Source organism: Lutjanus erythropterus, chromosome 16 (genome assembly GCF_056507025.1).
Source record: "Lutjanus erythropterus isolate fLutEry1 chromosome 16, fLutEry1.hap2, whole genome shotgun sequence".
Classification (NCBI taxonomy): Eukaryota; Metazoa; Chordata; class Actinopteri; order Lutjaniformes; family Lutjanidae; genus Lutjanus; species Lutjanus erythropterus.
The window spans coordinates 30,507,979-30,575,584 of NC_139332.1; the positions used below are offsets into that span (position 1 = coordinate 30,507,979).

At 40.5% G+C, this 67,606-nt stretch overlaps 2 protein-coding genes across 4 annotated transcripts; one reads left to right on the plus strand and one right to left on the minus strand.

The window, feature by feature from the left end:
• The first annotated feature begins 4,970 nt into the window (after positions 1–4,970).
• Positions 4,971–12,084, plus strand: LOC146313361 (vesicle-associated membrane protein 2-like). The gene is made up of 5 exons (XM_084738834.1): positions 4,971–5,185; positions 6,569–6,698; positions 7,512–7,670; positions 11,592–11,643; positions 11,740–12,084. Coding segments are annotated over exons 1-5 (360 nt in total). The 5' UTR covers positions 4,971–5,183; the 3' UTR covers positions 11,757–12,084.
• Positions 12,085–15,015: 2,931 nt separating this feature from the next.
• chd4a (chromodomain helicase DNA binding protein 4a) lies at positions 15,016–47,171 on the minus strand. Of its 3 annotated transcripts, none has more exons than XM_084739424.1 (41): positions 46,967–47,171; positions 46,324–46,497; positions 42,972–43,081; positions 41,537–41,779; positions 35,679–35,797; positions 35,097–35,362; positions 34,748–34,878; positions 34,475–34,613; positions 32,516–32,682; positions 30,786–31,019; positions 30,098–30,301; positions 29,792–30,000; positions 29,040–29,171; positions 28,839–28,938; positions 27,945–28,136; positions 26,464–26,664; positions 26,216–26,353; positions 25,891–26,012; positions 25,065–25,238; positions 24,833–24,974; positions 24,380–24,511; positions 23,833–23,950; positions 23,448–23,572; positions 23,172–23,264; positions 22,855–22,993; positions 22,588–22,757; positions 21,986–22,163; positions 20,445–20,534; positions 20,223–20,314; positions 19,978–20,111; positions 19,385–19,529; positions 19,068–19,218; positions 18,693–18,790; positions 18,362–18,614; positions 18,069–18,131; positions 17,689–17,868; positions 17,488–17,596; positions 17,227–17,359; positions 16,403–16,598; positions 15,683–15,858; positions 15,016–15,333 (listed from the first exon to the last, which is right to left on the minus strand). In XM_084739424.1, the coding sequence occupies exons 2-41, from the start codon at positions 46,382–46,384 to the stop codon at positions 15,319–15,321; spliced, it is 5,874 nt and encodes a 1,957-aa protein (XP_084595550.1). In that variant the 5' UTR covers positions 46,385–46,497; positions 46,967–47,171; the 3' UTR covers positions 15,016–15,318. The 3 variants fall into 3 exon arrangements, with proteins under 3 accessions (XP_084595550.1, XP_084595548.1, XP_084595549.1); XM_084739422.1 differs by having other exon boundaries at positions 32,516–32,685; XM_084739423.1 differs by having other exon boundaries at positions 32,516–32,685; positions 47,067–47,165.
• Positions 47,172–67,606: the final 20,435 nt, after the last annotated feature.

Genomic DNA, 67,606 nt, shown 5'->3' on the forward strand with positions numbered 1-67,606 from the left:
ATGCATACAAACATACATACATATGACCATGCATACATACATACATACATATGACCATACATACATATGACCATGCATACATACATACATACATACATACACACACACACACACACACACACATACACACACACATACACACATACATATATACATATATACATACATACATACATACTTATGACCATACATGCATACATATGACCATACATACATACACACATACATACATACATATGGTCATACATATGACCATGCATACATACATACATACGAGCATACATGCATACATACATACATACATACATATGACCATGCATACATACATACATACATATGACCATGCATACATACATACATACATATGAGCATACATACATATGAGCATATATACATACATACATATGACCATACATACATACATACATACATACGGTCATACATATGACCATGCATACATACATACATACATACATATGACCATACATGCATACATACATACATACGTATGACCATGCATACATACATACATGTGACCATACATGCATGCATACATACATACATACATATGAGCATATATACATACATACATATGAGCATACATACATATGAGCATACATACATATGAGAATACATACATACATATGACCATGCATACATACATATGAGCATACATACATACATATGACCATGCATACATACATATGAGCATACATACATACATACATACATACATATATATGACCCTACATACATACATACATATATACATATATATAAATTCTTTTTATAATTCTTTTTAACTTAAAATTTAAAATGAATTGTGACTTCTTGATGTTATTGAATATTTTTGCATATGTTTATGAAATAAACAATGTTCAAATTAGAAAATGAACGTTCTTTTTCACTTATGCACCATTATGGTACAATGTTGCCTACAGGCAACAAACCCCAAAAACTTCCAAAAATAAAAATAACAATAAAATTTCTTCAGATTATGTTTATTTAGTCTATTTTGAGACATAAAAACACATTTCCCTCACTGGCATCATAATGTGTACCATAGAGGGATATGACCATACATACATACATACATACATACATACATACATACATACATACATACATACATATGACCGTACATACATACATACACATACATACATACATACATATGAGCATACATACATATGAGCATACATACATATGAGCATACATACATACATACGTACATACATATGTAGCTCAGCGTAAGTTCAATCAGGAAGACCTTCTATTACGCTGCCTTCATTCACAACTTTCCTTTACTCCGCCTCTCTCCTCCTATTCCCTGTAATCAGCTGTTTGTGGGCGTTCACCTTCGTCTTTACCATCCATTCAGATTTTGCCACGGTCGCGATAGTCAGTCAATTTGCTGCTGCCAAATCTTTAAATCGCCTCTGTCTTTGCTCCATCAGTTGTCATTCAGTCAATCGCGCGACCCTCCTCCACCCCTCTCTCCTCCAGTCACTGGACCCAGGTAGCAGAAGATGTTCACCTCGATCCTCCCTGACGCCCTCTCCTCCAGCCTTCAGGTCCAGGTAGCAGGAGTCCAGAGCCACTTCACCTCACCAGTCTCTGCTTTGCACCTCATCATCACCACCACCACCAGTGTCTAGACCCCGGGGGGTTCTCTTCACTACAGCTTCATCACCCCCATTTATATATACATATTGTTTCACCTCATTGGGGTCTAACCGCCAAAGACTGTTCATGTTTCATATCATGCATGTGCCAATAAACCATTTCTCTTTTGGTCTCTCCTGATTGAAATGAGCATACATACATATGAGCATACATTCATACATATGGCCAAACATATGACCATGCATACAAACATACATACATATGACCATACATACATACATACATACATATGACCATATATACATATGACCATGCATACATACATACATATGACCATACATACATACATACATACATACTTATGATCATACATGCATACATATGACCATACATACATATGACCATGCATACATTCATATGACCATACATACATATACACATACATAAATACATATGGTCATACATATGACCATACATACATACATACATACATACATACATACATACATACATACATATGACCATACATACATTCATATAACCATACATACATACACACACATACATACATACATATGGTCATACATATGACCATGCATACATACATACATACATACATACATGTGACCATACATACATAAATACATACATACATACATATGAGCATATATACATATGACCATGCATACATACATACATATGACCATACATACATACATATGACCATACTTACATACATACATATGACCATACATACATACATACATACTTATGACCATACATGCATACATATGACCATACATACATACACACATACATACATATGGTCATACATATGACCATGCATACATACATACATACATACATACATATGAGCATACATGCATACATATGACCATGCATACATACATACATACATATGACCATGCATACATACATATGAGCATACATACATATGAGCATATATACATACATACATATGACCATACATACATACATACATACATACATACATACATACATACATACATACATACATACATATGAGAATACATACATACATATGACCATGCATACATACATATGAGCATACATACATACATATGACTATGCATACATACATATGACCATACATACATACATATGACCATGCATACATACATATGAGCATACATACATACATATGACTATGCATACATACATATGACCATACATACATACATATGACCATACATACATACATACATACATATGACCATACATACATACATACATACATACATACATATATATGACCATACATACATACATACATACATACATACATACATACATACATATATGTATATAAATTCTTTTAATAATTCTTTTTAATTTAAAATTTAAAATGAATTGTGACTTCTTGATGTTATTGAATATTTTTGCATATGTTTATGAAATAAACAATGTTCAAATTGGAAAAGGAACGTTCTTTTTCACTTATGCACCATTATGGTACAATGTTGCCTACAGGCAACGAACCCCAAAAACTTCCAAAAATAAAAATAAAATTTCTTCAGATTATGTTTATTTAGTCTATTTTGAGACATAAAAACACTCCAAACATTTTTTCCCTCACTGGCATCATAATGTGTACCATAGAGGGTTAAAGAAAACACTCATATCAGGAATGTAAGGGATTTTTTTTTTTTTGGTTGGATGATTATGAAAAACTTCTTTTTGTAGCAGATTTTATGTGAGACTGAAGGCACAGTATTTTTTCTTTAAGACCGAATTGTAAAATAAATAAATAAATAAATAAATAAAACCCTGGAATTATTATTATTTATCTGAATCTGCAAATAAACTAAAATAAATTAAAAAGTATAGTATTTCTTTCTGTACTGTAGTGGAGTAGAAGTATAAAATAACATGAAACTGAACTGCTCAACAGTGTACCTCAGTACAGGTTACTTGAGTAAATGTACTTAGTTACTTTGCACCAGGACTCGCTGCTGTGTACGTTTGGGCAGGATTGAACCAGAAAATACAGTCAAGAAAATTAAACAACAACTGGAAAATATTACTGCACAAGTACACAAAACAAAACCAATAAAATAAAGTAATTACTCACTGAAAGACGCTGAAGTCTCAGAACAAACGATCCAACATGTGGGAAACAAACCGAGCAGCAGGAAGAGACGAATAATTAACACACCTGTGTCTGATTCACAGAGGGTGCGTTTGATTTCATCACCCTGTGGTCCGCGCAGGTTAATTTACCACAACAAACATTCTTCTTCTTTTGTTTCTTTCTTTCTTCTTCTTCTTCTTCTTCTTCTTCTTCTTCTTCTTCTTCTTCTTATTATTATTATTATTATTATTATTATTATTATTATTATTATACCGTAACATAAACATTTAAAACTTGAAACTACACATGAAACTTATTTATATTTCTTAAATAAACTTTTGTTTACACCTAGTTTTGCCATAAAACTTGTGATCAATAATTCTGCAGAAGCTTGAGTCTCGACCAAGAGTAAAAATAGCAATTATAAATACTCAAATTACTGTAATCAAGTTCTTTTTTTCATTAATATCCAAACCTTTCATCAGTGTTCTTGTAGCCAATGAAGCTACTGGATGGAATAAACATCAGTGGTTGAAAGTAACCAATAATCTGACAATTTTTTTTTAATAAGAATACTTTGTTATGTTACTTATTTTAATACCAGTAGTTTTGAGTAATATTTCACTAATGTAACAGTACTTACACATACTTGTTTTCAGATTTTCAGAACTCTTAACACCACTGATTGTCACCTAAATAATAACGTAACAAAACAATCAAGGACCACACTTTTTCTAAAAAATGTATCCATAATTACTTTGTCTGAAAATGACTCGGTTTCAACCTTAAAACGCTGGAGAGTATGAAGGCCTGTCGGTAATTTTCTTTAAACTTGATCCATACAACAATGAAAGCATCATATTCATGCAGGATTAGTTGTATATAGATGTTCATAAACAGAATAAATAAATATTCAATCAGTAACTGTGCAAAATTCAGGTATTAGAATCGCACAGGCGGATTGTTGGTTGAAACTTCGAGGATATCAGCGCTGAGCTGCTGCTGTGTGGACAAACTTCACTGTTCACCTGAGCAGGTGAGCTTCACCCATCTACAGACTACAGTGCGTGTGCGCATGCGCAGTCAGAGCGGACAGCAAACTGATTTCCTTTATTACAGCCTCTGACTGGGACACGTGTGTGTGTGTGTGTGTGTGTGTGTGTGTGTGTGTGTGTGTGCTCGTGTGTCTGTGGGCGGGGCGAGTGTGACGCAGATTTTTTTTTTAATCTACGCAGCTGCTTCAGTTGTAGTTTTTTTTTGGGAGGATTGAAAGAAAAAGTGAATCAAGAGAAGAGAAAAGACTGAAGTCATCCTCCATCTATATTCAGCTGGGATCTCTGTCTCACCCTCCCTCACCCTCTGTCTCTCTTCATCTCCCTCCTCACCCTCCCTCTCTCTCTCTCTGTCGGACTCAGATTATCTCCATCATCATCCTGCCGCTGAGATGTGAGTACTCCAATACATTTCACTCTTTTTTTATTATATATAAATAAGAAACAACTATGAGAAATATACATTTACTTTCCTAAACTGAAGCTTTTTAATTAATAAGGTCCTGATTTTAAAGAAAAGTCCAGGTAGGCGTAGTCCACGTTGTATTAAAGCTCCTTTTTTTTTAATCCATGTTTACTTCATTTTGAGCGCCGATTTTATTCTTTTAAACTGAAACTTGTCGCTAGAATCTGGAAATTTCTGGGCTGCAGCTGCAGAAACATTAACAATGACTCACCGGCTGAGTCACCTACAAAAAACTATCCATCAATACTGTGATCGGCCAAAGTGCTGCTCCAGGCTTCATTTTACATCAGCTCAAAAATACACACTTTATTCAGCTCACTGCATCACAGTGAAAATAACTCTTGGTTTTATTTTACTGCTATGAAATAAGAACAAAATGTGTCTTAAAATGCCACAAACTGGAAGAACTTTTTAAGTAAAACAAAACATATGATTTATGTTATTATATTGAATGTATCCAGGGTTGTGGGGGAGGGGTGGGGGTATTATTGCGTGCATGTTTATCTTCTCGGTCCTGTGTTAACAGAGCTGCTGCTGCTGCATTAATCTTTCTCCATTTTGCTTCTGAAAACAAGCCTGTCTGTGGAGAGCAGAGGCTGTAAAACTGAACCGCTGTTTGTTATCATCAAACCACCTGCTGTGTGTGTGTGTGTGTGTGTGTGTGTGTGTGTGTGTGTGTGTGTGTGTCACTTAATGCTGTGCTGCTGTTGGGATTTTGTCATTTTATTCTTTAGAAACTGCTGAGCTGTTGCAGCCTCTGATTCTTTGATTATGTGGCTGGAGGCCAAAGTTTGATGAGTCATGTTTCTGTTATTGAATTTGCGTTTTAAAATTCAGACTATATGAGCAGGTTCTGCTGACTAATGACAGACCTGCTTGAAGAAGTACTCAGGTTTTTTGTACTTATCTGAGTGTAGTAATTAAGTTAGTACTATACACTTGGATTTTAAGAACATACACAGTTTACCACCAACAAAACTACATCATTTTAATCCCAAAATGCCCAAAAAGCGACGCCCTTTCACAGCTTATGAGGATGAAATGTAGTCGAAAGTTTTTGGAACGAGGTTTATGGTTAACAAAAGACTAAAGCTGTGCATCTTGAGTATTGATCAAAGTGATTTTATTATTATGAAGAGTGTCTCTTAGTTACAGGACTCAACAATCTGAATCAATATATGAAGGATCTGTCAACACTTGTTGATCAAACATGTTGATTTACTCGCTGGATTCTCGTGAACCTTTTCTGTGATGAATTGTGTTCGACCATCTTCCTCTCTCTCTGTCTCACCTTCGCTCTCGGTCTTACAGGTCGACTCCAGACGCAGCAGGTACTCCAGGAGCTCCTGGGGCCTCGGAGGGCGAGGGGGGCCCTCCTGCTGCAGCCCCGAATCTCACCAGCAACAGACGACTGCAGCAGACGCAGGCGCAGGTGGACGAGGTGAGGAAACTGCTCCGTGTCTTTGTGTATTTACCATCAACAGATTAGTTGGTACTGAAGTACACCTGTTGAAATGATTACACTGAATAGTTACATTGAGTTATTTTTTATTATTTTATTTTATTTCTGGGTTAAATTCTCCTCCTCATAAAATAAAATTGGCTCAACGTTGTTTTTTATTTTTTCCTCATGATATCACACTTAATCTGTCAAGCTAAGATAATTACTGTGACTAACTTGGTCAGATTGCATCTAGACAGCATTTGTTCATTTGTTTGCGAGCTGTGATTTGGCAAATCGTGTGATTCAAGGAGAAACGCCAGAGGAAGTTTGAGAGTCACTTGGTTAAAATAATTACCAGAAACTCTGAAATTTATGACTTCCTCCACTTCCTCTGCAGAACAGTGTCCTCTAACTGTCGAACAGAGTGAAGGCTGTAAATTGATCTCAGGGCTGCGCACGCAGAAAATGTCTAAACAGATATTCAAATATTTAAATTAAAATAGAAAAGTTAACAATAAGCAAAAAAACCACAATGTGTATAAAAGTTGAACTAAAGCAAGAAATTAAATAAAAAACAAGGAAGATGTATAATCACATATATACACATACAGTATGTACACATATATGAACAAAAATATGTACAATGCAATGCAGATGATCATTCCCACTAATCATATTGCATTTCTTATTTTAACCATGTGGTGCAGCCCTATTATTCAGGTTATAGTGCACATATTGTATGGAAAAGTTAAAGCTTTGTAAAGAAGAGCTGGACTACCTGTGACGCTGACAGGTGTTGTTGTCCGTCAGGTGGTGGACATCATGCGCGTGAATGTGGACAAAGTCCTGGAGAGAGATCAGAAGCTGTCGGAGCTGGACGACCGGGCCGACGCCCTGCAGGCCGGAGCCTCGCAGTTTGAGAGCAGCGCTGCCAAACTCAAGAACAAATACTGGTGGAAAAACTGCAAGGTGGGCACTTTTGCTGTGTGCGTGTGTAGTTTATTTCCCATCATCCATCTGTCTAACTCAGTTCTACATTGAGACAGTAGCATCCATCCTGACAGTACTTTATTATTTATTTCACTTGCTGATGTATTTTGCTGAAGGACATTGAGGTTTGTGGGTGTGCACATGTCTTACATTTGACATTTTTCATTTTATATATATTTCTACATATTAAAGGACCAGTGTGTAGGATTTAGTGGCATCTAACAGCGAGCTTGTAGATTGCAACCATCTCATCTCATCTTCCCCTCAGGATGTGCACAAAGCTGGGCTTAAGTTCCTCGAGCAACAGCCCATTTGTTCCTGTCCGTTTGAAGAAAAAAAATTTTTTTATTTTTGCCGGTGTGTCTGCATAAATATAGGTAGCCAAATTAAACATAAAAAAGTGCCAATCTTAGCTAGCTAGTTAGCTGGCTAACATAAATTGCTGTAAGAGTATTTCAGCGGCTCAGATAAATCCAAATATGCTAATAAACTTTAAATAATGCCAGAACTGATAAATATCAGTTTTTATTTAGTGTTTAAATACAAATCAAATCAACACTTGGTCAAGATGTTAAAAAAATGTGACTCCAGACAGCTTTTTGCAGTTTATACTGATAAGAAAAGATAAGATTTTTGTTGCCAGACAAAAACTTTCCTCCTTTACAGCCGTGGGACAGTATACAGTTTAACGCTGCTGTGACAGTAAATCTGTGCATCATTAGTGAACAGAGCTGCGTGTTCAGGAAATACGCTTCGCCGCTCGTCTCCTCGTCACCTTCCTGTAACTGTTCTCATAAATTAGATTAAATTCATCCGCTGGTAATAATGTGATTTAATTCTGCTTAAGCTTTGAGTGTTTTAGGTGACGCATTGAGAGCGACTCGAAATTAGTGTGAGAAAAGAACAAAAAAGAAAGAAAGAATCGGCTTCGGTAGAAAGACGCCGTTATTTGCAAGTCAGACAAAGTGCACAGTGACAGAAAACCGCTGCCGTGCTCAGAAAAAGAAAACAAATAAGTCTGGAGGAAATAGGAGATATTCTCCAGTTCACATACTGTGAGACAGTTTAACAAGATCTCAGCTCCAGATCAGTGAACAGGTTTTTAAAAACATTACAAAAGCATTTTATTTCGCTTTTCTCTCATCCGAGTGCATCTGAGTGCAAACACCTACAGTTATACATATTTTTAAATCTTGTTCAATTTTAGCTTTTGATTCATTTGGGTTCCACCTACATTAGAAGTGAACAGAAATCTGGACTCATCCTACCTCACAGTCTGTCAGAGGAAAGACTTTGGTGAAGATAAACCAAAATGAAGTTCCCGTATTTTTAATTAATGGCGGCCTTATCTGAACTCTTCTTCTCTGGTGTTTATAGCAGCTAATGACACATGAAGTTCCTGAAATTGAGCATGAGCCCAGATTTCAAGATTTTTAAGTACATAAAAAACTGCTGTCTACTTCTGTTACCTGCACTGAAATCACATAATCATAACTAGAAAGAGATGCAGTATTTTTTTCTCTTCTTCTCATCAGAAATGTCTTCTTTTTTTTTTTAGATTCTTCTTTTTTGCTCTTCCTAAACTACCAACTTTTTTTTCACTTCAAAACTTCAAAATAAATAAAATCTACATAAAAGTGTCCCAAAAACAAAGTAAATACTACATGGAATAACACCAACTCCACCATTTTCAGTACAGTCAGCACTGAAAAACTGCTAAATTTAGTCTTTTATAAATGTAAAGTTAGATTTTCATACATCAGACGAAGGCTGAAGACTACAGCTGCAAGATCTGTTTCCTGTTTTGTCAGTAAGTTACCTGACTGCTAAGACTGACTTGGCTTATAACAGACAATGAGACTCTGTGATCCTTATCAGAAAAATAACAGCATGAGTTATTTGCTCAAATGTTTAAAATGACCTGCGTTTACATTTTCCTGTTGTGGTCATTTGAATTACGACAGTATCTCAGAATGTTATTAGCAACTTTCTCTCCTATAAGTGTTTAATTTGTCAGTTTTCATGTGGATGTCCAGTCAGTGTTGATGGTCATTTTAGTCATTTAGTGAAGCAATAAATTCATCAGTGCTGCTAGCCGTGCTGGCGGTGCCTACATGTACCAGGATGCATTGTGTGTGTGAGTTAAGTCTGTTTATGGTGGTTAAATGACTGTTTCTTTAATGCAGTCTGGTGGATTTGGTGAAAGCCATGGTACAGCTCTTCATTAAATATATTTCCACCTCTGAAACCTAAAGTCAAAGGAATATATTGTCTGTGTCCTGTAGAGGCGGTTTGTCCCGTGGAGGAGCCGCCATCTTTATCCCTCATTCAGCTCCATCACCACATCACACTGTCCCCTCCTCATCCATTCATCCATCCGTCCAGCCTCGACCGCCAGTCCATTTTTATCCCAGCATCGCTTCATCCGTCGGCGCTCCGCCTCTGATGGACGGGCAGTGCCGTTTCACATCGTCCAATCAGAAGCTGCTGTGTAGGATTACATTAGAGGAGAGGACCAGGAAGTCAGAGAGAGAAATCCCAATCTGGATTACAGTGACGGTCGGGGATTAAAGAGCCAGCTGTGATTTGTGATGTAACCCCACCTATCCTCAGTGCACACAAACACACACACGTGTTTGGACCTCTGTCCTTGTGAGGACCCTCATTGACGTAATGCGTTCCGTAGCCTCTAATATTAACCTTAACAATACCAAGGTTTAGTCTTTGTGTTGTCATGGGGAAGTTTTAGGGTTTTGAGAGAAGTACAAGGCCGATGACATTTTTCTTATCGTCCACAAATCTCGCGAACACCGTCCTGCTGCACCAAATAGTCATTAAAGCACAGAATCTGGATCAATCCACCCAACAAATGAACTGTTTCTTCCTGTTTGTCACATGTTTTTGAAGATTACTGAACTTTTATGTCATGTATATGGGATTTGATGACAGTCAGAAAAATTTAATTTTCCTTTAATCATTTTCACACACGAACAAGCTCAAAATCAATTCACTAACATCTGGTTTCTCTCTTTTCTGTGCTTTCGATCTCTCTCTACTCTCACACACACACACACACACACACACACACACACACACACACACACACACACACACACACACACACACACACACACAAACACAAGCCCGTACCAATCTCTCTCTCTCTTTCTCTATCCCCTTGTTCTTGTTAATCTCTCTCGCCCTCCCCCCATCAGAGGTGATGTGATTTCCTGTCTGTCAGCAGCTCTGACACTCATGTCGTCATGTTGATTTATTTAAGGGATATTTTTGGAACCACACACATGCGCGGATGCACACACACACGTTTACTTTTTGGACATACATTCGATCAACCCTACCTGTAAGCACTACTTGCCTAACTCTAACCCTCATCCTAACCTTAAAGGTCATATGGGTGAGATTTACAGGGATTTATTTGCAGAAAAAGGCAGAAATAGAATATATTATTCATAAGTGTGTTTTGATTAGTGTATAATCACCTGAAAATAAGAATAATTATGTTTTTGTTACCTTTGATGAACCACTAGAATGTGACTCATAGACGTTTATGTTTAGAAGTGTTGTTTGCTTTTTCCCTACTAATCTTAAGGTAATGTCGCTTGCCCATAATTAAGGCTTATATTCAAGGTTAGCTTAGCGAGTTGAGGCAGAAATTGGTGCACAGAAATTCACCAGAATGCAGGAAATGCAGGAAATCAAGACTTTGACACTCAAAAGCTCCAGAGGGAGAATTCCCAGCCCTCCCATACGCCCGGATGGGGAGAGTGAGACAATCTGTGCAATCTGCAAGTTCACCACTAGATGACACTAAATCCTACACACTGGTCCTTAAAGTGTATTTATTGTTCTGACTTTTTGTTTTTCTGTTTTTTCCTCCAGATGATGATCATGATGGCAGTTATAGGTGTTATATGTGTTGGAGTCATCTTCTGTAAGTAATCAAAAACAGAACAACATATTTATTATCTGCTCTTATCTGTCTTACTCACACATTGATCCCTCCGCTCTTCCTCCTCCTCCTCCTCAGTGTATTTCTTCTACTGAGCTGGTCTTCAGGGATGGACACACAAGTCGCAGGACGAGTCTGCACCAACACCACCAAGCCAAATCCAGCCTCTCCTCAGCGCTCTGCCTGCTCTTCATCCTCCTCTTCCTCACCGATGCCTTCCTCAGAAACCTCCGTGCATGGTCTGTAATGTGCTCCAGTGCCTCCTCTTCTCTCTCTGCTCCTCGTGGGAAACGTGTCTGCAGGCAGGAACCCCGACTGAACAACAGGTGGACGAAGTCGCCCTGCTGGGAGCACCAGATGGTTTTACTGCATCAGGACATTTTGAATTGTGAGTTAATTTAATAAACCTTTTCCTCCTGGTTGCTGCTGTGTTGTTCTGTGAAATGTCGCATTTCTTGCTGCCAGAAATCCTTTTTTTCAAAACTGTTTAAAATTCACTGAGGTTTGTTCATCAAGTACACAAAACTGAAAGCATCTTACACATAATGTAACATGAATGATGCTCTCCGGCTGATGTTAGCAGCTGGAGAAGGAACAGTTGAGTCAGAGGTATTGTTAGTTAGTAATTAAGATCGCAAAGATTAAAACATAAATGTAGAAAGAATTATATCTTGTTCATTGAGAGTATCTATACCAGGGGTTCTCAAAGTGTGGCCTGCAGGCCAGTGGCAGCCCTCAGAAACTTTCTTAGTTTTACTCGTACTATCAAGTGGGTTTCATCTACATGAAGATGCATTCTGTGCAGGGTTGGAAATACACAGTAGCTTTCGGGGGAACCCTATCTTCCAGTGTGCACCGCTACTACATATATAAAAGTGTGCAGCAGCGCCATCAATTTCAGGGTTACTGCAAAAAACATTATAGACAGTTAATGCTGTTAATAACATTTCACAGATGCTAAATAACAACAACATAAGGCTACTCTTTCAAACTCAAAGAATGGATCTAATCAGATAAAAAATAAATAAATAAAGATAATAAATGCAAAAAAAAAAAGGTTTTTCAGCTTCTCATATTCAGACTCAGACAAAACCAGTAAAGCTGAACTTTTGTTAAATATCGTTTAGCAAACTTTATGTACTGAGAAAAAAAGAGATGTCATGTGCTTTTTAAGTCTTTTACAGAGCCTCAGATCAGATATCAACATCATCGTTGAATATTTGTGAACTTATGCGAAATGCGAAAAGTTCTTGAATCAAAATTAACTGATACGTTTGTTCTTACACAGGCAAATGTTTGTAAATTGAGATGTAATAAGACATATTTTTTACTACTATTATATTTTTCAGGAACCTTAGTGTACAGAAAATAAAATAGAGCTTCCCCTAAATGTCTCAAAGTAGGTTTTCAGGTATTCTATTCTCACCGTAGCTTATTTTTGCATCTGAGTTTTATTTTTCAGCTTATTTTACATTAATTATGGCATTGAACTCCTGTTTTTATGTTCATCCTGTGTCTTTTTAATGTGAGCCACTTGGTGCATGTAATTTCTGTGTTGTGAAGCACTTTGGGCTGCATTTCTTGGATAAAAGGTGCTATACAGAAAAAGTTTATCTTTATTATTATTATTATTATTAAGAGGGAAAAGCCACCATGGAAAAACGTTCTGTGGTTGAGGAGAAAAGGAGGTTTCAGGAAAAATGGACCAACTTTTAATTTGTCTCACCTCTGGGGACTTTTAATGTTAAACTCCTTTATGAAACCAAAGTTGCTGGGTTTTCCTGTGCAGCCCTCGGCCACATGTTGGCTTCCTAAACTGGCATCAAAACTTTGAGAACCCCTGATCTAGACGGAGAGTTTGTAAAAGATGACTGAAGGTCAGATGACAGACGTGGCTCAAACTCACTCAGTTTCTATAATCAGATCAATGTTAGTCCTTTTATGTTGTCAGAGTGAAAACAGTGTGAACAGTATTTTAAACCTGGGTTCATGGAGCGCGCTCTGCTTTCCCCCCGTCCTGTTGAACTTGTGCAGTGTTTGTGCAGGAAGGCTGCCCCCCTGCTGTCAGTATTGGTACTGCTACTGATGTGTTTCCACTTTGAGCAGAAATTTGACAGGAACAATTTTTTTTTTGTTCTATATTTGTCTGTCCAGCCTCAGTTTGATTTATTGTGATGCAGCAGCGGTCCTGTTTTTATTCTCATCCGTCTCGTGAACCGACCCGACTCGTGTTTCGTCGTTTGAACGTCTCTGTGTTCTGAACTTGCTTGAATGTGATTCCTCTGTATAAAGGATGCCTGAGTGAGTGTGGGTCATCTACCACAACACTGTAGATACTAAAGGTGTGATTATTTAAAATGTGAGGATAAATTATTAGATTTAAAACTGTGAATGGGTGAAGGTGAGCATTTCAGTGTGTTGTCAGTGCTGCTGGATATTAAAAGTGAGGAACTTTTCATTTGACATTTAAAATTACAGGCTCAGTTATTCTGATTGTGGCCTGAGATTTCAAATAAATTCATGTTTGCAACAGAAATGTGTGTTTGTGTCTTCATTTAAGTTGTTTCATTTTATACTGCAGCTGTTTGCAGAATACAACACATTTCTCTTCCATGGTCATGTATTTATCTGCATCTAGACATGACCGATGTTGATTTAAAAAAATAATAAAAAATACTACATAGGAACTTTAACCAGGTTTTCTTCACTCTGGAAAAGTGACAACACTGACCAGACACACATGCATGCTAAAAAACACCAGATTGTTCACAGTTGTCCAACACAATTCACAAAGGAAAATTGAGGCACTGCTCCATGTTATGTTTTTGGAGGAAGAAATGTTAAATTCTTGTTTTTGCACTGACCCATTTTACACAACAACAGCTTGGAGTTTTTTTTTTTTTTTGGTGTTTTAATTGAAAATGTTGGTTTATTGGTTGTTTAATTTAGAAGATATTGTTTTGTGATGATCTATGTCCCTACATGTTTCTACCTTCCTAGTGTGAAATGTTTGATTTGTGTTTGTGTGATGTTTCCAAAGGCACTCTTTGATTGACATCTTCTTAATCAAATAATATTGATCGCATAAAAAAACACACCTGATTCAAATGATCAGGCTGTTGTCAGCCTTCTGCAGAGGCTTGATGACGAGCTGATCATGTGAATCAGGTGTGTTGGAGCAGAGAAACATCTAAAACATGCAGGACAGTGGGCCCTGACGACCAGGATTGGGAAACACTGGTCTAGACTTTTTTTTCTTCTGTCCCCTTTCTTAATCTAATCTTTCTTTTTTTTTTTTACTCTGATGTGATTTCATCATTGTAGCTCCTCCTCCCCCCACTGACCTCAGACAAGTTCTTTATTACATTTTTTTTTATTTAGGTCCCAAAAAACCATCATAATAACATTATATCAATAATATTAATACAGAAATTGAAAAAAGGAGGAAAAAAAATAAAATAGCTTTTCTGTCCACAGCCTCAAACTTGGGAAGGGATTCGATCCTCCAGAAAAACTCTGTAAAGTCTGTTTGGGGGGAAAAACGTGAACTGGGCGTGGCTTCAAGCTCGAGCTCGCTGTCCGTTATTCTGCTGTGCACCAATCAGGAATGTCGAGGTGAGGCAGGGGGTGGTTTTCGAGGTAAAGAGCAGTTTCAGTCTACTGCTGCGACATCTGGAGGAGGAGAACAGAAAACAAGAACGTCACTTTTGATTGCACTGATAAAATGTCACTAATAATGTTTTAACGATTAAATATTAAAGGAACAGTTACACAGTTTGGGATTTAAGCTTAATGGCTTTCTTGCAGAGAGTTAAACGTAAATATTGATACCGCTCTGCAGACAAACTGTTTCCCTTTTCTTTCTTTCTTTCTACAGACAATTCAATCTCTTCTTCTTGGCTTTGGCAAGAACAAAGAAGCTTTGGGTTCTAGTTTATCATAGTTTTGAGAAAATGGTAAATATTCTGTGATAATGATGATTCCAAACTTTCCAAAGACTTAGTATGAACTCTGCCCGTACCTGTTGTGTCTGTGCCTGTGTCTGTGTCTCGGGTCCTCGGCTCGCCAGCCGGCTCAGGATGTTCCTCTCGGACATCTGGAGTCGCACGGCAACTGGCGGTATCCGGGCGATGGTTGCCGGGAGGCGGGTGACATCCGCCTTCATGTCACTCAGCAGCTCCTCCAACTGCTTCAGCACTGAGAGACAAAAACAAAGAGAGAGATGAGGAACTATAGTCGCTCGCTCGCTCTGAGGTTTGTTTGTACAGTGTTTTTTTTTATGTTGCATTTTATTTATCCAAAACAGTTTTATCTTCTTCCTGTAGGTTAGATTTTCCCTGCAGGTTTTCATGTTTTGATCTCATTATGAAGTTGCATTTTAATTAAGTTAAAGTTCATATTATTATAACAGCAGCAGCAGATATAATAAGTAACTTTTGTAGCTTTTGAAGAACAAGTTTAAAATCTAATCAACAGACCATAAAACAAGATGAAAAATGACTGAAATAAGTTACAGCACTAGTAAACAAAACTAAGTAACAATCATAGTAACAGATGCCTTTTAATGTTCAAATAAAACCAAAACAAACAATAAAATAATCAGTGTTTACCATTATTTCACTTTACAGATTGCTAAATTATATGGATGAAACCAAAACATACTGATCAACAGGGCAAATATAAATATTTAAGAAGTGGTAAATACTGATGAAGAAACTCCGCTCCCGGTGTTGCGTCTCACCTTTGTGCAGGACGGCGTTGGCCGGTTTGTTCCCGGACATGGACTCCTTGCTGAGGTGCTGGTGGGACTCAGCCAGACACTCCACCTCGCTGAAGCGGGTGTTGAGGGCCATGGAGGGGTGGGAGGGGTCCTCTGACATGTTGAGGTAGGCGGCGCGACGCAGCTGCTCCTCGATCACCAGCGCCTGCTCCAACAGCTGGAGGGAGGGAGGAGAGGGAGTGTCAGCATCACTGTCAAATCAACTTAAACTGTGATTTTTACTTTCTTAAAAACATCCTTAACTACAGAGCTTGTGCTGCAGATGGAACTTAAATTACAAATTTCCTCTAATATATTTATTTTACTCAAATTCTTTAAATTTATCTTCAATTATTCACTGAGTAGAGCTTCAACTATTGACTATACTCACTATTGGTTACTTTTAATTGCCAAAGTGACGTTTTAAAATTGTTTCTTTTGTCCAGCCAACAGTCCAAAAAACCAAACACTCTTCATCTGCTGTCATAAATGACAAAGAAAAGCAGCAAATCATCACATTTAAGAAGCTCCAACCAGCAGATTCTTGCTTAAAAAAATGACTGAAAAGATAAACTCATTATCAAAATAGTTGCAGATTAATTTTTCTTTCAATTGCCTAACTGAATAACCTGTGCAGCTCACACACCGACGTATCAAAAATACGTCTGACATCTTAAAATTTTCAGACTTAACTAATGAGACAGCAGGACAGAGCTGCAACAAGAGGAAAAAACAGGGAGGCTCTAAACTAATTCAAAAACTAAAATCTTAAGAACGCTCTTCTCTCCATCTACAAGCAAACATACCTTGAACCTCCTGGCGAGGAACTTGTTCTTAATTTCCAGGAAGTTTCCTCGGTTCATCTCGCCTTTAAAAGGCTCGTTGAGGATGGCGAACTTCACATCGTTCTGGATGTCCTGCCAGCGGGCGTAACCGTGTCTGAAGGGCGCCGTGGTCAAGGCGAACAACAACTAATTCGAGCAGACAAATCTCAAAACAATAATTTCCAAGTACCCCCACATGCCCAGTAAAGATCTGTCGACCAGTCACAGGCAGGAAAAGGATACTGTATGATGCCAGCCAGCAGCCAGTAGTCATGGCGACGGTGCCAGATCTCATTGGTTTTCTTGGTGACGGTGGCGGCGCGCTCCTCGTTCTGCCACAAGGAGTGAAGCTCTGATAGAGGAAAAAGAAAGACGTTGATTAATAAATGAAAACTGCTTTAAAACCATTTGTGTGTCTCTGTGTGTCTCTGTGTGTTTGTGTACCTGTGAATCCTCCATCTGCGATGTTGAACATGAACCTGGTCTTGGCCTTCTTCTTCTCCTCGCTGGCGGCTCCGGCGGCAGCAGCGGTGGCGGCTGAGGCTCCGCTCTCCTTGCTGCTGTCTCCGTTCTGCAGTTTGGTCGCCTCCTCCGGCTTCTGGACCTCCTTCTCCTCCTTCAGATCTGCAGCGCGAAAGGAGAAACAATTAATGCCCAGACCACAGCCATAAAGACAGATATAAACCTTACTACAGCAAAGACCTACTGAGGTGGTATTCCATGGGGGGAAAATTACAAAAACTTCAAATCTCAGTATATTTCTCTGTTTATACACTGTCCTCTGTGAAATATCTGAACAGAAAAAGGAGTGAGGGGTTTGGTACCTTTCTTTTCATCTGCAGGAGGAGTGGTGTCCATCTTTTCTGTCTTTTCTTCTTTCTTTTCTTCTGCAGCGAAAACAGGAGACACAGAGGAAAGACAGCCATGATTTTAATGATCATAACAGGCCGATGAAAAGACATGATGTCACACTTTTGTTGCTGACTGTTTCAGATGCAGTCAGACGCACAAAGCCACTGCAGTGAAGTTCGTGTGAGAAACCAGATCTGACTGCTGTGTCACACTTTGGTTCTGTGATTCAAGCACATGATGTTAATCCTAAATTCCAAAGATTTACCTTTGACCTCAGAGTCCTCTGCTTTGACCTCCGACCCCTCCGTCTTTGCCTCTGAAGGCGACTTGGTTTCCTCTCCTCCCTCTGGACTCTTCTTCTCGCCCTCTGCCTCCTTCTCTTTCTCTCCCTCCTTCTCTTTGACGCTCTCCGCCTCGCCGTTGCTCGGTTTGTCCGTCTCCATCGGCTCCTCCCCGTTCTTCTTGCTCTCCTGCTCCGCCGGTGGACTCTTCTCGTCATCGTCTGGGATGGCGATCACCTGCAGGGAAAAGTCAATTTAGTGACACTCTTGGAAAAATAAAAACATTCTTTAACTCAGATCTGACTGTGTCTTTACCTCGTTGCCGGCCTTTGCAGGCTCTTTGCCGTTCTTCTCCGCCTCGCCCTCTTTCTTCACCTCCTTCTCAGCTTCGTCGCTCTTTGATGACTCGTCAACTACAACGACAAACACATTCAGTCAATATGTTAACTTAATTTACTTTGTTAATTTACTATAATACACTGAAACCTATGATGGCATGTTAGGACCATTGGTTAAAAAAAAAAATGGAGCTGGGGTTGATATTCGAGGAAAAAACTTTAATCGTTTATCTGAGATTAAAGTCACAGTTTCCTGAGAAAAAAAAAAACATTATTGTCTGAGACTGAAGTGGTGTGGTGTGTGTGTGTGTGTGTGTGTGTGTGTGTGTGTGTGTGTGTGCGTGTGTGTTACCTGGAGCAGGTGTGTTGGGCTGTGTGTCGGCCGGGGTGCCGGTGGACGGAGTTTTTCCGGGTGAGTCGGGCTGAGCGGCCTTCTTGCTCTCCTCCAGTTCGGCCATCCAGGGCATCGACCACTGACCGTTCACATGCTCGAACTCCTGAACCTGGAAAACACAACAAGCACACAGTCAGCGTGACTAGGGCTGCAAATAATGTTCATTTAGTTTTTGATTCAATAATAAATAACTATAAAATGTCAGATAATTTTCCTTTTTCTATAACTTAAGTTGCAGTGAGACAAAGTAAAAGGTAAAAGCTGCTTTTTCTTACCTTCTTGCGAATAAGTGACATGACACCGATACGAGTGAGGACGTGTTGCCGTGACAACCCTTCTCTGGGGACACCGTCGGCGAAGGTCTCTGCGCCGTCTGCTCCGGGCTCGCAGAGGTGACGCATAAACAGAGAGACGTAGGCCCTGAGAGAGAGAGGGAGATGAGTTAATGAAGGACAAATAAGGAGAGGTAGTATATGAAGAAAATAAAGGTTTGTTTCATGTAATATCAGTTAAATATTAATAGTAAGATTAAAAGATTTTATTTGTGCGTTAATTTAGTTTTCTTAAACAAAAATACAACAAAAAGATGACAAAAATAGCTAATAATGGGATTAAAACCATTAAATAAACAGAGCAAAAACAAGAAAAACAAAGAAGCAAGATAGATTAAGATGATTTTAAAAAATGATGCATTGAAATATGAGCCATGTTCCCTGATTCACATATATTAGTGATGTTACAGTCTTAAATTGATATTTTAAAGGCATTTGAAATGTTTTATATATCATCTACCATCCAGGTATTTATGTTTTCAGAGTTTCAAAGGGCTCATTATTTTGTTGGAGAAATCAGGGCATTTTTTATTTACTTGAACTCTTTCTCAGATTTCCCTCGCAGGTCTCGGACCAGCCACTGGGTGGTGAAGGCGTCTTGGGGAGGCATCCCATAACGCATCACTGCGTTCAGGAAGGCCTTCCTCTGCCGAGAGTTGAAACCCAAAACCTGGGAGACAGAAACAACCAGGATTCATTTACAGTAAGAAAGAAAACACAACAATACTTTTGACCCATGAGAATCCAGGGCAGATGTTTGGATGAGCGTCGAGCTGCTCACCTCGATGTTGCCTCCCACCCTGGCCAGCAGGGGGGGCAGCGGTTTGTCTTTGTCGTTCCTCAGGCCCTTCCTGTTCGGCCTGCGGGAGTTGGCTGCAGAGAGAAAACAGATGTGGTGATTATCCAGATACAGATGCTCTGCAGAGAGGCAGGTGAGCTGCATCAATTACATTAAAAACTATATTGTTCAATGCTCTAGATAAAAACAAATCGTGGCTCTTACCTTCTGTTCGCTCATCAAAGTCCTCGTCTCCCTCTTCAGATGCAACAGAGTAATCTGATTGGCCGTCAGACTGGTCATCCTGCCAATCAGCTTTGAAAGAAAAACAACACAAAGAATTTTAATCAACAGTCAGACAAGACTTCAAGAAAACCGAGACTACTCAAGTATTCCCATGAAGCTCTTTAAGGAGCCAGAATTCTTCATCAGAACCGTTGGTTGTACAGTCAGTGTAACAGCTCTGGAAATCCCCTCCCCCATCAGCTTTCCCATGTTGGATTTGTGTCAAACTCTTCCTGTAACTTCTGGTCAGCTGTGTGGAGAACTTCTCAGTCTAGCTCTGTTTGTTCCATTTGTTCACTTTTCATGTGAGCGACTGGGGGCAAAACTATAAATGTCTTCCAGCAGAGAACGTCTGACAGTGTGCACCGTTATCCACATATTTACCAATTATCATGTGTCCCATGTCCCAACGGACACTTTTCTCTCCAGCCTCCATTGTGGCCGTTGAGAACACCTACAAACCCTAAGACTGGATGCAAATTTCATGAGTGAACTCATAAATCTGTCACTGGAGAAAATAAAAACACGAACTAAACTAAATACACCCTCTATGCAGGAGAAAGATAAAACCTCTGCTGTTATGAAGTCCTGTTATAACTCTTTCCTGTTTATGCACATGAACACAAATGTCTCTTTTGTTGTGCCATAATAAATTGTCCTCACAGTCTATAATTCTGTGTGTGTTTGGTGTGTGTGTGGGCGGCACCGGCATTTTACTCCTTCTGCTGAACAGACCGAGATCATGGCAGTTCTGTGCTGTGCATTATGGGTAATGCAGTCTTAAGATTCAAGACAAACGTTCATCTCTTAAATTTGAGACATAAAACCTTCCTAATGAGTCTGTCATGTGATCATGTTCATGTTCTGTTCAAAGAACAAACGTGAATCTACACAGATGTGCATGAGATGAAAATATACTGTACAACTGCAACACCAGCAGGAAGACGCGAGGTCAGTGTTACTGAGCTGCCGTGAGAAACAGTCTTCATAAACAAACATCTGAACTTAAAGCTGGTTATTTTTACCTCCTGTTATGCAACCAGGGGCCGGTATCAAACCTCGAACATTGAGTACAAAATGTGTCCCACGGACGGAGTGTTAAAAACTCAAAAACCAAAAGCTGGCACTGAATGCATGCTGAAATTTCTGATGTCTTCACAGATTTTTTTTGATTGGATATTAGACAGTTTCATTCAGGCGGTTCTTGTAGAGCTGCTTGTGAGTTAAAACTAAAGAATCTAAGAACTCAAATTTAGATATCATAAAGATATCAAAGCATTTCAGCATCATATTAGCAGCAGTATTTAAGTTTTTAAAACACTATCCAGCCTAAATTCAACTTGATGTAATTTACACAATTCAAAACCCACAAATGCTTTGACTGCTGACTGTCTGAAGGTTGAACATGGGCACGCTGCCTTTTGTGACCAAGCATCTGAAATAGACTCCTGAATGCCAACAGAAATTGAAAAGCCTCTCACCTCTGTCTTCTTGGGAGCCGTCGTTGTAGTTGACCTGCTTGCGGATACGTTTGCCTTTGCCCAGGTTGCGGGCCAGATCCTCCTGCTGCTGCTCGTAGTGGTGACGCAGCAGCTTCTCCCAGTAGTCTGGATCCACGCTCTCCTCCTGCTTGATGATCTCCCGCTGCACCTCCTCCTCCTGGGCGAAAAAAGATGGAGAAAACGTAGACAGGGTTGGAGAAGGTAATGACCAGCATCATCGGGCAAAATTTACAAAAAAAATGTAAACTTCCCAGAGATTATCTGTCTGTCAAACACTGTGGTTTGTTCTGTTACATTTGTCTCCTTGGATTTTCTGTTGGAGAAGTTTGACTTTTGTTGAGTTGGTGCTCAATTCTTTCTGTCAGTCAGGGCCATTGTTACTGGCTATTATTTGCTTATAACTCATATATGAAAAGGATCCAAAAGAGTCCAAATGTTAAATTTAAGTTTGGTTCATTATTTAAATAAATCACTAATAGAGAAAAGCAAAACAGACTTATTCCTACATTGAGAAATGTCAGAGTTACTCTCTAGAAGAATCTTTGTCTTCACTCCAGACACAGACATTCACAGACGCTCACCTCCTCCTCCTCGTCTTTGACCACATACTGAGCCACCTTGAAGGAGCTCAGGTACTCGTTCATGCTCTGCAGCTCCGTGTCATCTGTGGCGTCCTGGTTCCTGTCCAGCAGACGGTCGATGGCCTTGTCGTCGTAGTGAATGATGCTGCTGTCCTCCTCCTTGTTCTCACCTGGACAGACAAACATCAGTTCAGATATCTTTGTACCGGTAAATCAGTCCCACTGAGGCGCTCTGCTCCCGCACATCTGCACCGTTTCGACTCTCACCTTCTCCCTCGTCCTTGAAGAGCTCCTCCGTTCCGAACTTGAGAATGTCGTCCAGTTCCTGTTTGGACATGGAGCCCGTTTTGGATCCGAGACCAGGTCGGACCACCAGGTGAGTCAGCATCATCTTTTTCTTGGCGACCTGGATGGAGGAGGAAAGATGGGGAGGATCACAAGAAAGAGGGCAGTTTAGCTTAGGACAGATATTTCTATGGTTTTGTCTTTGCAGTAAAATTAGAAACTAAACTCGATAAAAACAGAAACCAGATCTAAGCATCTGTTTAGAAACATATGCTTGGGAGACATTATTTCCTGTTTACCTGAGTAATCCTCTCCTCCACTGAGGCCTTTGTGACGAAGCGGTAGATCATCACCTTCTTGTTCTGACCGATACGATGAGCTCTGCTGAAGGCCTGGACACAGAAGAGGAGGAGTTATGAACAGGTAACATCAGCTCTTTACAACATCTGCAGAACTTTTCACTGCTTCTAAAACTAGGTGGGTTTCAAGCTCAAATATAACTTCTGCCTTAAGCTTCACTTCGTCATCAATAAAAACTAGTAGAAAGAAATGGAGAAGCAGTGATCCTGCTGTACCTGGATGTCGTTGTGAGGGTTCCAGTCAGAGTCGTAAATGATGACGGTGTCGGCGGTGGCCAGGTTGATACCCAGACCTCCAGCTCTCGTTGACAGCAGGAAGGCAAACTGCTGAGCACCAGGAGCTGAAAGAAGGAAACAGGGAAAAAACGGTCATTTTACAAAATTTCTGCAAGTATTATCAGCTTCAATATTAGTGATGTGGGACTTTAATAACATCAGATTAAGTAAAAAGTCATTTAATACTGTGTTACAACTCATCAATTTTACATTGTGAAGTTAAAATTTTAGAGAAAGAACAGGATACAAAGACAGAAGAAAGAAAAGATAAAGGAATCGTCACTAAATAAAACAAAAGGATGAGAGTTTGTGCTCTCAATCTCACCGTTGAATCGATCAATAGCTTCCTGTCTCATCCCTCCCGTGATCCCTCCGTCAATCCTCTCGTACTTGTAGCCCTCGTTCTCCAGGAAGTCCTCGAGCAGGTCTAACATTTTTGTCATCTGCAGGAAAACACAAAGGAGACGGTTTGTTAGGAAAAGCTGAGGAGATTTCTTTTCTTTAAAGCTTGTTTGTTCAGTTCAATCCATGTTGTTGTAGTTCCAGCTGGGAATACTTCAAGCCTTTTAGAAGTTTCACGCAGAGCTTGAACTGTAGAGGCAATTTTTCAACAAAAGAAATTTCTACCATTTTTAAAATCTCATGTTCAATTATACTTTAATTCTTTTAGCCAGAGTTACTTGAGCTTTACAAAATATTAATCTGACCGAGACTGGTCACTACTCAGTATGACAAAAGAGAAAAAGGTTTTTAAAATAAGTTAAAAAGATGTTTTTTTCTGTAACATCAGTGTTTTGGAGTTTGAGAGAAATAATATATATGAGCATGAGCACCGAGTTTTATAAGTCAAGTCATCTCTTCTGGTCTCTTACCTGAGAGAAGATGAGCACTCTGTGTCCTCCCTCCTTCAGCTTCCTCATCATCTTCTGCAGTAACAGCAGTTTCCCAGCAGCCTTTGTGAGTGCGCTGCCATCATACATCCCGTTGGGCATCTTTGGAGCTTCCTGTTTGGAGCGACCAATCAAACATTTAGGTTTCGTGAACTTAGAGATGACTGCAGAGAAAGTTTGACTTTAAGTTATCCAGAAAAATAGCAGCATAGTAGTATCTACCCTAATTACATTTTGCAAGTAAAAAAAAAAAAAGTAGTACTGAGTGGTATTTAAAATTTAAATTTAACACATCCTTTAAAGTTTCCCCAAGAAATAGATTTTTTTTCCCCATCTTCTGTAACAATATTCTTTAACAATCTTCCATATAATATAAACTAAGCTTCTTACATTTCACCCCTCTCCAAAACAAGCAATCTGAATTTTGGGTCTTACAATAGCAGCCGCGGGGAAGAGGTAGGGGTGGTTGCAGCATTTCTTGAGGTCCATGACGACGTTGAGCAGAGACACCTGGTTTCCTCCTCCTTTGGTGTTCAGAGCCTCAAAGTTTTTCGTCAGGATAAATTTGTAGTACTTCCTGTAAGCAGCAGACACACACACATTAATCCGTTTCTTGGGGATCATCCTTCCCAAAAAAGAAAAAAAGCACAACCAACAACCGACTCACTTCTGCATGGGGCTGAGCTCCACTCTGACGATGAGCTCAGTCTTGGAGGGCATGTGTTTGAAGACGTCAGCCTTCAGCCTCCTGAGCATGTGCGGACCCAGCATGTCGTGCAGCTTCTTGATCTGGTCCTCCTTTGCGATGTCGGCGAATTCCTCCAGGAAGATCTCCAGTTTACTGCAAACAGAAAAGCAGACAGAGACAAGTGAGTTATTGCCAGGTGGAAGCTTCCTGCTTGACTGTCACGCTTCTGTGAACAACTATAGACTCCAGCTGCTGTCACTGTTTTTGTTTTGAATAATCTGCCAAACCTCAGCAAACGTGGACTACGGGCCACTGACTGCTGCTGCTGATTTTTTAACATTACCCATAGACATTAAACTTCCTCCGGTGTTTTTTCAGCCCCAAATCCAAAGTTATTCAGTTTAATATGGTATAAAACAGAGTACAGAGGCAGGAAATTAGATTTGCTGCAATTTTGCATGAATTACTTATTAATCTCTTATTTAAATAAAGAACTAACTCATCAGTTAGCCGACTAATTGTTGCAGCTTGTTGCTCCATTTTCAAATCAATCTGTAGTGCTGTCAACAAGCAAAAAAGTTCCCTTGCACCTCTGTAACTTTGAGGTTTGCAGATCCTCTGCATCATATAAGTTTAACAGCCACTAATTCTGTTCATTAGCATTTATTACGATTGAGAGCATTCAGTACCTGAAAAATAACATAACCGCACTCCTGCCCTTTACAGCTGAGGGAAACCACTTGCTGTGTCTCTAAAATGTTCTGCTATAACATAAATTTATTGTACATCAGAACCCAGAGCTTACCTGAACCTCTCAGGTGTGAGGAAGTTGAGCAGGTGGAAAAGCTCCTCCAGGTTGTTCTGCAGAGGAGTTCCAGTCAGCAGCAGTTTGTGCTGCAGAGGGTAGTTGTTCAATACCCGGAAAAACTACAGCAGGGAAACAAAGAACAACACTTTCAGTTACAGCTGTCAGCTGTAAGCACATGGCAAAACTTGTAAATCAACCATATTTTCAATCTCCAAAACTATATAAATAAACGCCAATTCTTTATTCTACCTTTCTGTCTAACCGGAATGACACCTAATCTTTGATGAAATTATCCTGTGTGACTCTACACGTGTGTCTGTACCTTGGACTGGTTGTTTTTCAGTCTGTGGGCTTCGTCCACCACCAGGCAGGCCCAGTCTATGGAGCCTAAGATCGCCATGTCGATGGTGATCAGCTCGTAGGAGGTCAGCAGGACGTGGAACTTGATCGACGAGTCTTTCTGTTGGAGGAAATCAGTGCAAAAGGAAGTTAGCGCTAAGAGTTTCAATCACTTATCCATGTTTATTTAAAGCTTTTGTTTCAGGAGATTTATATTTCGCCTCCTCTCACCTTCATCCTGGAGGCCTTCTTCCCTCCTCGGATGGCGTTGTCCTCAAAAGAGAACTCGTTCTCTCGGATGACAGCTCTGCTGTCTTTGTCTCCGACGTAGGTCACAACATACATGTCGGGGGCCCACATCTCAAACTCTCTCTCCCAGTTGATGATGGTGGAGAGCGGGGCGCTGACCAGGAACGGCCCCTTAGAGTGACCCTGAGGTGGAGACAGAGGACGTCAGTCCAACATGTCCTTCACACCAGTGAACATGTGTTTTGACAGTTTGCATGCAACACATTACGTAATAATGCCTGTACAACTTAGCATCACTGTCACAAGACAAGACATTATTGTACATTGAATTATTCCGAGAGTTCTGGGATCTAAATTTAATTTCGCAGCTGACTGAGACCCTCAAGGCACCAAAGTAACCATCCCAGGAGACAAAATACACTGTCATTTCAGATATGTAGCAGCCAGGGGTCAACAGATCATTGGATCCCATAACCAACATTTTAACTATCATGCTAATTTAGGTCCTAAGAAGAAAAGACGTTTTATACACACCAGCTCCATAATCATGTTCAGCATTCAGGCTATGATTTCTAATATGGCTGAAACAATTTATCAGATTATTATCCTCTTGGCTAATTTTAATTGGTGAATCTTTTTGATCTATAAAATGCAAACAGCGCAAATAAAGGCCTGTTATCTTCCAAGAGCGAAAGTTCATGTTTTCAAAATGTTATATTAGTTTAACAACTTAAAGGGGTAATTTATTATCAAAATAGGTTCTGATTAATTTTCGGTCTGATGAAAACTCTCAACAGACATCCTGATACTGTATCGTGAATTCACTTTCATTTGAAACATCTTCCCTACTTCTGAACTACTACATTTAAAGAAATGTTTTAAAACAAAACATCTGTACAGAGACGGGTGAATTCAGTGTGAAAATATCTATGGTTTAAAAAGAAATCGTGGAATTTAGTTTAAAAACACTAGCAGATCTCCTGCTGCTCTGGCAGGAAGTGTATTCTGACCTCCCGCCTTTAGGTGGCAGCAGCCACACATGTGATCAGTGTCTGTGAGTGTTTACTGTTTAAGATCGAACTTAATGTCGTCAGATTTCACCTGACTGAGACAAAATGGCTGGATGGCTCCTGGCCAATAGGATGTGAGCTACCTACAGACAGCTACACAGTCACACAGGGAGGCTCAGTCTCAACTGCTGAACCAAAATTATATTAAAAAGGGCCAAATTAATTAGATTTAAAGTATGTATGAAACTAATTTAATAAACATCACAAAAAGGACAAACTTCAAAGTCAAAACTTTCTGCGCCGAGTTCATGTAGCAGCTCATGTTTCCAACAATCCAGTTCAGAAGAAACACATCCAAAGCATTTCACCACAAAACCAGTGTGTACAGTTTCAGCGTGTGTGGTCCCGGGGGGGGGGGAGTGTAACACACATCTTCACAGCAGACACACACACCTCTTTATAGAGCGAGTAGAGGAAGACGGCGGTCTGCACCGTCTTTCCCAAACCCATCTCGTCGGCCAAGATGGTGTCTGTGCCCTGAGCCCAGGAGAACCGCAACCAGTTGAGTCCCTCCAGCTGGTACGGATGCAGCGTCCCCCCGGTGCTGTCCAGGTACTCCGGCTGGCGCTCGAACTTTATAGTTGGCTGGAGAGAGAAAAGAGAGAGGGGACAGATTTATAATCAGACAGCAACCGCAAAGAAGCTCATGGTTACATGAGACAAGTTTGGTCGAAGTTAGTTGGAAAGCTGTTTTAGTCAAGAAGACCCCAAGTCGACTCACATTTTGCCAGCTGAACCCCTGCAATTTTTTTTTGCTGCATCACTGTACACAGAGTAAAGCAGGAGCACCAGCATGACAGGCTGTAAAGTTTATAAACTGAGACTCATACAACCACAAACCACAAAACTAACTGCGATGGAAGCGAAAAAGGATGATAGAAAAGGAGGGAAGCTTGACGCCAGACAGTGTGAGGCATGGAAGCGGCCGCTCCGCGTTCTCTATCCTGGTGATGACTGTCAGTCAAGTTGGCTTAACAATGACATTCATGTAGGAATATATACTGATATACTGCAAATTTAGATAATTATTCATTAGTTTTAATCCAATGAACATCTGCAAGGAACTGAAAGGTCAAAATTAACAAGTGTAGACAAATACTGTCAATATTAGCTTTAAAAGAAAATGTTGGATGTGGTTGAATTATGTGGACAGTTCTTCACATCCTGATGGTTCCTCCCTGGTCACTTCTGCACATAATCTCTAAATTGTGTTTCAGAGGATGTTTGAACCAGAAACATTTGCTCCTTGTGAGTCTAAAAAATGAAATATCCCTTCTGTGGACTTACATCGACCACAGGGTTCTCTGGAGGTCTGTCGGGCCGCTTCACTCTTCCCTTCACCTTCATCTTCTTCCCAGGTTTTCCCTCCTCTCCCATCATCAGCTCTCTGAAACACACACACACAGTTAGTAAAGCAGCAGTAGATGGTTGAGTGTGTATCTGTAGCACACCACAGTTTGAAGGCCTTGTCCCGTGTCTGTATCTTACCTGTGGTTCCAGTACTGCAGCTTGAAGGTGTCAAACTCAGGAACGTCCATGTCCTCGGCCTCCCAGGTCGCCTGGTCGTACGGCAGCTCTCTCCACTTGATCAGGTAGTGGACGTTGTTCTTTCTGTCCACACTGAGAAACACAGCAAAGAGGAAGATAAATTCACTTTAATCAAGTTATTTTCATGTTTGGCAGATAATTTACTCCAGAAGAATACAGCAATATATAAGATATTACACATGGAAATAGACATCTGTTGTACTTCAAGGGGTAAAATTTGAGATCATCTTTAATACATGTTCCATATCTCAGATATAGTAACTCAAAGCAATGGCTTGTCAATGTAGACTAAAATGTTACTCAAACTGGATCAAAGAAGTAATAAAAAAATGGCCACATGGGAAAGAAACGCCATTCTTCTATCCTCATAAAGACTATCCTTGTAAAATAAAAGGTTACATAAATAATTTAATTAAATTAAAGAGAGGACAGAAAATTAGACTGAGAGGTGCATCTTCTCAAGGGAACATGTCACAAGCAGGAAAGATTTTAGAAACTTCAAAAGGAAAGTAACTGGGACAAGGTTGAAAAAGGACAACCCTTTTAAAGATTACGATAAATATCCTGAGGCGGCTTATTAGTAAAATGAAAGGCATCATACTAAAGCAGTCGATGTCATGTAATAAAAAAAATAATATAATAATTCAAAAAGTAGCATGAAAGTGTAAGGTGTGTGTGATGTGTGCGCTCACCTGTGGTTCAGGATGCGGTGGATCATCAGCCACTCCATCTTGATTCCAAAGCGGAGGTATTTCTCCTCCAGCTGTGCGTACATGGGGTCTTTGTTCTTCCTCTTGACGCTCTTGTCCTCCTCTCCCTCGCCGAAGTCGATTGGTGGTGGCTCGTCCATGTCGTTCTTCCTCTGGTAGTTTCTGAACATCACCTGGCAGTGCAGCTCGAGCTACAGGAGAGACACAGGACCCATGTTAGAGACTCAAACACGCTTCTTTTTTTGTGTGTGTGTGTGTGTTATTCCTGTGTGTATATTCCACACACACCTGCAGCTCTGTGACCCACGAGCAGTGCCAGTAAGACATGTTGGACCACTTGGCGAAGAACTCCCTCTCTGGCCGCCCTGCCAGCGGGGCGGGATCGGGGGCGTCGGCTGGAAGGTCTGGAGGGCGGGGGACTGGTGTAGGGGCAGGAGGGTCGCCCCACCGCCACGTCAGGATCTTCTGGACTTTCCCCTTCATGGGTGGACACTGCAGGGCAAGACAGAGGAAAAAAAATATTATAGTGTTTACTCATCTCTTTTTATCTCAGGTTTTCCAAAATTCTACCCAGACTCCTACAATCAACTGTTTAGTTTATTCAACGATAACAAGGAAGAAGTGTTATGGTGACGTCTGCGAGACAGAACACACACTGTTCAGAGTCAGACTCAAGTCAGAGCGCTTCCACATACAGCTGACATGAACAGAAAAACTGTGGATCTGAATCTATTGTGGCGGTACCTCTGCTCTGGAATGAGATCAGGTATTTTTTAACACTAATCAAGCCACGCTGACCTGAACAAGAACAGAAAAACCTCCTGGATCAATAAAACACTTTTTGCGATTGAGCAGCAGAAATACCTCCTGAAACTCTGCCCGGTGCTGCAGGTTGTCTCACCTCAGCTGTCACAACTCTGACAGGTCAAACTTCACATCAATTACCCCATTTTGACCCCAAGTGTCGGCGGCTCACCGTGCAGCGGGGGCAGATCCACTCTCCGTTGGGGATCTCCGGGAGCGGCGGGTTCAGGCAGTGGATGTGGTAGGACGAGGGGCACGAGTCGCAGCACAGGAGCTCTCCTCCGTCTTTACACACTCTGCAGAACTCCATGTGGTGGTCGTCCTCCTCCATCTCTCCAGCTTCGCCGTTGTCTTCCTCGCCCTCTGAGCCCTCCTCCCGGGCCTCCCACTGGATGCCCTCCTTCTCCTGGAAATATTCAGGTGTTTTATATTTAATCACACCCTTAAAACAGAGTTCATGTTCTGTTTAACTTTAAAATAAGTTCTGTAATAACTGCCTTAAAGATGTTTCAGTGTTTGCTGAACCCTGTTCAGTAATACCTGCTGGCAACACTGGTAATCCTTCTACTCACGCTTTAAGGGAATGTTTCACTGAAAATCTGGCTTTTGAGTATCAGACACTTGCTCAAATGCTCAAACTCATGCTCTAACAAAAGTAGTTCGAGCATCTTTTACACTCAAAGTGCCTCTAAAAATAAGAAGTTTGCTGCTTCACAGAGGATGGCTGTTGTCAGCTTATAAACAGTGAACTCCCTCAGTTTTATGACAAGAAAAGCGTCAAATTCTAGCCTGATATCAGACTGAATTATCCACTTGTTACACTTCATTTCCACGCTCAAAAGAAAGAGCCTACTCAATGGAGTGGGCGGATTTGAATGTCTGGACCTGGGCTAGTCAAATTCTCCATATAAACTAGTCCTGCAGCACAATCCACCTCTCCATTGTTGATCTGTATGCTCAGTATATTCTTAACAAATCATTACTTTGGTAATAACACTACTTGCAGCTGAGCCTTTAGGAACATGGATGAGGGATTCCCCTGCTTTCAGCAAATAAAATTTAAGCCTTTAGGACAATTATGTATGCAATTTAATACGAATTTTCCATTCACACGGGTATAGCCTGTGCAAAGGCCAGACATCCTCTGCTTAAAATAATGGCATAAACCCAAACGCTGTTCAGAGGTCGCCTACCGGAACTGCAAGAATAAACATTGTTCATGCAGAGTAGGTCATGATGGGGATGCTCCAGAAACGTATTAATTCTATTAGTAGCTACTTTTTTGACAAGAGGAGACGCCATTTTATTAGTTTGATAGGCAGCTGGATTCACAAGATCATGAGAGAATCATTATTGCCATTCTCCATGCCATGCGTTTGCCTGCAAACCAATCAGCATCCTAGGAGGGAGTACAGGCAGCTACAGGCGTGGATACAGCGAGAAGCGCCCACTGAGGCGACTCGTTAGACCTGATAGATGATTATGTGTTTGTGGAAAGTTCCTGCCCTTTTCCAAACCGCTTCTAAGGGCGACTTGCCATCTGCTGTGTCAGGATATTGATTTTAGCCCAGATTTAGCCCCACCTACACACATACCTGGGTGTGTGCTGATAAATTCTGATTGGTGTGCACAGTTTGCATTTGTGGTTTTCGGTTCATTATCGATTTTAGCCATTAATGTGATCAATGCTCATTTTTGCCAGAAATACATTTAGCAACCAAGCGTGATGAGGCTTTTTAAGATTTTTTAAAAAGGACTCGTGGCATCCCTGGTGGATTACCGCCGAGTTCCATTTTTTTTGCTGCCATTCTTTGATGCTGAAAAAGATGTTGTTAAAGTGGCATGTTCCTTTAAGTGGCTAGTAATGTTAAAAGCGTTAAAAGCAAAGAGTGTGGTGCTTACACAGTGTGGGCAGCTCCAGGTGCCCTCGGGGGCTTTCTCCATGTCAGGGTCCAGGCAGACCATGTGGTACGCTCTGGGACAGGTGTCACAAAGGATGATCTCTCCACCCTGCTGGCACACCTCACAGTAGTCCTGGTGGTCTGTCTCATAGCCGTCACCGTCCTCAGCTTCTGATTTAGAGAGAAAACGCTTTTACCAAAAACACCTCCTGATATTCACACATTTAACCGAGACACAGGATGTGTGATGTGTGCGCTGTGATTTGGGCTCAGCATCGATCGCATTCTGCCGTGTGTTTATGTTGTTTGTCGGAGGAAAACCCACTCTGTGAGTCATACTTTCCCCTCGACAACACATTACCTCAATAACACCAACAGACTGAAACTGAGGGGTTTCACAGGGAAAATATAAGCATGCACTTTGGTATGCAAAACTGATCTGTAACTCATCTGTAGTTCCTCAATATTTGTTGTAATATAATGGAGGACTACATAAAGCTATAGTTTTACACTTCGTCAGAGAGGTTGTGACATTTCTCAATGATGCGTTTGACATTTAGAAAGATACTGTGTGTGTATTTTAACAGATTTCAGTGGCTAAATGTTCAAGAACTACGCCCAACCTTTCACCTCAGGTTGTCAGCGACTTAACAAAACAACTGCAGTCGAAAGGATTCCCACACTGCAGCAGCCGTGAGGACTTGTTGATCTGAATTCATCCATGACGTTGTCCGAGCGGTGCTACGGTCTTGTGACAGCAGCTACAGAGGATGTGTCAGTAGGCAAGAACCAAGATGTCGTCCTTCTAAATATACCAAACTCTGCTGACTCAGTCACAGTGACTAATGTGTGTGCGTGCGTGTGTGCATACACCTCCTCATGTTGTTGTGCATTCCAAAGACTTTTAATGCTTTACCCTGCACGTAGTCATTAACATTCACCGCTGTTTGTTTAACCTGCAATCTGCAGCCGTACGCAGCTCAACAGGTAGAGTCCTGACTCTGAGACAACGAGAGGAATGAGTTCATCTACCACAGGTTAAACAAAAACTACTGTATATTCTACGGCTGCGCTAAATACTTCACAGCCTCAGTCATAACACTGACATTCAAATTCTGAAATTAACATTCAAATATGGCACAACTCTGTTTATTCTGTTTAAACACAAAATGTCTGCACAGTTGCAGATAAAGATTGGGTTAAACTAAAACTAATAGTATTACACTATTTGTAAAATTAGATTCCAGTGGTGGCTGCTTAGGATTGTTTTCAACTTGTGTGATCCAAACCTTTACAGTAACCCCAGAGCGTTTTAAGTCAAAAGCCAAAAGTCAAAATTTATTGAAAAACAAAAAGACAAAAACAACGCGTTTTTGTCTGATGAAATATTTTGCTTCAATACGTATTTGTTGGCTCAAAAACCACCAAAAACCCCAAGGCACTTTCTTTTAAGACATATTAAAGTGCCTTTATTGTCACGGCGTGGTCATAAGGATAATATTTATTGCCGTTTAGCCTTTCAAAAACAACATTTTCACTGTGGTCAAAAAAGTGTTCGCTCTCACGCTCGCAAACACCTGTATTACTAGGCAAACTCAGCAATTTAACAGCACCGTAAATTACATTTGACAAAACCGACAAGTTACATTCCCCAAAACAAAGTGGATTTAATTTAGAAAAAACTAAATTCTAATTGTAAACTAATTAATTTAATCCAGTTAATCACTTAATTCAAATGGAGGATTTTTTTTAGGATGATGACATCATAAAATATGATGTCAGGTATTCAAAGTTTCATTTGGAAACCTCAACAGAAGCTTTAAATTTTATTTATTTAATACAGCCCTACTATATTCAATGAAGGGCAATGAGAAAGCAATAAGAAGATGCATTAAAAAGGAAAGAAAAAACCTGAATTTCCAAGCTGGGCAGTGTCATATGTAAGAGTGAGAAGACGTACCTCTCTTTTTCTTGGGTTTGCTCTTGGACGGCTTCTTTTTGCTGCGGCTGCTGCGGCTGTTGGAACCCTCTGAGACGGACACGCTGTTCATGCTTGCATCATCAAAATCACTGTCCACATCAGGCTCGTCCTCCTCGCTCTGTGCAACATGAGAGACAAACTTCTAATATAAAACACACTCTGCTGTACAGCGCGGGTCTCATCTGTATGTCGGCACACATGTGAAGTGTGTGCAAGAAGGAATAAACAGGGAGGAGGAGGGACAGATCATACCGATGAGCGTTTCCGTTTGCTGTTGAAGCCTCCCAGTTTGATTTTGAGAGGGGCCACTTTCTTGGTCTTGGCATTATTCTTCTTCTCTTGTGGTTTAGGTGCAGGCTTTGATTTCTTGCGGGCGTTGGGACCTGCCGGCACAGAACAGAAAGGCGGAGGCCAGTCAGGTACAGAGCCAAGAAGAGTTAGAAGATAGAACAGCCTCGAATCCACAGATTGGGTGACTAAACAGCCAGTATTTATTAGGACAAGTGACTTCCTTAAAAAAAGCACTTCTCTTGAAATAAACCCCCTGTGATTTTTTTGCTCTTCTATCAGAAAAATGAGCAAAAACTCCTCCATGCTGTACCTTTGCCTTCTTTTGTCTTGGCTTTCCGTATGGGCGGTGGGGGGGCCTGCTGAGACTCTGCTGGGGCCGGCGGGGCTGCAGCGGCTGGGGCGACCTCCGCCACCATGTTGTCCACGGCGGCAGGTACCTGGGCGGTGGCAAGGGCCGCGTTGGCTGCAGCGGCTCCTCTCAGGGGGTTATTGGTGCTGAACTCGCGCCACTTGGCGCCCAGAACCATCATCATTTTGGACACAGCGATCTTGGGGTTCTTGGCTGCGATGAGGGGCCTGGAGGCGAGGAAGATAATTTTAAATGTGCTCCGATTCAAATTTTTAAGACATCTTCAGCGTGATGGGTGTTTGCAGGTTTCTGGAAGTGCAAATTTAGCTCAAATTTCTTTCCAAAATTGGTCATAGGAGTAGGAAAAAAGAACAGAGCAACATGAAAAATTCTAAATTATAGAGCACAGTACACCCAATTACAACATTCATCTTTCTTAAGATGTGTGAAAACCATCAAGCAGTGTCTTCAGCACATTTTCAGCTTTGTGTAAGGACATGTGCGTGTTTGTGTGTGTGTGTGTGTGTGTGTGTGCCAATCTACCTGACAAATTGGCTGAAGGCCTTGTAGTTTGTCAGATTGCGGTAGTCTTCCTCTGTGAAGACGTGGTCGATGTCCTCCATGCCCCAGTCATCGAGCAGCTGGGATGACGACTTTGGCTCCTGCAGGAGACAAACAACAACAAACTCATCAATATCAATGAATACGTACGACCAGAAAGTGCATGATTAAAGAAGATTTAAGGCAGTAAATTTACATTATGTAACACCATAGAAAGATGTCTATGCTGCCAATCACACCAGCAGATAAAACATCTATGAAATAGGGCTGACCTGAACACTTACAAGATCCTACCATTGCTGTGTTAATCAGCATCCAAATCTGTATTCAAATGATCCAAACCACCGCTGCTTTTCTTCAGTTATTATCATGTTAAAATGAATTTTAGATGGACTTTGAAAACCTTTTTGCAGCTCTAGATTCTACATGGCATTAACTTTAGTCTTTGTTGTTATTTGATAGACGTTAATTTAAAAAAAAATTGTATGGGAAGTAGATTTCTGACTTAATAGCCTGACTGGGCAAGTGAAATAAAGGTTAACATTGAGCCCATCAAAAGTTTTTCTGACAAAGAGACACATGGGTAAAAACTTTTACATAACATTACACAGCAGCTCTAAGATGCAGTCTAGAGTCTTGCGTGAATAAAATCACTCACAGTTCATCCATCAGAATCTGGAAACACTGCACAGCCTGTTTTCTCACAACCACTTCAACTTGGTAAGTGAAGACTTATCAATACTAATCTGATCAATTGATTAGATAACCAGAGTGTGGTGGAAAACCTGGTTTAACAGAAGAGCCGTAACGTTCAAAGCTGTCCTGACCGTAATTCAATAAGTGCTAAAGAGACAAGACGACTGGTACCAAGTGTGTTTCTGAACATTATTATTCACAACAAAAAGTTTTATTTTTACGCAGGAAGCTCCTGCTGGATGATTGCAGCAGCATCACGCTCCGACTGAGTGACAAACAAGTGGAACCAGCTGTGTTTTAAAGCCTTTTAAAAAGCGGTTGCTGTGTCCTTGCGCATCACAAAAGCCAAACCTTCCACCTCTTACAAAAACACTTTTGTTCCCTCCTTGCACGTCAGCAACAGCCATCATGTTACCCTCACAATAAACTAAATTGTGATGCCACAGTTGCTTATCTGTGGCATAAGAGTCTTCACATAACTGAAGTTACTGGTGGGGTTTTTTTTCGGTTAATTTTGAAGTGATTTAATCGTCTCTACCAGAACACATTTGCATGGTTATGAGGTTTAAGTGGCTGGTGAAGAGGGGCTGAAATTAGCAACCACCAAGCAAAACAGATGCTTCAAAATATAGTTAGTCCATTAGGGTTCACCTGCCATATTGACCACTTAGTTTTTAAAGATAATTACACTAAATTGCTTCAATTTTGGTAAGTGATTTAAGTCATGTATCAAGTTAAATTTTTCAAACAGTTGGTGCTTGGAGCTTTGGATTTTTTCAGTTTCATGTGATTGTTAATTGAAAGCTTTTATGTCTTTTGCTGGTGGAAACGGGGGGGGGGAAATTTGTCATTACTTTTGACTCCAAACAGACTAAATGATAAATCAAAATAAAATGGATATTAAGTAATAATAAAGAGTAATCATTAGTAACAGGCCTACGACATTCTCTAAACTTTTGCTGCGTTCCACAAAATTCAGAACTCCAAAATTTCCAACCAATGTTCAAATATAAAAGTGCCATAAAACAAAATGTACAATGACATCTTTGACCTCATATGTTTTTTTTCCTCGTCTGTTTCATTCATATACGCAAGGTGGCTGCACTGCTGAGTTGTACGTTTGGTGCTTTTCATGTGAAAAACTTGTAGGTTGGAAGCTGGACATGTCAACTGGGAAATTCCGACCTCCATCATTGACCGGACCGCATCGACTGCGCAACTTTCACTTCAATTTATGAGTCACTCATATAAAAGCAAACATAGGCTGCAACTAATAATTACATACATCATCATGGATTAATCTGCCAATCATCTTTCTTCTTGATTAACTGCTCTTCAGCAGTAAAATATCAGAACATAGTGAAAAATCCACATTTTTCAGAATTTCTCAGCATCAAAGTTAACATCTTTAGACTGACTGTTTCATTCTGTCTATTCAGTTTACGATCACAAATGAAGAAAAGCAGCAAAACCCCTAAATTGAGAAGCACAAAATTTGTAATCTTTGCTTTAGACTGCAATGAGTAATCAATTAATTGATGAATTAATCAAAAGAAAATTAATTGCCAACTATTTTGATAATCTGTTGAGGGTTTCACTCATTTTTTAAGAAAAAATGTCAAAGATTTTCTTGGATCCAGGTTCTTAAATGTGAGGATTCGCTGCTTTTCTTTGTCATTTATGACAGTAAACAAAGAGTCTTTGGGTTTTTGACTGTTGGTTGGACAAAAGTCCATAACTGTGAAAATAATCAGCAGATTGATTGTGAACATAATCGTCAGTTGCAGCCCTAATTTAGTTTATCATCACATAAGTAGATTTATGTATTTATTTATTTTATTCTGCTTATTTGCTCTTGCTTTGTTTTGAATAAATTTGATTGAGCTGTGGCTGGTGAACACTGGGGCAAAAAAGTAGGAATACTCAAGCACTTCAGATTTATTTATGAACGATAAGAATAAAGGGGTAAGACGTGATATCCACGTCTTCCTACTCCTTTTCGGACGTTAATTATTTGCTCATGCTCGAAATAAAATCTAAGATAAATAAATAAATATATAAATGTAAAAATAATAGAAGTTGATCAATAAATTTTCTGTCATCTTTGCTTGCTCAGCAATATCAAACAAACTTCAGAGTGGCTGCCTATCATAACGCTACGTTGTCTAAACTGCTGTTCTCTCTAAAAAATGCTACACTACCTACAAAAATTTTGGCAGATAAAACCAATTTTTTGCTAAATGGAGCTTATTCCAAGAAGTTTAAAAGGCCCTGATCAGGTGAGCAGTAATTTCAGCCACCCTGCTCCACCAGCCTTTCACCAAAGCTGCTTCCCGTTCCGTCGTCTTACAGAAACAGGCTGCAGACTGGATTGAGGGCGGCTCTGCCAATGAATTAAAATGTGTTTATCTAACCAAAAAGAAAAGGGTCAAGTGCGCAGTGCAGAGCGGCGCTAGGCAGGGTTACCATGGTAACAGCATATATGCCTTACACATCCGCCCCAGACGCGCGCGCACACACACAGATACACTTACACACCCCACACCACCCCTTGCATAAGTGTCATTAACTACAAGGCCCTCTATTGGCCGCCGAGCTGCGAGTCCACCAGACACAGCTCTTTGTTTAACCATCTCTCATATCACAGCGACTCCATTACAGGTACACAGTCAAGAGGTGCTCATCAGGGAGCAAAGAAAGGGGCAGTACGAAAGTTGTATTCTAATGAATTAGACCGCATCGTATATACTTAACATTTTAACCCCAAAAAAGATTCACTAATCCTGCAGTTTCACGTCGTTTCTGCACACTTTAAATAGGATTATACCAGTGGTTTTGCATGTTTTGGCCCATTAACTACAACTCACAAATACTTTACATCACAGCTAATTATTTTGCAAATAACGCTGCTATGTTTTAGAAACCTGAATGTACTTTTTTTATTACCAGTTCAGGAAGCACGGTGGTGTCCATTCATTTCTGTATTAGAGTCGAAACGTATTAGTATGTCAACAGTTTTGACGGCCTTATTCTGTATGTTATGAAAATCTATCAGCTGTTCCTGGAAACTTGCACTAATGCTATAATCCCCACAGTTTTCCTTTTTGTCAAAGTGACGCTCTTGATATGAGGTAAAGCAGCGGAGAACTTTCAACTCAACCTTTGCTTCACCACATTAAAACACAACTATTTTAATGATGACAAAAATTAATGCAAGATTAACAAACAGCTGTTTGGGAACAAAACGAAAAACATGCCAAAAAACTGTTTAGCATAGAGTGCTGCGCGGATGATGCATTTTTTTGCATTTTTGTGGGCCAACCTGGACGTTAACATCGCACAAAAAGCCAATGGGATTTTTCCATTTGATTCTGGTTTGTACAGAAAATAAGCTCTGTGGTGAATAAGAATTTATGGTACTGACACATTTTGTTCAGCAAGCAAGCAATCTTTAAAAAATGAACACCACTTTTCTGCTTTTTGAAACATAAATGCAATCACCAGAATTAAAAAGCTAACGTTAGGCTATAAACAAACTACACCACAGTCACATGACTTCTATGTCACCACCATGAAGTGACTATTGTTCAACATGATGACTTTTAATGTCCTTGACAACCTCTGTGGTCTCATTTAGCCACTTGTTAGTGGCTTGTTAAAGAAATTCAATTGCAATTACTAGGGGTGAAAGAAAATACTGATCAACTCTTTAAACCTCTGGCTGCTGGATATCAGTGTTCTGATTAGACAAAAAAGGAAACTTTTAACTCAAATTGTATGCATCTTGTGGTGTGGTCTTTATACCACGACAGTATTCCAAAATTAAATTAAAAATAGCAATATGTCACAACATATTGAACAACCTCTGTATCGTGATACATATCGTATGGCCAGATTCTCGCCAATACCTAGCCCTATTATTTACTGACCTATTTTATATTATGAATTTGTTAATCTATGTTAACCACAGACATTATTTCAGGCATCTAACCAAAAACCTATTAATTTCTCAGTTTTAGGACTCATTCAGTATAAGTAGTATGCAAAATTTCTCTTTATAAAATGTGCAACACACTTGTGTTATCCTTTCAGAGCAGCAAACAAGATTATTCTTTCTAAATATAGAACCAAAGCTGTGCAGTAATAAAAAAAAAAAATAGATGCACCATCACTTTATATTAATTTAAATACAGACAACCAGTCTGCAAAAATGCTGACATCTTGACCAACTACAAGTTTAAGGGATTTACCAACTGTTATATAAAACACAACAAACTACTTTTTAATTTCATGATGTCAGTCTCTGAGCAAGAGAGGGATCCCTCATCCCACTTCAATGATTTGTACAGGTTATTATTACTACTATGGAGGCAGCTATTTGTGTGCAGCATTTCAGTCCAAGACAAATTTCCCTGCGGGGACAGTAAAGTATAACGTATTGTACTTCAATCTGCAGCGAATCTCCTTCCTCTACACTTCCCACGTCCTGCATCTCTTTTTCTAAATTTCTGCTTCTCGTTGTCCGCCGTCTGACACAGTGTGGTTTGATTGATTTATCATTTATTGTAGAACTGATCAATATTACGCATGCTATATTTGGGAGAACTCACAGCTTGAACTGACTGCAATTTATCATTTTAATTAGATTCCACACAATTATGCGTGAAACCTTGTTCAAACGAACTTCTATAACTCATTACAATTCTCGAGTTCTCTGGGTTCAGGAGAGACTTTTCATGTCTGTTTTAATGCTGCGTCAGACGTTTTTCCAACGCTGAGAAATGATAAACACTCCATGACATTCTTTGGCACTAAAATGCCCAAAGAGTTAGAGAAGCAGACAAAAGTTTGGACACACTTCTCATTCAGTGTTTTGTCTTTATATTTAAGAAATGGATCAGACTATAGCAACAATGTGCAAAGCTGTTATCCAAGCAGAAGGTGACTACTTTGAACACTTTTAGGTCAGCAGGTGTGCAGAATAGCATTGCTATTGCAATGCAGACAGTGTGCAAGAAACTAAAACATAACATATTTCTTCTCTGCAGTATTGGTGTGTCCAAACTTTTGACCTGTACTGTAAGTGGTGCAGATGTAGAGTTGAGAAATTTCGCCCCTCTAACACCCCGTTTGGTTTTCCTCACCGAGCCATCATCGTCGTCGTCGTCGTCATCGTCCTCGGGCTCCGGTTCCTTCTTCTTGGAGGCGCTCCTCTCGGCCCCGGCGCTGCTCCTCTTCTTTTCTTTGCCGCTGCTGGCTCTCTTTTTCTTTTTGCGTCCTGGAGTGTAATCGCTGCCCTCGCTGTCAGAGCGCTGGGCAGGGCCGCCATCTTCAGCCTCCTCCACCCCGCCCACGTCCATGGGCTCCGGGGAGCTGATGGCAAGCTCCTGGAACAAGGAGAGAAAGACACAAGTCAGCAATCTGAAATTAAGGATGATAGGAACAAGACACAGAAACAGAGTTCTTGCTGGAGCTCGACTAGAATGAACAGTGTTCAGATATATTCACAAAAGGGAAGACCAAATGGCGGTCAACTTGAAATTTAAAATCAAACTAAGAACATTTTTTTCCTGAATTAACGTTCAGTACCAAGCATTGTTTGATTTTCTTAAAAATACTACAGGGACCCTGTGATGGTCTCATTTGTTTATGCGGGTCATATAGAGGCATCAGTAGTAATAGTTCTAACAGCACTTCTGAAAATCCATGCTCAAGGCACAGATATGCTATATAATTTATTTAATAATGATTGGATAGAAAAATGCAAGATTTTATTAAACAGGCCTGAATAAGGTGTTAAAAAATGTGTCAATTGCAAAATAAGGAAATATAATGCAAAATGTAAAAGGCTTTGACTGTTAAATTTTACCATAAGGACAGGAAAAGAACCTGAGCAGCTTTTTCACCAACTCTTTTACAATCATCAGCGTTCAACTTTGTTTTTTGTTTTTTTTAATCTAACTGCCCAAAGTCACTTTTTACTCGCCTGTTTTGTTTTTAGCGTTTATCAAATAACAACAAAGTAACTAGTGGAACTGGTAACTAGAATTTTTTGGAACATGATATGCTGTGGTAATCAGTTTTGTGATTAACTAAAGTGCCTCAGCGTTCATGTTTTTGACAAGCAGAAGACGGGTTGTCAGCCCTTTTACTGGCCATGCAAATAAGATGCTGTTGGCTCTTGAGCAACATTTTTCGGGAATTTGGAAGTGCCCTTGAGAAAAAAAAAACCCACCCGTTTTAACCATCTTGCTTTTCATCTCACTTCCCCTGAGCGATCCTTATTGTTGAACCCTGACAAACTACTTCCCAGCAGATTTGAATTTACTGGCTGTTTTGCCTGCGTGAGAAGATTATCAAAGCCTGCACACAGTCATGCTTTTTATTGTGTGTGTGTGTGTGTGTGAAGCTTAATGAATAGTGTCTGGGGTTTAGCTATTTGTTCCTAGTTTCAATTCGACATATAATCTGGATTGGACATGGGATTAAAAAAAATGCTCATATTCTTTTATTTCTCTTACTTTTAGGGAGTAGCTACAGTTAGTGAACACACACGTACACAATGATCTGCAGCCTTACCTCTCTGCGTGACCGCCTCTTGCTGCCTTTACTCTCTCTGCTCTTCTTGGCCTTTTTCTTCTTCTTCACCTTCGGAGTCTCATTCTCTGAGATCTCCTCCTCCTCATCGTCTGCAAATCAGGCCAGAGGACACATTTCATGGTTAACATACACGGAGAGAGGAGCAAATGTGTGTCACTGTGTTTTGGCTGTGTAATAGCATTTCTGAATAGAGCGATGTGATGACAGCATGCATATCATATACAGTGCTCTACAAATGAATAATAAAAGTTAGGAAAATGGTATTTTCCTTTGTATACAATTCTTGCAATTAACTTTAAATTTAATATTTTCTTGTCCCACTGCACTGAATCACCAAGTCAAATTCCTGTGTACCTTGTATATTTGGCAAATAAAGTGATTCTGAATCTGATCTGACTGGCTGTAAACAAAACACAAGCGATGCACCGGTAAATTTTGGCTGTGGTGCGGTTTGGTTACTGAATCAACCCCCATCCACAAGTAAACAACTGATTCATATAGCAGCTTCTCTCGTGTACTTTTTATTTGATACGTTTCTTAATCCTGTGACTAAGACTACAACTAATATCATGCCATTATGGCTCAATCAGGACATTTAAGATTGCTTTCACAGACTGTCATCACTTTTCAGAGTATCGCTGAATATAAGAGAATATCAAGAGCTGATGGATAGGGTTCATATTTTAATTATCACCATCAGGATGCCACTTTTCCCCTTTTGCACTGACCAACTAACTGTTACGTTTCCTCTTTCCACTCCTGCCATGCTGCAAACACATTTTCCCGCTGTTGAGTGATAGTAAAGTGGTCCATGATTAGATGGCTGGAATAAAAACCAACAGGAGACCTGGCAATCTGGACTAGTAGAGGGTAAGCCAGTGGTTTTAATAACTACCCTATTTTATAGGTTGCCTTTATGGGAATGATTCAAATCAGATTTGTTTTAGTGGTTAAAACATGTCATTTACAACTTATTAGTAAGTATGATTTAGTAGTACACCCTCCTGCAGGCTCTCCAACATTCAGAAAGGACCTTAGTTCTGTGTCGCCTCAGTGGCTCCAAAGTGACGTACTATGGCACTCAGAGCCTATTAATGTAATTGACTATGGTAAAAAGTAAATGGCAGACTGCCATTAAGATGCACCTGGTAAGGAAGACGCTTTAATGTGATGAGCTTTTTAGGTCATTTAAAGGAGACTAAGCTGTGTGTCTGGGGGCGGGTGCACAACTATAAATTCAACTGCAAAAAACTGTACAAACACAACGTTTTCTACTTGGTGTTGACTGTTTGAAGCTCCCAAAAGCACCTTATGGCTAAAATGACCATAGTCCATAAACTTACTGCAGGTGTAAGGGTTAAGGTTGTTCTTCAAATGCTTTGGTGGAACAGAGCCAACGTGGAACTTTTATTACATTTGAGTTCCTATAGACTTGACATAACACTTAATAGTTATAAAAGAAATCCAAGAAGAACTACAAGAATGACATTATGTTTTTATTCTTAACTGTGTAAAAAAGTGTGCTGTGCAATTCTAATATCAGTATATTAAAGACTTGCAACCAACTTGCAATTTAATGCAATTAAATTGATGAATGAACTGGCAACTATTTAAGCTTTTTAAGTGCAAACACCAATCGTTTTCTAGTCCCAGCTTCTCCAGCATGAGGTTTTGCCACTTTTGTATGTTTTGTGTCATTGCAGAATGAATAACTTGGCTTTTGTACTGTTGGCTGGACAAAACAAACACCTGAACATATCAGCTTTGAATCTGGGAAACTATGAAGGATATTGTTCATTATTTTCTAATAATTAATGTAGACTAATATAGGGCAGGGGAATGTGGACAAACTCAAATATCATAGTATTTTAGAGCAAATTTTCCCCAAATTTATCTTATCTTTTGACAATATTACTATAACATCATGAGTTTTTTGATAACTCATCAGCAATAAGGACTGAACAGCTAGAACAGACTTAAATTAATAAAATGACTTTCTTTTAAACCTGTAAAAGACAACACTTCGCACAATATACAATCTAGGACAATATCTAGACTCATATCACAATGTTGACATAACATCAATATATATTTAAAAAAATCAATCAATAATGAAAATAATTATTAGTGGGTGCTCTACTTCTGACTCCACTTAAGCTTGTTTCACACCAAGCTTCTACCTGAGGCCTTATGTATTTCCAGGTGCAGGGTCTGATATGAGATTAACAAAAACAAACATGAAGCATCGTTTCTCCGCATCGAAATCCAATTCAATTTAATGTTCTTTAGAACAATCATATGCATTTATATCCGAAAATGTAAATGATTTTCCGTACCGCTTGGTAAGGTTCTATTTCTGCTTGCACAATATTTTGTTTACAAAGCATCGCCTGTCAGATTTTTTTGTTAAGTTGACGCTATTTGATGAAATAAGTGCATTTTTGGATTCGATTTTAGCACTTGAAGCTAACTTGTAGGACTATTTGTTCTCAATGGTTCCACTGTGTGCGACGCGCGTGCTCGTCGGAATTATACAAACTGTAAACAAAGCGTTCTTCGGCCAGGCCAGTCTGTGTAAACTACCAGCTCAACATTTAAGAATATATACGGTTAGATACGATGAAATATATGCTTATATTAAACGAAATTATTTTTTTACTTTTTCTCCCACACTCAAACCGAAGGCGCCGGCCATGAGGAGGGGAATGCTTCTGAACGTCATCCGCCAGCTTCCAAGCTAACTGGCTGCCTCCATCTTGTCATCGACACGTAAAAAATACCGGTAGCTGGCTATCGTTAGGCCCCGGGAACATGCCGGTTTGTCGGCGTGACTTCACGACAATGAAACCATCAGCCATACTTTGTCTGACTGTGGTTTCAATAAAAGTGACTGAATTTAAAAGGGTGCTGAAGAGCAGCGCAGCTGGTAAAACAGTGAATGCGCTAATGTTGCCGCTAACATTAGCTACCCGGTAGTTAGCATCATTGACTTGCGAGAGGGAACCCCAGACGCGTGATAGACCTCGCGAGAATTATAACTTTAACGCAAACCATTATTTGCCTCAGTTCGTAGCAAATGTTTTCTTTCCCGAAACATACACAGATTTTAGCCACAGCGATGTCACATCATAAAACATGATTACTTAGAAAAGAAACAATAAAGCATACAAATCTCGCGACAGTTCCACAAATCGAGGGTTCCCTTCTAGATACGATCACCACAGTGCTAACGACACATGATTGATATGAATGTCACAAAACATCTGCTCATGCTAGCCTACAACCAGTGTGAACATTAGCAATTTCTGCTAACAAATGAGCCTTGTCTTACCGTGCATTAACCGGTCGTCGGGGGCTCCATAATCATCTCTGTCATCCTCGCTTCCAGACATAGTGGACAGCAGAAAACTTTCTATTTAGTTAGCTAACAGTTTAGCTAACTAAATAAAGTTATTTGTTTGTGGGATAATCCAGAGTTCTGACCCAGTCTTGAGGCGGTCCAAGTCTGTGTTGTGTAGTTAGGAAGGGGGCACCCGGCCAGGTTTCGACAAGGGAAATTAGAACAAAAAAAGAAGAGGGAAGTGAATATTTAGCAGCAAAGAGCATCAGCCGGTAAAACACTCACCGCATGGACTTCTTTTCCTCGGACTATAAATCCAAGTTTATCAGACAGCTCTCAAAGATTAGCACCCTCACTCACTCCATCTCTGCGTTCAGCTGACATGCCATCTTGCCACTATCGTTAGTTTCCGTGCCATTAGCATGCGTGCTAGCCGAGCTTGACCGGCGGCCAGGTTCAGATTTGAGAAAGAAGCGACACACACACATACACACACCATACACACTAATATCTAGCGTTAAACATAAAATATCACTGCAACAAGCCGGCATCCGATGCTATCTCATCTCGACCATCTTTACCCTGACTCAAGTAAATTTTACAAACAATAAAACCAAAAAACTGAGATACTCACAACTTGATTCACACAGCTTCCAAAAACAGTAACTCCGAGCTCACTTTGTCAATCAATCAATACTTGGAAGCTCTTTGTGTTAAGGTAACGGTATACATACAATTTAAATATATTTCCGTGTTTTTGTGGCAGCGTGTGCGCACGACGCCGTCTCCTCTTTCTCTCCCTCGCACACTACACACACCCCGCGCGCGCGCACACACACACAAAGAGATCAGGGGGCAGGCATCCCATAATATCCCCCCCCACATACACACATACACACACACGCACTTCAGTCACCCCTCCCCCACTCTGCATAGTTACCTTGCAACGTACAGACCATAATAGTCAAACTCACCCCTCCCTCTCCTACAGTCTCTTCCCCATTCCTCCATGCACACCACCCCCCCCTTACACCTCCACCCCCTCCCTTAGCAACCGGGGTTACCATGGAGACGCTCACCCCCCTCCCACCCCCGTGCGGCATCCCATAATAGTAATGAGCGCAGTCACTGACATCCCTCAATGAGCATAACTCCAAAAAGAGAGAGATAGGAGAAAGGAGGGGGGGAAAAAAGGAAAAGCCGTCACATGGCAACTGTGTGTGCCACATGACTGCTTAACTTGAGTGTGCATGTTTGCATGTATGCGCAGGCACTGTACTGTATATGAGCCTGGCTGCTAAAGACTGTACAGGATGTTGATGCAACACGGGGCTGATAAGCCCTGTCAAAGCACCCGAGGGACGCCAAAAGTGGGGTGACACCCGCTGACCCAGGTGTAACCCCTATATGAACTGTAATATATGGCTTCTTTATATACATGACTCACCATAAAGGCAATCTTCTCATCAGGACATGCAGCCCAGGAGGGCAGGTTGACTTTTTCAAAAAGTGCAAAGTCTTACGAGCAGGTCAGCGTGAGGTTCAAAAAGTCAGGTTACATGCACACGGCCCTCCAGAGAGGAGGTCACAGAGGTCAAACCGTAGTCAAAACCTTCAAGTCTGCTGCTTTAAGCCCCCCTCAAAACAAGAAACAGGGAGCCCAGAAGTACAAGAGCCAAGCCAACAGCTGAGTTAAGCTGTCTACACACACACCACACACACACACGCTTGCTCCACAGGCTGCCTTGGAAATGCATTGCAGTCAATGGTGGGAAAAACGTCTGGGTCCTAGACAGCTTTTTCCCACCATTGACTGTCTGTAGTACATTTAGACTGTGGGGCGAAATGCAGAACTGCTGGTGTTTCGTGTGGCAGAGGAGCTTCTGGATGACGTTTTACCACATGGGAAATCAACAGCGCACATGTCTGCTCATGGGGAGTTCTGTATTTAAGGCCTGCGAAGCATCAGAACGAGTTATGCATTGTTATTGTTGCACTGCAGGACAAATCTGCTCTCCTGATGGTGTTTGAGTCGCCCATAAGTCTGCAAAAAAAGCTTAAATCCAACAACTCTTCTACCAGCCGTGAAGCACACTATGTAGTCAAAGGTGTGTGGACACAGCAACACCTGTACACTGACTCCAAACCATTTAAACAGGGCCGTTTTACGGGGAGCCACATGACGCAGGCTGAGGAATAGCTGCCTAAAGTTTTTTTTTCCTTTTTTGTCCGTTTTCAGTGGCACAAGGGCGCCTATGTGCAGTGAAACCCATTATTTCCAATGGCTTGTGCTGCGCCAAAATGGCTTTTAGCTGTGTGTGTTGGGGGCAAAGTGTGCGTCAAACGAGGCGGCCCAATTTCATCAAGGCTGAACTTTGAACGCTGTGACGAATACCTGTGTGGCCCTGAGAAACAAGGCAGCCAGTCAGGTGCAGGAAGCAAAATGGAAGAAAAGTTTTTTTGCGTTTGAATTCCAAGTTTACGCTTGTATTGACTCCTGGGGAGGAAAGCGGCATATTTAAAACACATTCTTAACCAAGTAGGCATATCAGGTGTGTTTTTACAGGTAGCATGGAGACAGGGAATATATTTATCCTACTATAAATGATAAACATAGATCAAGTTTGTCATATGGTTGACAAAGTGTGATGTAGTTCTGCTAAAAGTTTTGAAAACTCAGCCTATTTTCTCTTCCCTGAACAACTAGTCAAATGTGAACTGAACCCAACCAAAGACAATAATATATCACTGTTTTTACTGGATGCCACTTGGTTTTTTTTTCTGTGCAGCTCTTCTATTGGGAGCTCAGTGGTCTAATTGAAATGTACGAGGGAAGCCGTGTTATTTCCATGCAGCGTCGTTGTGGGTCTGAACAAAGATTTCTTGGGAACTGACGTTGGGTGGCCAGGCTCTCAGTCTGCATTGTAGTACATCCCAAAGGTGTTGGGTGGGGTTGAAGTTCAGGACAGTCGAGTTCTTCCACACCAAACTGGGAAAAAAAAACATTTTTTTAATGGATCTGGTGATGTTAAAACAGAGTAAATGGTCTTAAACAGCCGCAGACCAGCCTCTTCCCCAGGTCGTCAAATAGAAACGTTTGTCAGGACCAGCAGTGACACACAAATAGGGCGACCAGATGAGATGATTTTGAGATGAGATCATGATGATTTTCTCCTTCAGTGGCGGCTTCACTCTCCGCTGTCTGGTTTAAAACGGATCAAAATAAACTTAACGATCTGTTATTTATGATAGCCTAATCAGTGCCATAGTTAGTGAAAACACATTTATAATAATCTTACATTTTTATAAAAACAAAAAGGTCATTTTTAATAGCTAGAAGCAGGAATTATAGCCCACATAAGTGATTTGATCCGAATATTTTCACAGATTCATATGTTCTTAATATTATCTGTCACTTTAATAATTAATTTTCAGGACAAACAGGACATGAGTCAGGACTTGGGACACGGTGGTGTGGATGTCACATGTGAAAAATGAAAGTCATTGTTATCTGAAGTTTTAAGTTAATAACGTTGCCTACATCACATGACTCACGTAATGTGAAAATACTTATTTTGAAACCGAGGCCTTCACCCAAACCTAACACAGTACTTTTGGTGCCTAAGCCTAATCAAACTGCGACCATTTTCCAACATAACCACGTGTTAAAAAGGCTTTCTGGTTTTGTCCAACACAGACACTAAAGGCTACCATCAATATGAGACACCCAGGGGCGTGACAAAGCAGCGTTGGTGTTTGACGACCTGAGATGAGAACGGGTCGCCCAGACATAATGTACATGCAGGGGTGTCCACATACTTTTGACCATATGGTATATGCTGTAGGATACAAAGGGTAAAACTTGCAAGCACAGACGACAGCTGGTGGTAATTTCCTGAGGTGAGTGTGCATTATTCACTCATTATAAATGACTTATTGCGCAGAAAAAACGCCACGCTTTGGCCTGACGGATTAATCATTTTATTGCAGTGCACACAAACGTCATTTTTCCTGCACCGATGTGAGATAGTTTTAATCTGCGGAGGGTGTGCGGATCTGCTAACAAATTATTCATGTCAGCATATTGTTGCAGTGCCCTGACTCTTTGGCTTTTAACCCGCTTCAAGCTGTCCCTCCTCTCTCTTCCCTCTCTCCTCTCTCTCTCCTCTCTTCAGCTAAAGGCCTCTCTCCCTCTGGCCTCTTTTCTTACAGTGGGTCTACAGTCGCCTCTGACTCAGCACACCTTATTCGACTATCTCTTTCTTTCTCCTCTGGCCTTTCCTTTGTCCCACCGGCGTGAGCAGCTTCCCTCCTCGCTGAATCCCTCTCACACCGGCCGACACAAAGAACGACTTAACAAACAACTTCTCTGTCTTTCTTTTCTCTCAATTTCTTCCTCTTTCTCCCTTCTCCCTTCCTTGGTTTGCATCTTTACCCCCCTCCCCCACACTTCTCCTTTCCCTGACTATGGACACAGTGTTCATGTGTGCATTTGGGGAGGAGGGGGGGGGGGGGGGGGTGTAGGATGAGGGGTGTGTGTGGGGGGGACATCCCATAATCACCAATCAGAAGGATACTGGGGGCAGTTGTCATAGAAACCTCGTGCACGGCTCTCGACGCCCCTCCCACCCCCACCACACTCGCAGAATTGCATATCACATAATGATAATAATATCATTTCTGAGGCAAAAAGGAAAAAAGGAGGAGGAGGAGGTGGTGGTGGTGGGGGGGAGACTACAGACCATAATAGTGCTCCTGTGCTGCTGGTCGCCATGGAGATAAGCAGAGGGGTGGCAGTGGCGGTGGTGGAGGAGGGTTACAGGCGGGGTCAGATTATCATGTAAGTCAAAATGCATACCATAATACTTCTTGACTGCTACCCCTTTCTTCCCCCCCCAGACCCGCTCAGACGACACCATCTCCGCTCCACCTATCCTGCCCCGCGGTGCGCGCTCTGAAGCTGCACCAGATAACAAAGTGCAAATGGATTTGATCAGACCCAACATGTCTGCCACATGAGATAACACACGGCAGCGGCTGACAGATGGAGAAAACAAAAACAAAATTAGATTGGTGCATCGCGGTTGTTCGGATGTCCCAGACGGCTCAGATGTGCTGCTGATGTTATGGAGTTCAAGTCTTATACATGACCCGTCGTCTTTCCTTCAAATAGCACAAAAAAAAAACTGATTAATTCACAGAAAACTAACAGGCAATTTGATAATTATTAAAGACATTTATCAGACACTTAAACTTGGCTGCCTTTCTGCACAGCCAGAATCTGCAACTCATAAGCTCAAACTGTACAAATCAATTGTCTATTTGGTCCATTTTGTTACAATTCCAATAAAGTTTATTCAAACAAAACAAAAGCATCCATTAGCGTCTTGACAAAAGGAGAGAAAGGCTGTTCAACTTTGTCCAAATGTACTACATAGATTAAGAATTAAATTCTGAAGTGAGGTTTTGTTTTACGTCACGTCAAGTCTCAGTCAAGACTGTGGTTTTAGCCACAACATCTAAAGTAGTGCTCCAGGGTTTGTACAACTTTCTGAGTAACATTCAAGCACTTTTCAAGTACTTTCAAGTTAAAAAAAAAGCTCAAAATTTCTGGACTAAAAAGCCTTTTTCATTAGATCTAAACTGTGAAAAAAAAGCTAAATTTCTGACCAGAAATCCAACCAGATGTGTGAGATTGTAGCCTGTTCAGGCAATTAATCAGGTGTTGTGCACAACAAATGACAACCGATCTGGCAGAAATTCAAACCCAGTCTAAAAATAGTCAGGGGTGATCAATTAGTCTTAATCCAGGCAGTCTGCTCAGTTTAAGAGTCTACAGCACATGTGTCAAATTCACATGTGCTGTATTTGGCCCGTTACCTCATTTTATGTGCCCTGTGAGAGCTTGCAAAGAACATAATTTGTGCAAAACAGTTGTGTGCTGTGTTATGGATGCACTGTGTCCATATACCACATGTCCCAGAATGCATCCCAAAATATCTAGTATACTCTAGATAGCATCTCCATGTCATATGGCTGGTAGGTAATAACATTATGGTAGCAGCCTATCAAAATGCCGTCATTTTGTTTTTAAGCAAATATACATTTTGCACTTAAAACTTTGCTTGTAGGTTACTCAAACTGAAAACACCCTTGTTGTTATTTTTTGACTTTATTATTTACAGTACTTTGTATTTTCACTTCTTGTATAATAAGGCCTAGTTATGCGCTTGAATGTTTGCTTGCCATCATTTTTCCCAGACATCTGCTTTCAGAGTTAGTTAATTATTAAGTTATTGCTAAAACCAATAATAATTGAATGCAGATCAAACTATGTAATATGATAACGAGTATATACATTTATATAGTCTTAGATTTACAACCGGCCCTTAAAAGGCAGTCATAATGCTTATGTGGCCCAGGATGATTTCGACACTCCTGGCCTGCATCCATGCTCGCAGCTATATGAGGCTGTGCAGCTGCACTTTAGCGTGTTAACATGCTCACAATGACAGTGCTAACAGGCTGACGTTTAGTAGGTCTAATGATTATGTCCACCATCTTAGGTTGGCATGTTAGCATGCTTACACTTGCCAGTTAGCATTAAACACAAAATATTAAACCAAAGTATTGCACAAATTCACATTTTGACCTGATGATGTTGCAAGATGAGCAGTCAGGGGTCACAGAAGTTCTTAGAATTCATCCTGAGGAGGACATGAATGTCTGAATCAAACTGAGTGAGAATCCATTCTTTGCTGCTGAGACATTTCACTGTATGCATATTGCCTGCCGTGTAACTTTGTAGCCTGGTTTCTATTTTTATTTCATTTCTATAATTTTTTTTTCACTTTTTTCTCTTTATGTGCAGCTTGAGTTCTGTCCTTGCACTTTTGAAACACCTGAATTTGTCGTCTTCTCCACCACAAATACTGAACCCAAGATGTCAGTAGGATTCATCCTAAATGTCTGAACAAAATGTTGTGTCAGTCCTTCCTCTTGTAGATGTTGTTATTACTGGACAAGTGAAAACTTGACCTGCTGGTCTGCTGGTGCTAAATGAAAAGTCAAGGAAGCACAGACATTACTAAGATTAATCTGTGGTAGATTGACCAAAAGTCTGATAATGACATTCATAAAGCCACACTGGCACTGTGGCAAAAAAAATGGCCAAACATTTACCCATTCCAGCTTTCCAAATGTGAGGATTTGCTGCTTTTCTTTGTTGTATATAATTATAAACTGAATATCTATGAAATGGATCTCCAGGCATTTGTTGCCTAATTGCACAGAGTTGGAAATTTTCCAATTCGCCAGTCTGTTGTAATGCTTTTCTGTCACGGCTGGAGAAGCCTTGTCCCTTCCAGTCACAATCTGACTGGTCCTCGACAGTGTGGGAACAGCAGTCAGCCAGGCCGAAAGCCAAGATCCAGTTGTGACGACATCTGTAACAATGATTTTTCGCCCGTTTTGCGTGCAGTTTTGAATCAGTGCTGATCAAGACTTCATATGATGCTGCATAAAACGCCCTAATGTGTATATAAAATGGTTTAACCGGTAACTGCAATAATGAATTTCAAGGGAAGTTGACGTTTTTATCGGCGCAAGAGGACACTACAAATCTACAGTAGTTTGGGCTGTAAAGAAGGCGAAGCACGGCACATAAAGACGTTCATGGCTCCATCGCTGCCTCAATAATTTACATTACAGGGGACAGGGAGTGTATTGTGCTCAGTGTGCTGTTCAGATAGTTTGCCAGTGAAGTTTTTTGATGAATTCCCAGCTGCCACTCTGCCTCTGTGTCTTTGTGCTGCCTCGTCTCTTGGGCCTCACTATACCTTCTTGTATGTGAGTCACTCTGCACCTGAAGATAGATACTATTTCCCTGATATACATCATAGTCTGCGCACGGCGAGCTGTGATGTCGATGCACGCGCGTGCACACACACACACACACTTAAACAAAGCTGGGGGGAGGGAGGGGAGGGGAGGTGGGGGTGAGCCACCGCACACAAAAACAGGCCTAGGCCAGACCATAATACTCACCCCCCACCACCCTCCACCCCCCCCTTACTTCACCGCCTCCGCCCCTCCCCCTGCCTGACAACACAGACATCCCATAATAAGCATTTGCCTGCCCCCCTCCACCCCACCACCACCACCTCCTCCTCCTCCTTTCTTCACTGCTTGGCCTGCCACTCCATAATAATCGCACTGCTAATTCGCCTCCTCTCTCTCTCTCTCTCTCTCTCTCTCTCTCTCTCTCTCTCTCAGCCCCCCCTTCCTCTCCCTCCCTCCCTCCAACCCCCACCACCACCACCACCGCCGCCATCATCATTTCCTGTCTTATAGGTTCCTGAAGTGCAGAGTACAGTATGTCTCTCCAAACAGCAGCCACTTAAAGAGGCTCAAAATACCCAGCCTTCCTATCTGTGACGTCTTCATCGCACTTCACCAACCCGGGGTTCCTCTCTCTCTCTCTCTGTCTGTGTAGTACAGATCATCACACATACAAACAGATATGAGATACAGCCGGTTTATTCGCTCCGAACCACAAGGGGAGTTCATCTTGTTGTGTTTTCCATTACTTGCTTATTACAAAATCAAGCCAGACACCATAACCACTTATTAATGTCACTACAGGTGTTGATATCATATTGGTGATGACAAGTCTGCATGTCTCAAGAAAATCCTGAGAGGTCACAAGATGGACAGAACAGACAACGAAGGAAAAAATCTCTTACGCAAACTGTTTATTTTTTGACTCTTCTTGATTGATTTCCTGATTCTTGCAAAATACTAGAAATGTTCACCTTTTCAAGTCTTCTAAAAATCATTTTGAGATAATCTGAGAAGGAAAAATCACTTTTCGGTTGAACTTTTTTGACCTGTGGAGTGGGGTCACAAGCAAAGCAGGCTGGGAGCTGCAGTGTTTGCGTTAATGTAGCCTGTGCGAGGGCGTGGCCACTGCAAACACGTCATCACGTCTTTCACATCAAGCGCGAAGGCTCTGCATATTGTCACAGTGACTGGTCATGAACTGCTGAATTTTTGCTCAGCTTTTTATTTCAACATGGATGCCTTCAAAGTAGACTGGCCGAGCAGGTTCGCCGCTGCAGGCACCTTTACAAGCCTTTCTTGAGAGACCACATGGAAAGCCAAATGACAATGTTTTGATTTTAATTACAGTACACAAATGCAAGGTTTGGTGGTCCGTCAGTGATTACCCAAAGCTGCCGGGCTGTGCATGATTGCCTTCGTGTTGACTTGTTGCTTATTCAGATATTTTGTTTGCATGCCCCCTGGCATTGCGGAGAATACAGCAACGAACCATGCATCGAGCATAAACGCCCCTGTGCATGTTTGTAGCTTGCGCCATGTCTGCGGAGGCCAGTGCCACGGTGTGCTGCACAAACATAAACAAATCTTTACTAACATAATTCGTAGGTGTAATGGTGCTTTTCCGTTTGTATGTTGGAATTTTTCATGTTAAATGTGATGACAAGACGCATTTAAGCCTGGAAGTTAAATGCTGGGGCTGTATTCAGCCGGTGTAGTCCACCAAGACAAGTCTACAGACGCATTGTTAACCTGCATCGTGGGTGATCTGATCTCAAGTACAGGTGTGAATGCATCCAAGATGCACTGAGATCTAATGTCTCAGAGCACATTGAGCTGCTCACCACAGTATCCCCAGACTCCCTTTAAAAATTGCGTAGTTTTGAGGGTTGTTGAGTGAGGGGAAACTTAATAATCTTTCTTGGTTGGCTGCTGTTGGGCCGCCAGTTTAAAGGAACAATGCATTTGGTCTTTGCAAATGGAAATTATTTAGCTTTGTGTTAATTTGCATATAGAGTGAGGAAGTGAGATCCGATCTGGTCAGTCAGTATGCATATGGAGACACGTTCTAATGCCAGGTGTGAACTGACACGCTTAGAGATGTTCACTTGTGATCCAGTCACATAAGACACATGTTACCACCGGGTGTAAACGGGGCCATTCAGAATGACCAGAGTTCACACAATCAGATATCTATCGAATGATCAGCTGTCATCAGATCATTCAATAAGCTAATACATGCATCACACTTATTTTGTCACAGACAGTACCACATGCAGCACTCAGATACAGCACATCTGCTGCATTTATGGTCATAAACAGGACCGCAGCCATGTTTAGAAGACTGAGGTCAATCTGTCTTTTGCCCCAGTAAGCAAAGGCAGAGTTTAGACCTTTATAGACTCACAAGTCAGTCTCTGAACACTTCACTCAGTAGAGGACGACCTTCCAGCTTTTGTTGTTGAACCTGGGTGGGAACAGTTAAGAGTTTTAACAGAAAACCTTCACTGCAGATCCAATTCAAAGCCTTTAGGGCGGCTCTACGTATTGGGGTGGTCTGGTACCTGCTGCTGAAGAGGACTGGGGAGAGAGAGCATTGTTTCTGGTAAAGCGTGTCCTTGAAAAAAAATGAATGGGGTGCAGATTTTTTAGCGTCTGTACTCGCTGCTGTTCAAGCAACTACCTTGCATGTAGAAACCCCCAGATGATCGGTACGTGGTGAGATCCCCAAATGTTTGGCAAGTTCATGTCTAAAAGTTACATGTGGTACTGCATGCATAACTTTTAGTAACAATCATCTGGCGTGACTGCAGATGTTATTTGGTTATATTTAGTTGTAAATGTGGGATGTACATACTGTGAAATTGCTTGTTTGTCATGGATTTTAAAAAATACCTTATTCATGATATCTAACATATTTAGGAAGTAAATCTTAGGTGATATAGTCCCAAGAAGCCAGTAAAAGTTTGCATTGCTGATCCACACTGCTTACAAATGGGTTAGTTTTTGGATACCAGCCTTGGAGAAAGCTCCAGATCTGTATTTTAAGGACTTGTTTTGAACGACGTCACCCTCATATGGCTTAATCAAAGGAGTTAAAGCTCCACAGTTCCAATAAACTCCTCCAAATGTGTGCTGTGTGAGCACAGGAACAGAGATGAGCTCTGATATCCACCATCAGTGAAGTTTTCTTGAGGCCTCTTGGGTTATTTGGTTATTTGGATACCTGCACAGTCTGACATGCCGTCCATCCACGGCTCTTAAGTCCTCTGTCACAAATGATCTTTCTAGAAACAGAACGATGTATTCTGCTTGAACCGTATTTTTAACCAGAGCTGCGTACATCGTCTGGGTTCAGTCACTGTAACTTAATCACGTGTTTGGAGCTGCATCTAAATGTCAAAGTCGCGGCACAAGGACGTACATAGCCGTACATACTGATCACTGAAGAAATCAATGACAGAGTGGCTGATGGGAAGTCTTTCAGATGTGGAGCAGTGACGCCGTGCAGCAGCTGAGTGTCTTATGACGCCTTTTCTCTCTCAGTCAAGTGTGTTGGCATCCAGGGGCGTGATTTAGAGATATTTTTTGCACGATTTCAACCAAACTGGATGTTACTTCTGTCGGTTTGTCAGAACTGCCTCTCTCCACACAATCTGCAGTGTTTTTTTTTATGTAATAGCCTGTCAACTGTGAGACACTGCACCGTGGATCATATAATGTCACTCGGGCATCATGTCTTCTCTTTCCTTCTCCTACAGGCTTTCTTGGCATCATTTATGTTGTTAATCCCAGCTGTCTCCTCATCGGGAAGCCATCTGATGACATTCAGAGTTGATTTTACACAACTTTGGAGACAGCATGCATTCATTTGCAACAGAGAACTTAATACTATCTAATTGGCTTGATTGATTAAGCATGATTCGTCATTTTTTAATTCCGTCTGAGACATTCCCTGCTGCTTTCCCATTTTGCTGTTCCAAGAGGGTCACATTTCTCTTTTGATATATACTTTCTTTTTGTGTTTACAACACAAATAACAAGTAGGTATTTTAGAGGAGACCAATGAAGAGTGAGGCCAAGAACGTCCTAAGATGAAGGCCAAAAAAAGTGAAAACCTGGTGGATTAAAGTAAGATACAATACTGTGCAGCAATGATTCCTTAAGTGAGGGTAATGAAAGTACTGCAGGCGGGCTGTAAGAAGTAATTAAAAATAAATGAATTAAATAAGTTCAAATTTTGTCAGTTTGAAATTACCATAAAATAACACAAGAGTAACATTAAAAAAGAAATTGGAGTGAAAAGCCACAGAATAAAATTACATGTTACTCTTCATTTATCTGACCTAATTTAACAGGAGTTACACCAAAACTGGTGACCTGTCAAACAAACACACAGAAGAGTTTCAAATTTCAGATTTCCCGTTGCATTCTTAAGTTTGGGAATGGTTGCTACGAAGTGTGGTACAGTCCTAATTTGTTCCCAATTCGACACTGCTCCATCCTACAACGTTCAGTCAAAGCTTCCAAGAGATTAAGAAACTTGAGGTGGGCTTTGGACAGAATTTCTTCAAGGTATAGTGAAGAAATTGTGTCATTTAGTCTTTTTTTAAAGCGAGTAGGTGAAAAAGATTTCCTCTGAAGACATGAAGGCTTGTTGCAAAGTTGGGGGAAGAGTCAAAGAGCAGCTGGAGCAACTAAATATCACAAAGAGACTGTCGGGGATTAGCTGTCTGTTGTACACGTCCCAGAAACTCTCGAGCTTGGGGTGAAACCGGAAAAGATGACCACAGGGTTCTGTCACACTTATCACAGGAAGCAGAGACGCAGAGCGAAAGATTCTGTTCAGTCTGGTCTCGGAAAAGTGCAGCCGATGCTCGACTTCACTTCACCTTTCTGATTTTTTTTGTGCGTCTTGAATCAGCAGGCTATCTCAAAAACTAAACGATGGATTTCTATTCCACTCGGTGGAAAGCTGTGTCTTGGCTTAAGTAGCGAGATTCTGTGGTTTTTCAGATCCATTATACAACAGAGACTTGATTCAGATTCTTTGCTTTGGAGCCACAAACAGACAATATAGTGGCTGGGGGCACAACGCAGCACAATTTTCATCTTGACAGAGACACGATTCTTCTGTTTGACTGCAAACAACATTATCAAGCATGTTTGATAGAGACAAGAACAAGGGACGATCAAATTCCATTTGGAGCCTCCTGACCCGGTGATCCTAGAGACTCCACTGTGCTGTCATATGAACACTGCCAAATAGATTATATCTCATTCATCTGTCTGACTGTTTTTGGCCAAAACTGTGATAATCATTACAGACTTGATCCCAGACCCTAAACCGTAAAGAATATATCAGTGTTTCCAGTGTTTTATTTCGATGTATCAGGCAGCAATTGGCTAAAAACATCAGTTAGCACGCTGTTGACAGTTGAGTTGTGAAATCCATAACAGTGAACAAAGTCTGCATTAAACTTTGAACTTACTGGTGTCATGTTAATGAAGTTTATTGGCAAACTGAAAAGTGGTTGAAAAGTTTGTCCTCACACTGACCCACCTCATTTGATACGTGTCAATAGACGCTCTGATGGTGCGCTGCAGCCATCGGATTTGAAAACAAACACAGAACCTGTAGTATTTTGGAAAAAGGCCACTATATGTAGGCAGACACAAGTTTCTATGCTTCACTCCCTTTATTTTTTAAGCATTTCTACTTGAGTTCCTGTAACATTGGGTCTGTGCTGTTGCTTTTGTCAGTTGGCTGGGTGAAAGTCACATAAAGCACAACTAATCTTCTCCTTTTTATTTCTTTTAGCTCTCTCCAAACAGGTACTGCAGCTGCACGAAAAAACACTTGATGCACCAGAATCGGAACAAGGTCGGAGTAGGGCCGTCAAGGCAGTTTGACGCTCCTCATAATGCTTTTGATGTGAGTTCAGCCATTTTAAGTGATAGGCGTACTTCATAACACACACGTCAGATGCTTTCAGTGCTTTTGGGCCTTCAAGCCTGACTGAAGTGATAAACTTTAATAGATTGTACAACTCAATCAAGTGTCAAAAGTTTGCAAAGTGACTTTTTATAACACACCAGAGAGAAAGAGTAACACACGAATAGAAGTGGGACCAAGTGTTCGCACTCGAGTCCAAGATCAAGACAGGCAGGGCCCGAGTCAAGTTCTATGTCAAGAATGACAAGTCCTAAGTCAAGTCACAATTTTTAAGTCCATTTTAACAACTGAGCCTCGACTTGCCATTCTCTGTGCAACTTCAAACGTCATACAAAGTCATTTTTGGCGCATGTTTAACATACTGCAGTTTGTTTTTTGTTGACCACCTTGTGGTTTTTATATGGAAATAAAATTGTATCATTTTTTCAAACTGGAGCTCAGAAACATGATGTTAGTTCTTCATGGTTCTCTCCCGCAGCTTGACTGGAGGCTGTCGGATTGATTCAAACAAAGTCGATCTGGGGAATTAGGTGTCGTCTTTCTGGGAATGAATACTGTTAACAGTTGATTCAGGTAATGAATTGATTCATGGATTCACACTTTTAAAATTCTTTTCTGCTATCAAGTGAAAAGGCTCAAGTCCAAGTGAAGTCACAAGTAATTCATGTTAAAGTCCAAGTCCAAGCAGGTCTTGTTTTGATTTTCTTTGTTTTTGAGATTCAAGTCCAACTCCACACCTCTGGAACATGACAGCATTGATTGCATAATTACACGCACACAGTTTATACTCGAGGATAAGTACAGATACTTATGTAAAGTAAGACTGGTAAAAGTATTGATTCAGCTTATTTATGCATGCAAAATGAAAAAGTACAGGCTCTGAAATGCGTAGTGTAAAAGTAAAAATCTGAATGAAATTATTACCAGCTGTCTGTGCAAAACTAACTGAACCTCACCTTTTCTCCACAGTTGACTCTCTCTGTGTCTGTTTTCTGTCTTCTTACATCCATCGTGCGTGATATGTGCATCTTTTCTATGTGTCATTGTGTTAATAACCCTTTCATTTAGGTTGAAATCAGTCTTGATGTCAGGAGGGTGGACCATAGTGATGTAAAATACAAATAATTAATAATAATTCACCTACATTAAAAATGCATTAACACTAATGTAACAGCCCTGTTTTGAAAATGTAAGACGTAGAAAGTACAGTAAAGTTCAGATACCTGTAAACTCTACTTAAAGTGCAATAACAGTATATGTACTTACCACCTCTGATAGTAAAATCCCAAATATGGTTCCTTAAACCCGGGGAGTCAAACAGACAGAGGCTGATCTTAAGTGGGCTGAACCAGTAAAACCACTGCAAAATATTTAGATTTTCCTTTTTTTCTGAAAACGCTCAGAATGAATGAAGCATCTTTTTACTAAACAGATGATGAACAGCCTGAGGCGTCTTTTCTAGTTTCTCCATATTCAGTCTGTCTACATCAGCAGATTGTTCAGCAGATCTACAAATTGGACAAAGTGACACAAAACATTCATGTGTTTTAGGACTAAACAACAACATGGTGTTTTACTTCTTTACGGTTGAAACAACTTGATCTGTACCTTGAAAATCTTTTAATTTTCTGTGGTACCACACCACACCAACGACAGCGAAAGTTAATGTGTTTTTCTTTTACATGTTTAAGTTGTCGTTGTCATTCAGTGGATTGGATCTTTTGATTGGCGGGTTCTGGCCCATGGGCCGAACATTTGGCGCCCCTGCTTCGAAGGGACTGCACAGTCAGTCTAACCTCACACTTAAGTTACAGGAAGTGACGTCTCTTGGTGTTCCTACAGTTTCTGACCTCTGAGTTCCTTTAAGTGTTGTGTTGCCATGATTATGTGTATAATTCATCTTTCCGTCTCCTCTCAGGCTGCAGTATGACAACAAATCAAATGAAAATACACACTGAATAAATGATTAATAAACAGATGATGATGTGAGCAAAAGTAGAAAAAGACAGATGTTATAAAAACTTTTGGAATTCCACCTCAGAGGCCTGCATGCACGCACACACGAGCCGCCATTTTATCTTTTACCCTCTTACCTTCTCAAAAACACATGCATGCACTCGCTCACCCTCTCTCATGCACACATTATGTGCTCGCACGTCCACACAGACACGCACACCCAACCCCCACCCGATCCTCTGCTCGACACACACATGCAAACACGCACACACCCTTTTCCCTGCTACACCCCCCCCCCACCCCACCTCCACACACACACACCAAAACACACATACCTCCCTCTCACACACGTATGCACCCCCCCTCCGAGCACACACACACACACACACACACACTCGCGCACGGTAACACACACACACCCTGTTCCCCTCCCCCCTCCCATTCCATACCAGGGCACATCGTGACAAAACAAAGAACACCCCATAATAGTCAGAGTCGCACAGTATGCATGGTAACCAGTTATGTCAGAGATGAAGGCATTGTGAGTGTGTGTTTCACTGTATATATGAGCAAACACACACACACACACACACACACACACATTCACACACACTCACACACATGCAGCTGTGTGTCTGCAGATAATGCTCACTTCATACATAAATAAACACACATACACACGCAACGAAGATACACAAAATTACGCACCAACACGCAGACACACAAACATTCCACAAACCCACATATATACACCTCCCACACACACAAGAACATACACAGGCACACAAAATTACAGGCTCACGGGTATACATCCAGATTCACACACACTAAAACATGTACACACCTAGAAACACACACACATAAAAGTCCATATAAATAATGACATTCATGATCAGGGAGAGGAAAGTACACAACAACAACACACACTAAACTACACAGACAGACACAGAGACACAAAAAATCAAAAGAGGAGCACAAAAGATATGACTGAAAGGTATGACGACAACACAGAGATGTAGAAGTACACACTTAAAAATATGCATGAAAACATGAAAACACAGAAAAGCAGTGGACAGAATAAAAGATACAGACATTATTATGACACAAAAGATGGGGGGGGGGGGGGGAACGCAACACACACAAAAAGCTAAACGCGCGGCTACAAACAGAAGCACAAACAATTAAAAAGAACCACAATTGCAAATTTAACGTACAAACACAGAAAGTGACACAAAAGATATGAAAACACAGACAGACATGAGGGAGACACACAAAAGAAAAGGCACAAACACAGTACGCAGACAAACAAAGTGCAAACTCCCAAACATGAACACAGACACAAATAGACATACTTGAGGTGAAAAATATAAACACAACAAACACAAAAAACTAAACACACTGAAAAAATTAGAAAGGAGAATAAACATGTATGAAGAACACAGACACGAAAAAGTGACATAAAAGATATGAAGAGAATTTGGAAGAATTTTAAATGTGCACGTTGCATCAAAAAATCTGCACACAGACACACAAAATGAAATATACTCTCTCTCTCTCTCTCTCTCTCTCCCTCTCTCTCTCTCACACACACACACACACACACACAAAGAAAGGAGGTGGACTAGTACATACACAAAACATGAACACAAACATAGATATATACTACAGACCCAAAATTAAACACACACGTGAAAATCAAAACAAAATTAAACACACTGGTATGAGTTAGACGCACAAAATGACACATGTGAACACAACACTTCAGGTAGACACAAACGCACACATGAAATATACTGTAAACACGAACACAGACACACACATGTCCTATATGTGGACACACACATACAGAAGGTGGACATGCAAAATGAAAGATAACAAACACAACACAGGACACATAAGTACATATTCAGAGAGGAAAGTACACAACAACAACAACACACACACACATTACCACACACAGTGGTAATGTACTTAAACAAATACTGTATAAAAACAGACACAAAACGAAATACTGTGTATCCAACATTCATGTTATTTTTAATACTGACTGCTGTTATTTTTCTTTTTTTAAACACACAGGGATTAGGTTATCTGTCTGTTTGTGTCAATGTAAGATCAATAACTGTAATATGATGCTTATGAAACTTTATTTTAGTACAGTTCAGACACCGAGGTTTTATATATACAACTTGTTTCCCTGGTAATAAATGAACTTTGTTGAGAAGTTACCAACTTTTCCTGGTAATGTTACGTCTGGATTGTAATAAATCAAAGGTAAGACATGACTCAGTAGCAAGGACAACCTAACATGTTATGTCATGTAAGCCTACTGTATTACAGTGATGTCCTCTGTGACCTGTATGGACTGTACAGGACACACACCTCACAATGTATGTCTTATATAACAACGATAAAAAAAACTGTGAATTCAACACATCATCTAATGAACTAATGCACACAAGTCATGATACAAACACAAGACTGGACAGGAAATACAAGACTAAACATGACATAAACAGAGACACAAAAATACAGACAGACATAATGACAAATATGCACCGACAGAAAGACACGCAGATCTGAAATCAACACAATTTTGCATATACGTACACACAAAATTCATCACATGAAGGCGGACACAAAGCTATAACACTAAACTCAGCATGAACAATGACAGAGGCACAAAATGACACACATTCAAATCCCAATTCTAAAAAAGTTTCCATGCTGTGTAAAATACAAATAAAAACAGAATTCACTGATTTACAAATATTTTTTTGACTTGTATTTGTTTGAATACAGTACAAAGACAAGATATTTAATATTCAAAGTGATAAACTTTATTGCTTTTTTTTCCCTAAATATTCCCTCATCCTGAATTTGACACCTGCAACAAAAAAAAAGTTGTGACAGGAGCAACACAGTTGTGGAATCTTGAAAAACATCCAGTTGGGACATTCAAAGGGTAAACAGGTGACAGTATTGTGATTGCACATCTTCAAAAGACAAGGTAAGCAAGAGTGAGCTGAGTTTCACCAGTTAATGAAAAACTACGTGGGTGAAGAGTCCAACAGTTGCAAGGAATTGATTTCACCATCTACAATCCATAATATCATTGAAAGATTCAGAGAGTCCAGAGAATTCTCTATATGTAAGGGGCAAGACTAAAAACCAGCACCAAATGTCTGTGACCTTTGACCCCTCGGGCAGCACTGCATGAAAAACTGCATGAAAAGACCCACATCACTGTATAAAAGATTCTACATGGGCTCAGGAACACTTTGGAAAACTGTTATGAGTAAACAAAGTTTGTCGCTGCATCTACAAATACAAGCTAAGACTTTACCAAAGACATATATCAACAACATCCAGAAACGCTGCACACTTCTCTGGACCTGAGCTCATCTGACTGACAGGAAGTGGAAAAATGTGCTGTGGTCTGACGAATCCACATTTCAGATTGTTTTCAAAATTCATGGACGCTGTTTCCTCGGGCTAAAGAGGAAAAGACCATCGAGATTGTTACCAGTGTGAACTTCAAAAACCAGCATCTGTGATGGTATTGGGGTGTGTTAGTGCCCATGGCATTATGGGTAACTGTCACATCTGTGAAGGCCCCATTAATGAAAGGTACATACAGGTTTTGGAGCAACATATGCTGCCATCCAGACGTCCTTTTCAGAGACGTCTCTGCTTATTTCAACAAGACAATACAAAGACACATTCTGCACAACACTGTGGCTTCATTCAGGTACCAGACTGACCTGCCTGCAGTCCACACCTGTCTAACACTGGAAATGTGTGGTGCACCATGAAACACAAAATACGACCCAGACTGCTGAGCAACTGAAGCCGAATATCAAGCAAGACAGAAAAAGAATTTCATGGTCAAATCTTCAACAATTAGTGTCCTCTGTTCCCAAACAACGACTGACTGTTGTTAAAAGAAAAGTTGATGTTGATCACAGAGGTAAACATGATCCTGTCACGACTTTTTTTTGGAACATGCTGCTGGCATCAAATTCAGACTGAGTGCAATGAAGTTGATCAGTTTGAACATTAAATATCTTGTCTGTGCACCATATTCAACTGAATATAGGTCAAAAAAGATTTGCGAATCATTGCATTCTGCATGTAAATAAAACTTCTGAATTCAACACAAAATGCTTCAAACAAACATATTTTGGGAGCTTTGGTCTTTGGACCAAACAAGACATATGACCAATTTGCTCTGAGCTGTGGAACCTCGTGATGGTTATTGATCACTATTTTTTATTTTATAAACATAACAATAAAATGTATTATTATAATATATTATGATATTATAAAAAATAATGTGTAAATTAATCACTAATAAAAATAATTAGCTGCAGCCCTCCTGTGCATAATGTTTGATGTTTTTAATTTGTCTTGTCAGCTTCATACTCCAAATATATATCTGATCGTTTCATATTTAAATAACAAATCAACTTCAACAACACTAAACTGAACTTGAACAGACACATGAAAACACACAAACACTGTTGGTTTTCTTCAACAGTAGTGTGCAGTGTGTGAGTGCATGTGTGCATGTTGTTGTTGTTGTTGTGTTTTTTTTCTTTACATCCAGCCATAAACAAATGTTTTATTGTTGTTCGGACGTGCTGCGTCTCCTCCTCTCTAATGTATCTTTGTTTAGGCAAACTGTGCATGTGGCTGCGGGTGCATGTGCGGCATGTGTGCACGTGTACACATGTGCATGTGTGCACGTGTGCGTCCTCCGAGAGACGAGGGAGGAAAAAAAAGGAAGAGAAAAAAAAAAGGAGAGAGGTCAGGTTTCTATCCCATGATGCAACTGTTCCCTTTCCCCCCCTCCTCCCCCCTCCTCCTTCTCCAAGCTGGTTGCCAGTGGCAACGCACTTATAATGAGGTCAGATGGACATCCAATAATATTCACCAGCCAAACCAGCAAGCAGCAGAGAGCGAGGCGTGTTGGGACAGACAAGCAGTCAAAGTGTCAGAGGCTGAATCAGCAACAAGACAAGATGGCCGCCAAATAAACACAATAAGTTGGCACTGATTCGTCAAGTCGCACAAAGTAAAACTGAAACTCATCAGTTAATTCACACAATCTTTCACTTTTATTCAGCTGCTGTTTGCCTGGTAGGTTGACTAGATGGGTTTAAACACAAAACTAACTTCATAAAAAAAGTTATGAACTGTTTTGAAAAGTAGAAAACCTACTAGCTGATGTTGAAATCATTTATTTGTTTTTTTTTTATGTCATTGCTTGGAACCACTGAATCAGAGTTCAACTGAACTGAGTAACTTTTTACACAACAGTCTCGACAATTAGTTGATTAATCATGATAAAGTTGTCAACTCTTCAATTAATCTCCAACTATTTTGATAATTGATTCATCATTTTGAGTCATTTTCTAAGAAATAATTGTCCAGATTCTCCGATTTCAGTTTCTCTTATGTGAATATTTTCTGTTTTTTTACGTCCTCTCTCATAGAAAACTGAATCTTTGACATTTGACA

Coding starts and splice junctions, on each gene's coding strand:
- LOC146313361 (XM_084738834.1), top strand. Junction 6,699..7,511: donor CGCAGGCGCAGGTGGACGAG/GTGAGGAAACTG, acceptor GTTGTCCGTCAG/GTGGTGGACATCATGCGCGT. Junction 7,671..11,591: donor ACTGGTGGAAAAACTGCAAG/GTGGGCACTTTT, acceptor TTTTTCCTCCAG/ATGATGATCATGATGGCAGT.
- chd4a (XM_084739422.1), bottom strand. CDS start 46,384: ATGTCTGGAAGCGAGGATGACAGAGATGATTATGGAGCCCCCGACGAC. Junction 31,020..32,515: donor CCTGGAGCTGCCCACACTGT/GTAAGCACCACA, acceptor GAATATTTCCAG/GAGAAGGAGGGCATCCAGTG. Junction 17,360..17,487: donor CTGCTGGCTGGCATCATACA/GTATCCTTTTCC, acceptor GGCGCCCTTCAG/ACACGGTTACGCCCGCTGGC.